Source organism: Neltuma alba, unplaced genomic scaffold (assembly GCF_004799145.2).
Source record: "Neltuma alba isolate B1F8T4 unplaced genomic scaffold, ASM479914v2 tig00013549_pilon, whole genome shotgun sequence".
Taxonomy (NCBI): Eukaryota; Viridiplantae; Streptophyta; class Magnoliopsida; order Fabales; family Fabaceae; genus Neltuma; species Neltuma alba.
In genome coordinates this window covers 50,137-122,225 of record NW_021637756.1, presented here as the reverse complement: position 1 = coordinate 122,225, position 72,089 = coordinate 50,137, and the positions used below count along the sequence as shown (strand labels likewise).

Here is a 72,089-nt window from a genome sequence, read left to right as displayed (position 1 = left end):
ATGTATATTTATATTGTCAACAAGTCATATGGGTATCGTTAGCCCAAAAAAAAAAAAAAAAAACACACACACACACACATATATGACTTGCTAATAGAAAAAGTGTCAATCCTACATGTAGCTAAGATAGACAGATATTGTTGGACACAATTATGTTTATTATAAATCTTGATGATGGGAAATATTAGAGAAGTTAAATATAACTAAATTTTGACTATGTTTAATATATTTTCAGTCATATTTCTCTTTAAAGTTTTGATCTTAAAATGCTTATATATTCAATTATATATGTTCAAAGTGTTATTTTCATATGCATAACACAATAACTTATATATATATATATATATCATCATTATCATGCATATTGATAAATGTAAACTTGAAATTATTACCAAATGTAAAGAAGGCTTTACATTGTACGTACATAGAGCAATAAGAAAAGAGAATCCAAAGTCACCTTCTAGGAAGGTTCCCCTAATTCGACTTTCTCCTGTAACTTACAAAAGAATAAAGGCTATGCAAAAGGACTATTGAGTAACAACACCAATTTTTATTAAGTTGTTTTCAACATTCATGTGTTTCGCGCTTAAATATTTATAATATCTTTCCCTCAATTCTTCTTGTTGAATTGTTTTTGCACACAACGTTTACCTAAAACGTTTTCCTTCTGAAACATGTAGAAAACCCCTTCCTCTCCGTTCGCTCAACTATTTGGGAAATTTCCATCACCAAGTCATTAATCCATATGAAGAATTAATGATTGAATTTGCGAATTCCATTATTTAAAAAAAAAACTGTCACTAATTGATCACTGATGACATTTCATTGCTAAACTAATCAACAACAACGATTCCGTCACTATATGCCGTTGTTAATTTACTATTTTTTATAATATATGTTGGCATTGGAAAAATAGACGTTCAATGGATTTTATACCATTATTATGGAGAATACACGCATTTCAAATCATCATCGGAATTTGAAGGTCTTGCATTCCAGTCTTCGTAATGAGTTTTATTTAACAGCTAGGATCATAAAATAAAAGAAAGGATAATTGTTATGAAGTGTTAAGAAGCGAACATAATTACTAAAAATCTTAGTAACAACAAAACGTACAACTTGTACTAACAAGTTTCAATATAAAAAACCGACTGTTTTCTTGTTATTGAGATTTTTTTTAGTAATTAACTTCTTTTCTTAAAACCTCATAGCAATTGTAATTCTTCCAAAGAAGTATGTTTGGGAGCAGAAATTTTGGACCAAATTAAACCATGCATTTTTTCATATCAGAACTTTGTATGAGTACCTTGAAGTTATTGATATCCTCTGCTAATTTTATAAATTCTCCATTTTGACTGGCAGTCCATTTACCATCTTCATAACCATCCAGAAGTTTTAATAGTGCGGCATTGCAACAATAGATTTTAATAATTAAAGGACAACATTGCTTCATTAATGAATAGTTAAGCTTAAGCATACATATATAGTTGACCTTGCTTTCTAAATATCAGAGATCGATATCTATAAAGACTTCAAATTGTTTGATAAAAATAATCTTTCAATACTTCTTCTGTATGTATTGAAAAAGTATCAAACTGACAGGATATGTTGCGAAAATTGAAAATATCAATTCATAGGTTATTTATTTTAGAAGTTATCCCTTTTAGAATAATTACCAAATAACAAGATATTACAAACAAATAGAAATAAAATTTAAACAAAGTTAATTTTTTTTAGCTGAATAACAAAGTTAATTATTTTTATTTATTAGAAAAGCTAGAACTTTTTTAACCTCCATCTTACATATCCTACTTTATCTTCTCAGGTGAACTAATCTCAGATATTCTAAACTAGTTAATTTTAACCCTAATAATACAAATTAGAAGACAAGTTACTCACCACATGCTGGGATCTGGTTGGATGAGCGGTGCGTAGATGACATCATGTGCTCATTCTTGAATTAATGTGAACCGTTCAAGTGTTTTATTTTATTTTATAGGGTTAATATAATTTTTATCCCTTACGTTTGCTCTCATTTTGATTCTGGTTCCTCAAATTTTAAATCATAAGTTATGTTTCCTCAAGAAACAAAATGGTCTAAATTTTTATTAAATTATAAGAACTAATATTTTAAATGAAAAAAATTATAAGAACTAATATTTTAAATGAAAAAAATTTAAGAGATCAAAATCTATGGTTTAAAATTTGAAAAACCAAAACCAAAATTTATATTAACCCTATTTCATAAGTTTAGAACTATTTTCCAAAAATCAACCGGTAATCATAACAAACTTTTTATCATACATTTTATCCCGCTAATTAACTGGAGTTCCTTGGAAGGAGTTTTGGCCACTTAAGTTTGAGATATTGAGCTCAAGCATGCGTGCAGAAAATGCCTTTAAAAGAATTATTTTTAATTAGGCCAGATGGTGTTTAAATCTGACTCACTTAAATAGTTATATAAAAAAATAACATTATCCTATTAAATGGAGTTAGCCATGTAAAAATGGAGCACTTCATCCACATATTAAAAAGAAATTAATGAGCGCGTGAGATTTCACCAATCACCATCAGTGCATGAGTACAGGAGAGGTACGCGAGGTATCAGTCCACTAAAGGAAACGAAAGCCAACCCTCAAAAGAATCACAGAGATTAACTTATTACCCAAGTTTAAAAAGTCATATTTGCCCCTATGTATAGGGGGGCAGATAAGGCAGGTGTGAGAGCAGAGAGGGTCATTTCACAAGAAGACATGAAAAATCCAAAGTTAGAAAGTGGAGGGCAAATAAGTGGCCATAATGAAATGAAATGAAAAATGAATGGAGAGTGAGATCTTTGTCTGCACATATTGAAGGGTGCATATGGGTCAGCTTTTGATGGGTACAGTTGTCTTGGATTTGATGCTTGGTCCCCAAAATTATCTCTTTATGAAATATTTCTTTCAAAGAAAAAAATTTTAAAATTATGATTGTGAACCATACAGACTTGAATTACAAATTTACGCACCAAATTTTCGTGAATATGCATATAGCATCATAAACTAGGATGCAAAAGTATTTGTGAATAAAAGATGAAATTACAAGTTTGTACACTATATATTCATGAATGTGCATATAGTATCATAAACTCGGATGCAAAAGTATTTATGAAGATTTCAAAATAATGCAAAAATATCACAACCATTAATTTAATAAGCAAATGTTTGTTAAATTTCACAACATAAACAAATGGAGGGCTTGCCATTAAAAGCATCGAATGTTTACTTAATTAAATGGTCATAACATTTTTATATCTTTTTGAAATTTTCATGGGTACTGTTATGCCTAAGTAAATATTATGATGCCATGTACACATTGTATTTTTTTTATTTGTTTTAAGAAAATTTACTATTATATATCTTCTGTAAAATCATATAATACCCCTCATATGATGATGATAAATTACATAAAACTTATTATTGATTCTATCTATTTAAAATAATAATATTTTTAAATATATTTAATCAGTAAGATTTTTATATAGATATCAAACCATAGATATTATTTTTATTTTAAAAAATAAAATTTAAATTTATAATGTGAATTTGGTAAAAAAAATCATAATGTGAAATGTTTGTAATAAATATTTCCAAAATTAGTCTAAAATATTTCAAGAATAAAATTGAAACACTGAAAATAAATACGGTTCCTTTATTTAAAAATCTTCGACTTAAAAGTTAAAACTATCGTCCAGAGAAAAACTCAAACTTAACATATCGCTTCATTATATTTGAATAAATGAATAAACGTTTATTACAATTAAGTGTTATAAATGGTATTGTTTAATTACCTGCACCACAAATTCACAACTCCATTATTTTTTTTATTCAAGTTTATCAAATTGCATTATACATATATATTAAATATCAATTAACTTTTTGATATTGGTAGATATGTCCTCATGCATTGCGAAAATTTTAGAAGATGAGGCACATTATTAATAATTAATGTATATTATAATTTGTTGTACATTTTATATAAATCGATATTGATTATATCAATATCAACTAAGAAATATTATGGCATTAGGAAATGAATGTGACCATCAGAAAGTCCTAATAATAAGTGAGTATAATGAACTTGTTATTATTTTCTGTACCCGAACTTGTTATTACATGTTGTTCAAATTTTCTTATTGTTGCATTCCTTTCATAAGACCTGACAGTGATTATCTGTGTTAATTGCCATCTAAGTTCAATTTTGGTATAGCTAAATAGTGATTCTCTTTGAAGTGGGCATGAGGAAGAGGTTTTGATGGTTGCCAAGTAGGAATCTTCTGTTGAGGACGCATGACCCACCTTCCACCTCCACTATCTCCACCTTCACCATTTATGTCACTCTCAACCATTTATGGACTCATTCACTCACTTCCTTTGTTTCTTGTCACTTCATATGATATCTAACATTGTAACAAACACGCCACCACTAACTTAATTTCCACATTCATGATTCTATACATCTTTCCGATTAGGTTTCAAATTTACACTTGAACTCTTCTATTTGTGTTTGTTGTGTACGTAGCAAGGGACTTCATTTAAGCAAAATCTTAAATATGAGTCCTTTAGGCAAAAAAAAAAAAAAACTTTCTCCTAGTTCTAAATATATAAGCAACCGAGTAAGTTAGTTGAGAAATTTGTTCTAATCTTAATTATAAGATCCCAATTTGCTTTACCTTTCAAATTTACAATTTTTTCTCAATCCATCCCTAATAATTACATATATTAAATACAATTTCTATTAACGGGGTAATGATTAAAGAGGTATTTTAATAAAACCAACATACATTACTATAAATAACAAACATAACCAATTTTTTTTAGATGTTTTGTAAATTAATTAATTATTTAACTCATCCTTATAATTGTTGGAAGTACAGTATAAGAGCTTTCTTTCAATTGAGGCTCCACTTAACCCAAATTTGGATTATGTCGCTCCCAATATCATTTTAGCTTATGGGTAGGAAAATTATGAAATTTTGCTTATAATTAGGCTTTACTGTACTCAAACTTGAATTAAGAACAAAAGAATTGATGAATCAAGTTTTCATTGGCTCATCCAATCATAATCATACTTGAACACTTACAAAGAAATAATTAAAACAATCACTTCAACTAGCATGTCATGATATAGTGAAAAATTAATTAGACTATTGACTCTGTCCAAGTCATAGTAATTAACTAGTTGGTTAGAGTCATAATTCAATTTAATTATTTTCAAATGAAAGTTGTAAAGATAATGCTATGAAGACTTTGTCCACTTTAATAGATTGAGCATTTTTACCATTAGCAATTAGAAGTATAAGCTTAATCTCCTTGAACTTTTATTCTGTCAGAGAATCAATGCTACTCCCTCCAATCGTAATTATGGGAACCAATTAGGAGATTTATTTGTACTCTAAATATAAAATTGCAATTCATTTTATCTTTTAAATTTATAACTATTTTTTCAAACTATTCCTATTAAGTGCACATAGTAATGGGTTTTTAATCAAGCAGTAATTTTAATGCAAAATTATATTAAAAAGGATATTTTAGAAAAATCAATACACATATTTATAAATAAGGCACTTAATTAATTTTTAATCTATGTAAATTAGTTTTCTAACTCTTGTATTAAGAATTAGATGAAACGTAATAATTACTCAAGACGAAACTACTCTAATTTGGCACCAAATTAAAGAAGCAAAATTTTGATCATTTACCTCCTACAAAAAGTGTGAGACCCAAATTAAATTGATTTAGGTTGTAATAGTGAGTCAAACTATAATTGAATTTTCAATTCTTAAAAAGAAAACTTCAAATATTTTCAATTCATTAAAAAGAGAGTCGATGATGAAGCCGATATAAATAACATTTACTATGTTTCTGTGGAAGATATCAGTTAAAAGTCTATCATTTAATTTATTTCATATAAAATTAATTGTTGTACCTTATCAAAGCAATTAATTGTTGTAAAAAATATTTTACTACAAAATCAATCATGAATATTTTATAAAGCTATAGTTTGGTATTTTCTATGGATGATTAAAATTTGTTATCACTTTCTTCGAAAATGACCTCGCAATATCAAAAGATCAAATTATAATTCTCAAAAATATGAGCGGCCAATTTTAAAAATATTATTAGACTATTAAAATTCAAATTATTATGACTAATATTACAATTTTCTTTTGATTGGAAGATTAGATGCTTTTCCGAAATAAATGAGCACTGATTAATTAGGTACCACTCAGGTTATATTGGCTTCCACTCACATGAACACAGTTCCAAAATGATGACATACAGTGATTGGACCAGGAAATATAATAGTGGTCAATTAATATTATTCCAAATATCACTGCTGGGCTCTGGTTAAAAAAAAAAGAGAGGAGAAAACGGTAAATAAAGACTCCCAATATGTTAAATTATGATTTGGGACTCTCAATTTAAAAAATGGCATATAAAGACCCGGTCTCATATTGTATTCATGAAATCTTGATGAAATGTCTGAAATGCTCCTCATTTAAATTTTGATTTAATCTACTGAAATTGTTATTTACTAAATTGAACTTGTTATTTTTTATACTCTTAGCCAAGTTGTGATTTGGTCTACTAAAGTTATCATTCGTTAAAGTAAATTTGTCATTTCCCATAGTTAACTTGTCACTTGGCTAAAGGGTATTTTAGATATTTGATCAAGATTTCATATTTGTAATATATGGTCGGGACTTTATTTGTTATTTTTCAAATTGAGAATCCCAAATCACAGTTTCACATATTAGGAGGTCTTTGTTTGCTATTTTTTTCCAAAAAAAAAGGTACAATATTTTACCCCCAAAAGAATTGCACAGTGCCTTAATTAATTACATATTGAACAATCTTGCATATGTACAATATCGATTAATTAATTAAGTGGGCTTGACGAGTGAAATATTTTAATTAACAAATAATTAAGTTTTGAACAAAGAAGAGAAGAGAATAATGATGGGAATTTTAGGGAGGCATGAGAGGATCCCTTGGGGGACTACAAAATCCTTTGCCTTCCTCTTCATCATCTCTCTCTCTCCCCTTCTGTGTGTGCGCTTTTCCTTTATTCTTCTTTTCATCTTTTTCCCGTGTGAGCTGAGCTGCCGGCCACATGCTTCTGCTTCTGCACAGCTGCACATCAAGGCTCCATCTCTTAACCGGGAAAAATTATAAACAAAAAACCAGATTTAATATTAATTAATATTAAAATGCCTAAAAATATTAATTACCAAAAAGACAATACAAACGAGTGAAATAAAATTGCTTATGGAAGGGAAGAAAAATTGATTGCAAATTGATACCTTTGCAGATAATAGTGACACAGTGATTATTTGTCAATGTTGATCATGTTCACGTATGATATAAACAAACGTGAAAGGTGAATTCTTTTCACCTCTATTTGAAACAGATGTGACATGTGCCATACTTAGTATATCCCTTCTTTTAATTTTTTTTTTTTTGAAACAGACGTGAAAAAACCTCTAAAACAAAGATAAAAAATGCCGTTTGTGGTAGTGACTCTATCTATGTGGTAGTGTGTCTATAAACTTTAATAACACTCTCATAAATTCTGCAACAAATTGTAAAGAGAACGGAGTTTTTATGTGGTAACTTTATATCCGCTCAGAAAACATAATATTAAGACTTTGGAAATCATAGCATGCGCAATTTACTATTGACTATTGAGTTTTCAGGATGTTACTATGAGAATGTATTACTAGTTTCATATCTAAATTTTCTCATGTGGGTCTTTGTAAATAATCCTTTTTAAGGGACTTCATTGTAAATAATGTTGAATCAATGCCCTCCCTTGTCAGTTTCCCCCTTCTCTGGACCCTATTCATGGGTTGATTGTCTCTTATTTGGCAAAAAAAAAAAAAAGCAAAAACAAACTTGTCTTTCACAACTTGGCGACAGTGAAAGAAAAGAAAGAACAAAAACAACAAGTGGAGGCCTTCAACAGCAAAGCGTGGTCTTCCTATATTGTTCTAGTCTTGAGATACACACACACACATATAGAACTCTCACATGGTGCTTTTTTGTCCATTTCATTTTGGAACTTTCATTAATTCCCTCAAAATAATCTTTTTTTAAAAAACAAATTCTTTTCATTGCTTCTTAATTCCTTGCCACGTCATATTTTTCTTTTCTATCTCTATCTCCTCTTGCATATAGCAAACTAAAGTCTGCTCAAAAGAATAATACCAAATCCTTCTCTTTGTTGCTTTATATATGTTTCTGTCCTTAGCATCTATATAAGGTTCATGCAAGTGCCATATATGCTATTGTTCCAATTTTTTCTGACCCAAAAAAATTATATTGTTCCAATTTTAATTTCTCATCCCTATATATGTTGTGTCTCCCATTTAGAACAATCTCTCTCTTCCTATTGACTGTGCAAGACTTGATAAGAAACTGGCTATTTGTTTCACCGACTAGAAGAAATTCATAGTACTGTAATTAAGAAACAAAAAAAAATCTTGAAATTTTTATCAACTATTCAAATGCCATAAACAATTTCATTTAATTTTCAGAAAAATATATGAGTAATTTGATTTATTTTGACAATTTGAATTCACTCCACTAATCCTGTTTGAACTGAGTTGAAATATATAACACTGCAAATCGTCATTAATATATGACAATATACAATATATGAAAAATTAACATAAAATGTAAAATTTATAATGTATGGTATTGCATGCAAATCTAGCTAGAACAAGGCAACTTATTCCTATGCAGAAATGTGCCTAATATGATTTATTCTCACAATTTTCTGCCTAAATTTTTTTAATTAATAATCATCATATAGACAAGATTTTAAATACAGTCATGAAAATTTCAATCTTTACTGGGGAAAAAAAAATCAATCTTTGAAGAATTGATGCTTTTCATGATATCTTTTTATAATTAGATCAAAGTGGAAGTGGGATTTGCTCTATGAACTGCATTGGGTATTGGGCTCTTAGGGATTCCCTCTATTTACCTACACACATCGCTCTGATTCTCTCTGTACAAATGAATGTTACGTGGTAATGCGAGGAAACTATATGAGCCTCCTCTTCGTTATGTTTTTTTAAGGTTCTCTAAACTTTTCTCTGTCTTAAACTAATCAAAGATTCATCGTTATTTCTGCTTTATCTCTCTGTCCTCGTCTCGGATTTCGAATGTCTCTCTTATATATATTGCTGTCAATATTCTGCGGAATCCCATTATAATAGCACCCGAATTTCCATCTTTAATCAGACTCATCACGTGAATCTATTCAAAATTTAATTAAGCGGTACATTATTAGGTTAAAAAAAAATAAAGTGTATACATATGTAGATTATATATAATTATTATTTTCATTCACATCTCATTATGCTACCCTCCTTGTAAAGTGTTTTTATTTATCCACACTACTTCCATATCACGGCAAATTAAAACAGCATTTCAAGACCATCAAGTAAGGCTCACGTTGGCCACCTGATCTTTGTCTGTTTACTCTTTGTTTCAAACGATTCCTTTGAGAGATCAAGATGTTGGGTAACTGTGAGAAAATGGTACTCATCCCTCAAAACACTAAAGAATGGCCACAGGTTCTCTCTCTCTCTCTCTCTCTCTCAATAATTAGACATTACACGACCACTCCGATTTTGTTGCCTTGCTTTTGGAAGAGAATATCTACGCTGTCTAGTTATTTTACCCTAGAGAACGCCTCCTTCTTATAGTGGAGCTTGCTCTTTGATTTTCCTTCTTTTCATCTCATTTTTCCCTTATCTTGATTTTGATCTCTTGGTGAAGAGGCAGGAGATAGATGATCAAAAGGTGTCGATGGCTTCCTCTTCTTCTTCCTCAGCTGCTAATTCTCATCATCAAAGGGTTATGGAAAAGCCAAACCAAGAACTTCTTCAACAGCAACAAGAAGCTCTCAAGTGTCCTCGATGTGACTCATCAAACACCAAGTTCTGTTACTATAACAATTACAGCTTGTCTCAGCCTAGACATTTCTGTAAAGCCTGCAAGCGATACTGGACTCGAGGAGGTACCTTAAGGAATGTTCCTGTTGGTGGAGGTTGCAGAAAAAACAAGCGTGTGAAGCGTCCTTCTTGTTCTTCTTCAGCTTCAGAAACTCATCATAATATTAATATTACTACACCTTCTTCTAATTCTTCTTCTTCTTCTTCTTCTACTGTTGCTGGTGTCTCAGCTGTTTCAAACCCTCCTTCACAGTCTCGTCAGATCGATGTGGGTGCTTCCACCTCCAATCACATCAGTCCTTTATTTTATGGCATGAATCTTCCGTTTCCAAGGTTCAATTCCAGTTCTGGGTTTGATCATCTTCATCTTCATCAACCTCAGATTAATCACCATTCTCTTGGATTAGATTTCTCAGATAATGGTTACCGAAATGGGTTTTCTTCAAATCATACACTTCTTTCAAGTTATACCTCTTCCATCTTTGCTAATTCTTCTTCAACATCCATAACCACATCCAGTACTGCTCCCCCTCCTTCTATTATGGCTTCACTGTTAAGCTCCTCGAATCTGCAGCAACAAAAGTTCATCAATAGTGGGGCTGATAACAGTACTTTTCAGGGGTTCGGACGATTAGAAGAACTGGCAATAGCAGGCAATAATGATAATAATAGCACAAATACAGCTTTAAAAGAAGTGAAATCTGTGGTGGAAGATGAAAACAGGTTTCTGGGGTGGCAAAATAACCAGATCGATCATCAAGCAGGCTTGTCTGATCCTTCATCACTTTACTGGAACGCTGCAACAGCTTTGGGTTCTACTTGGAATGATCAAACCAATATTGGTCCTCAGTCACTTCTCTCATCTGATCTACAATAATATAACCACAGGATCAGATCCATCATTTTCATCTTTGTCCTCTCTCTCTCTCTCTCTCTCTAGCTCTGCCTCGTTTGAAGTCATCTTTTGGTCCTTTTCTTCAGCTTTAGCCTCTTAGAATTTCGGTTATTGATTACTTTGGGAAAACTACTACTACTTCTTTTTCTTAATCTGGGTCGTCAAAATGTGGGTGTGGGTTTACTTATTACACAAAAGAGATCAAAAAAAATGTTAGGGTGAAAGATGAGAGAAGCATGGATCGGAGCGATCATGTCAGCTGCAAGTATTAGTCTTCGGCCTGTAAGTTTTATGAGTCAAGGTTGAGGAATATATATTGCTTATTACAATTGCGCTGAGAGGAACCTCGGATCCTCTTCTCTCATACCAGTGATGTATCTATGGAGATCAAAAGGAGAAGATTCTAATCATTTTGCTGCAATTTCTCCATATGATCCAATAAGTTAATTATATTGGTCTTTGTCATGTGTACATATGCAATCACATGTCCTTTAATTCTTATGATCTTTTTCTTGATTTCTAATGTAGTTTGATTGCTTATTGGGTGGAAATTAGTTTGCTGGGCTTTATGTCTAATCTAGCTAGGTATATGCAATATGGCATGTTCTGAATTTTGGTTTTATTTTGTTTGTTTTGAATGGTCAGGGGAAATGGGGATATAGGGTAAAATGGGGTATAGGAGAGGGAGATTATTATTTACTTGGATTTGGGTGATTCATTTGTATGTGGGGGTGATGGTTTGGCTCATATTGTTCAACTTTAATGTACTTCTTTTGCTCTTTTGGTATTTCCAAGGAACAATGACACTTCTGAGGAAAATTGCTGTTTTGAAATACAGATAATTCATCTGCTTTTGGACCATTATTAATGCTCACATTTAAACCTACTGATCCGAGAATGCTGATATGGTGTGTATTCTTGTAAGTCGGGACTGGAGAATCCGGCCAAAAATTGTACTGAACAGTAGAAATTGAACGAAGGACTTGGACTCTTGTGTTGTGTCCGGAAGTGAGAAGGAACTTTGTATTGGAATGTATGGCCTTTATCACGTTTCAAGTTATTTAGAATCAAGTACTATATACATGGCTTTCAAACTTGACAATTATTGCATTTTATACTAATTCACGCTAATGTCCTCTTTATATATCAAGGACTTATACATATTCCATTGTTTCTTCATAAAAACAAAGACACACACAATTAATATCCAGCCATAATTATCATATTCTTCTATGTTAATTTGTTTCCCAGAGCATGTGGACACAGAATTATTCCTTTCCCTCCCTAAATATTAATTTACTAGATGAATAATTTATAAATTTAGTTATTTGTAAAAAAATATGTTTTGTTTCTTAAAATACTCTTTTAATTATTTGTATTGAAAACTACCCAATAGAAATCCACTTGTATAATATATGCAATAATAAGGATAGTTTGGAAAAAAAAATTATAAGTTTGGAAGATAAAATTAATTAAGATTTTATATTTAAGATCAAAACAATCTTTTCAACTAGGTCCTGTATTTAGAGTGGGGGAAGTATATTTTTGTCATATTTCTCTGTTTATGTTTTATTAGTTTAGGTTATTAGAAATGTCTCTTCTGTGTCTATTGGTCCTGTCATTTATCTTCGGCAACATTAGCATGTGCATTTTCACACTAGAGCAATAATATCCAGTTCTACTGGATATATCTTTTGAAAAGTTCTTCCTTCTCATAGAAATTTCTACATCCTGTTGCGTTCTTTTCAAGTACATTAGGGTGTCCTGGTTAAGATTTTTCAACGCAAAAATTAATCTACTCATGATCTTGCTTCAGATATAACTTTTTTTTTTGGGGAAAGTCTTCAGATACAATTTAGTTTCCAAAATTTTGACATCCAGCTATATTAAGTCTCAAACTTGCATTTTATATATGTACATTGTTTTCCATTTTATGCAAAACACTCTCTTCAATCCTACATGTGTATTGATAAAGAAAATCAGTTAAATAAGTTATTTATAAAATATGGGTATTGACTCCCTCCAGTGCTAAATATAAGACTCATTTTACACTACATATACTATTTTATAAAATAAGTCTTATATTTAAGACCGGATGAGTAGTTTTTGTTTTTGATAATTTGCATTGAAATTATCTCAGGATGAAAACTATGTTTTTTTTTTATGCACGTATAATGAATAGGAATAGTTTGAGAGAAGATTACAAATTTAAGAAATAAAGTAGATTGAAGTGTTACATTCGGGTCTAAAATAAACTCCGTAACTAGCTACTATATTTAAAACCAAAGGAAGTTTATCAGTGTTTGATAAAGCAATCTTCCCTTAATTCGGTTATTTAGAAATTTTCTTTTTCTCATCTTGATGCATCCAAGGTCAATTTCCTAATTAGTTCCCGTAGGCCAAACAATTTTTCTCAGTAAAACTGTGAAAGGATTGTTTCTTGTGGTTTGAAAACGTAAAATCTTATGTCACCATTGACTAATACTCTTTTAGTTCTTAATACAAAAGCTACTTAAGATTCCTCCAATTCTAAATATAAGATGTATTTTTTAGTGTAATTTATATTTAGGACTGAAAGAGTAATTTAGATAGATTAGAAAAGTTAAATAAATACTTAACTCTAATAAGGTATGATTTCTTTAAAAGATTCTTATGTAACCTTAGATTATATATTATTTGATAAGTTTGATAAATTAGTTTCGGTAAAAATGATATGAAAGATAAAATAAACTAAAATATTATATTTAGAACTAAAATTAAATCTCCAGCTAGCTTTTATATCAGGAGAATAGTAGTTACTACTCACCAATACTATTTTTGCATTGGTTTGAAATTTAGTAGCTGATCATTGAATTACAAAAGGGGGATTATTTTAATTGTGAAAATCACTTAAAAGACTATATATAATTAACTTGTCTTTAAATTCACATTATGTTTCTCTTATGCTAATTGATGTTCGAAGGCCCTTTTTTTTTTTTTTAACTAAACGTAATTATTCTCTTATTAGAGGCACATTTAGGTACTAAATATGGGTATGTCTCTTAACGAGTTTTAAATTTTTATTTGCCTTGTGAAGGACTAGCAAATGCTTTCCACTAGACCCAACTCTCATATGCATTTAAAAGGGACAATTACAACCATGTTCTAAGGAAAGAAAATAATTACTAGTAAGTCCAGAGAACAAGTAAGCTATTGTCATTTACTATTTTAAAACTTGTTATTACAGGTTACTCTATTGTAGTATTGTTACTTAAAATTTTTAGCAATTATATTTCTTATTTAGGACTTCATTGAAATTCTTCCTATTTAAAATGATATATATATATATATATATATATATATATAGACACACATATATATGAAATCTCTTAAGTTACTTGAACATCTGGCCAACAAGCCCAGCCCAATACAGTGAGCATATTCGAATCCACAGTCCAGTTCAGGTACTCCTGCAGAATGCTGTGAAGACCGACTAGAATTCAAATGGTCCAAGAACAGTTTATAGTTGTACAAGCGAAAAACCTCGTAAGAACCCCAAGAAGCAAATTGAAGCCCAAGTAGACATTATTAATCTATAGATATTAAGTAATTAGTTTGTAAAAAATGTGTATTAATGATCTTCTTTAGACACCCTCTTTAATTATTTGCAGCTAAAACTGCCCTAATATGAAAAAATTCCCTTATTATATACATAATTAATGAGGATAATTTAATAAAAAATACTGGACTTGTTTGGTTTCTTGTTTTAAAATAATTTTTTGCAAAAAAGAAAAAACTTGTTGGGTAATTTCTTCTTAGTTATTTTTTAAAAAATAATATGTTTTTAAAAATTTAAAAACCAAAAACGATTTTTTAGATGTTTTCTCGTTTTTATTTTTTATTTTAAAAAAGTGAATAAATCTTCTTTTTTTCATCCACCTCCTGCCACGTTTTACTACCGACAACAGTTAACACCTACCAAATGTGATTTTTTAGGTTTTTTAAATTTTATTTTTTCAAAATAATTACTCAAACATTTTTTAAATTTTTTTATTTTCAAAAACTGTTTTAAAAAACAATTTTCTAAATTTTTTCTGAGAACAATAAAACTAAAAACAGAAACAAGCAAGTCCTTAATAATTTTAGGAAACAAAATAAGTTAAAATATTATATTTAAAACCCAAAACAAACTCTCTAACTAACTTGTATATTCTTAGGACTAGAGAGACCACTAAACAATGACAATTGTCGTGAAACCTCGTACACTACGCAACCATTACCCAAAGAAGCAAATGATCAAAAGATTCCAATCAAATGAGCTCTTCAATTAATTGCTATGGGGAGTCCCAAAAGCATTGGCATAAAATTCGTTCGCAATTCAAAAATCATCAAAAACGCCTAATTAAATCACATATTATTGTTCCAAGAGGCATTTTTTGGGACTCCCCATAGCAATTAATTGAAGTTCCCATGTCAAAAACGCCTAATTCAATCACATATAAGTTTGGTTTGGGCTTTAAACTTACTTCAGTGAATTGAGTTAATTTAAACAAGTTAATTCATTAAATACATAACTGGTATTGGGTTATATTGATCAGCTATAGACCCAATTGAATATCCCTTCAAAGCACTTTAAATTTAATCTTTGTTTTCTTTTTTTTGAAAAAGCATAACACTTGAGAATAAAAAAAATTAGCAATGAAATTTCTATCACTAATCAGTTTAATGACATAATTTCGTCACTAATCAATTAATAACGGTATTTTTTGCCACAAAGTTAGCAAATTTCGTCACTCATGTTTTTTAGTATATATGATGTGAGATCGAACTTACATGTTGGTTCTGTAAATATACATCTAATGTCACTCGAACAAAGAGCCGTCGGCTTTTTTTTAATATTTTATTTTTAATTAATGAAATTTTCTGCAGAGTCTTATTCATAACAAGCTTAAATTGGTTGATTACGTGTGATATAAGCTCACATTATTTATTAATTAATTTTTTCCTTTGACGAAGTTGTGAACCATAACATCTCAATGTTTTTTTCAACCAATCCAACATAACCAAACAAAATCAAGAATAAAATAGAATTCCATTGTGATTGAAAGTGAGAGCTTAATTAAATAATAATAATTTTCCTCTTAGACAAATCTTAGTCCTTGCGTTTCCTAAAATTCAACTACCTAACATTGATCATTTACAATATTTTATTCCAATATATTCCCAACCCACCAAAATCATTCTCCATGAAAATTAAGCCAAATTGAAAAATGACAACTGAATACCCTCAATTTATACCTCATCAGCAATATATTGTTTTGCGTGGACACTTTTATGCGTGTATGATTTTTTTAATTAAATTAAATAATGTTAACCTATTACATAAATTTTTTAAATAATTTAATCATTATAGAGAACATAAGTCTTGTTTAATAATTATTAAATGGGACTAGAATAATGTTTTAACCGCAGTTTTAGTTATTTTTTTAAAACTTTAAAACATAGAAGTTAGAGTTAAGATGCAGATTTACCTTGAAAGTTTTTACTCAAAAACATTGAGTACCTGAAAATTTTTTAAGGTTTAATATTATCCTGAAAATTTAAAATCATAACAATTTTTCTTCCTACCAGAGTTTTGATCACAGGTCTAATGAAATCGTGAAGGGAAAAATAAAAAAAGAGAAGACTTTAGGTCTTAATGATATGTTATCAGCAGATGTTTTAATCCGCAGGAGAATTAAAAATTTTCCCCAAAAAGAAAGAACTAAAACAATCTGTTGCTACAATTTTTTATGTTACGTAAAGATGATATCGCATCGAGAAACTAAACTTTATATATCGAAAACTTTAAAATAAAGGACACTTCAATTTTGAGTAAGATACCTTGATCACTCTTTTATTTGGTCTTAATTACAAAAAACTTTGTTTCTATTTTGATAACATATATTTTAGTCCAAACTATTAACTTTGTCAAAAAATATTCTGAAAATATTATTTAAGTATATTTTTTAATAAAAACCCAACAACTTTACCTCTCATTATATTAAATCTCTAGTTTATCTTTTAAAACTATTTTTTTATTTCAAATAAAAATATATCATATGTGATTAAATGATAATTATTAAGTAATATTTGCATTAATGAGGGATATTTGATCAAAATAATAGGTCAACACTATAATTTAACGGTCAATTAATAGTTAGGTGGATGAAACTTAAATCTCAAAACTAGAAGGGAAGTTTGTGCAATATATATTTTCATTTTAAGAGAGGTCTAAGTAGGTTTTCAAAATAAAAAGGAGGTTTCTGTAATTTAGGTTAAATAGAGGAGATGTTGATATATTTTACTCTTCAGTTTGTATACCTAGTTTATTTCTTTTTTTTTGGGTTTTGTTTTCCTTCCATGTTAAGGGCAAAAAAGAAGTAAAATGCCTTCCATTGATTCATAAACATTCGTTTCTCCTTACAATATAGAGGATTTTTCAATAAAATAAACACCAAAGTCTATGTTGTTAACTTTCTTTGGTTTAAAAAAATTTGTATATATATTCTTAAAATTTAAAAAGTTAATTTCATATCACCAAAAAAGTGTAGCTTCAATGACGCTGCACATTAATTTAGTTTTTTTTTTCAGGAATAAATCTGGAACTCACCTATCAATTAAGAACTGCCATAATTAACAATGAAATAATAGAAGCCAATAGAAGTTATCAAACTTGCAAGATCAAAATCAAACTATGGGTTTACGTGTCGGACTTTTGGTTGCATGATTGTCTTAAAGTGAAAGACAGAATTTTCTCAGTTTCTTAAACTTCTGTTCTTTTTCCTTTAACAAAAGGGGAGAAAAAAGAAGAAGAAGAGGAAGTGTTGATGAAGTCAACCATCTAGCTCGCCCCCCACTCACACACGAAGCTAGAAGAGGCTTTTTAGATTGGTTGGTATGATAGAATCAAAGTTAGAAGCCTTGAGTCACAAGAAAACGCAGCACATATGATAAAATAAAGTAGAGAATGTATGAAAATTTGTTAGCAGCAAGTCAAAACTAGGTTGAAATGTGTGTGTAAGGAATAATTAATATGCCTCCTTGGCTTCTTTAGGCTGAAGTGAAGTATGGTGAAATTATTAAATAATTTCCACCGACAATAGTTAGGTCGTCTAGCTTAGCAAAAGGGATTAACTTCTTAGTTCCTACAACGTAGCAAATCAAGATTTGAATTTTAATTATGAGAGACATCCATCACATGTAGTGCCTGATAAATTACTTCCAACGTGAAGATTGCTATGGCTATCAAACCAATAAATTCCGTCCCCTCATTAAAGCTGTGCATGTTCCAAAATAAATATGCAAATTTGTATTAGACTTATATCTTATAATTAGTTACACACTTCCAGTCTTGTTTCTACCAGTTTTTTAATACATTATATGCAGCCTTGATGAAAAGGAAGGGAAAAAAAAAAAAGAAATACTCCTTCCAATTCTAAATGTAGGAGTTGACTAATTAATTTGTGGAGGTTAAGAAATGGATAATACTTACATCAAGCTTCTTATATTCATTATGTCAAGTTTTCCAATCATACATGTTTATGGGTCATATTTTTTTAAATATTATCATTTAATGATAAAGTCATATGAAAAGCATAATGCACATGACCATATGTAATTGAAGAACTTGACATAATAGATATAGAGAACCTGATACAAGTATTTTTCTTTAAAAAATTAATTTAGTTAGTTGGTTGTGAAAAATGTTAGTTTCCCTGAACAAGAAATTTAAAGAAATCACCATTTGAGTTAAGTGTTCATCTCGACAGTGATCTTATTCTAAATGAGTGACAATATTCACATTTCAACTCACCATTTTTTGGTGGGTAAAGTCATTTATATCTGAGTTCTCTGCACACTATGATACTGTGCAATAAAATATGGAAGAAATAGAAAATGCACCGTTTTAAGTATCACCTGATAATTAATTTTCCGGGCCGCGAGTAATATGAATAATTCAACCGGTGCTGATGAATTGAAAACTTTGAGCCCCGGCAATAACATCCATTTTTTTTGTTGCCAGTATTGTGCAAAATAAATCATAAAACTGGCCACATTTAATGAAATAATACTTCTTGTTGTTGTTGTTGATAATTTGGATAATTATATGATAGTGACATAATAACAAATGAGAGCTACATTAATTAAAGACATTATCCATTTGAAAGAATGGCGTGAACTATAATTATGAAAAAGTAACTAGAGAAGGAATGACTAAATGGTTTGAACACATCAAAAAAATAGATTTTGGTCCATAAGGATGTGTTAAATATAACTTGTGCCACTGAAGTAATGCCATGTGCGATGCTTAAGTTCTAATTAAAGGTTAATGATTAATCACAAGGCAACTTTATGAGAAATTTGAAACCATTTTGGGTCCACACGTCTTCAAGACCGTTTTGAACCATCAAAAGATAAGCATTTGTCTCTCAATTATTGTAGTGTATAGTGTTATTTCATATTCTTATATTGCAAGACATTTTTTTAAAAATTTTATGGATTCTGAAAAAATAAGTTACTCTATTTGTGATTTAACTTAATATCTCTATTGATATTGATTTATTTTGTGAGATGAAATTTTTATTTAATATACGAAATTTAAAAAAAAAAAAGCAATATTGGTGAACGACCTGTAAATAGTGCGCTTATTATTATTATATATATAGTAAATAATACTTGGAAAAAATACTCATCGGTACTAGATTAGAAAATTAAATATAGATATGTTCTTTGAATTTCATTAGATACTAATAATAGGTCCCGAAACATTTAATATTTACAAATTTGACTTGTAAATAACATAATTTAACTTTTTTTTGGCTGGTAGTATAATTTAACTTATAAATATAAAAGTTTGACTTGTAAATATTAAGTAGTTAAATTTGACTCATAATTTGTAAATAACGAAACTCAACATGCAAATATTTAATTTTTTAAAATTCTATTAGTATTAAATAATATTTACATTGATTTTTCCTTAATTTAATCCTCATATACCTGAATTTATTTTCCCTTTATATCGATGAAGATGCTTAATTAATCTAGAAAGTGACGTAGACATATATATGATCAACATCAAGTAACTGATGATTAAATTGTAAGGAACGAGCAAAAATATTAAAAAAATTATTCAAATAAGTTCAACTTTTTTGACGCATGAAATCCGTGCAAGAGCAGTTTTTAAGGTAGACTGACTAGCAAATACAACTGCTGAATATTGATGTAAACTGATAAACATTCAAAGGCTCAACATGTTCAGTTAAACATTTACTAGGGAATAAATGGAGGCATAAGATATGGAGGAGGAGCCGGATTACTCTGTTTACGATCACATTATAATAATACATACTAGATCATATTTATGAAAACAATTGCAGTGACTTGCCACAAGACCCACCAGAGCAAAATAACATTTTGTTGCTGCACGAACAGCATAAAAAATATGACCGGTAATATTTTAGTAAGTAAAATTAGGAACTCTGGACTTTCTACGCCGGTTGCAATTGAAATCAGTATAAAAATACTATGTATATAGTTATTTAAATTATTTAATGTATTTAAAAATTTATAGCTTTTTACACTGGTTGTTAGAAAATTTCAAAACTTTTCTACACCGTCTATATTTGCATCAGTCAGAGAACCGATGTAAAAGGCCTTTTTAACCAATATAAAAACGTCTTTCTGCACTAAATCATCCTGTGTTATTTCTTTTATGAATTGCTTGCTTCTCTTGAGCATCTTTATATATATATATTGGTGATATGAGCATCTTTATATTTAAAATGCAACTCAACGAGAGTTTCTTTCATTAGGGCCCAACTTGATTCGAATTCATCATATACTAACCTATACTGGGTATGAGGGAAGTGAAGGGAAAGGTGTGGAAGAAAAATTTTAATGAGCTTAATTTAAAAAATGAGAAAAGTGAGATTTTAAAGTTTTAATAAAGGAAAATTGTAAAATAAAGAAGTAATAAAAACTTATTAAAAGCTTTTAACTCTATTTTTTTTCATTTTTTTAAAATGGATTTCATTAAAATTATTTCTTCTTTCTCCTCTTCTCCATTTCCCATGGTATGGAAAACCAAACCAGATTGGCCGGTTTGGACCAGAAACTAGTGAACCGACCAAGAAACCGGTCCAGCTGAACCTATGAACCGAGGTCACTTTGACCCGGTGTGACCCAAACTGAACCAGGGAAAACTGGTAATGATCTGGTTTGGTGGGTTAACTCGATTCCCTTTTTTTAAAAAAATATTTTGATGATTTTTTTTTAAAAGCTATTGATAATTAGGACTTAGTTATTGAATAGCTATACGGAGGAATATTTTGTTATCATATATCTATTTTGATATTTTTTGGGACGAATATTTAGTGATTTTAATAGTATGATATTATAAGAAATTGTAAATATATGATTATTTTACTAGTAATTCAAGATATTAAATTGATATCTAGTTCCTAGTAAAAATTTTATTTTTTTATTTTTTTATTCTCACCAGTTTGACCCCTGGTTTGACTTCGGTCTGACCATTGACCCTTGACTTACTGTCTTGATCGGTTCAATTGCCGGTCCCGTTTTTAATATCTTACTATTTCCCTCATACCAAACGAACCCTAAATGATTTGTTAAAAAGAAGAAATTAATGTCATGAAGAAAAAATTGGTTACATGGTCATATACTCATATATCATTCAAGACAGTTTTGGTATGGTCATTTCATTATATTTTGACTAGTCTTCCAAAAACATAGCATCCTTCTTTGCTAGCTAGCTGGAAATGGGGTAAGCAGAACTACTTTGTTTTTTTTTTTTGCTCATTCAAGTCTAAATAACTTCGAGCATGTGAATTTTTTATTTGTTGTTTTTTTTTTTTCAAAATGAACCATGATGGTTTATTTCACTTTATTTCATCGTGTGCTTCATATAATATAATGGCAAGAAAGTGGAATTGAAATCTCTTGATTGAGACACTTATTCGTTGTATCATACGACAAGCATAAAAGTTAATGAACTCTTTAATCTCTTACAAAGCTGTGTTTGATCATGTCAATAAAAGCAACAACAATAATAATGACGATGATGATGGCTTTTGTAGTGGCCAAAAGTACTTAATTAATTAAGACAGTCATATTTAATTTACATTTTATTTTGTTTTGAGAAGTTATTTCAGGATGAAAAAAATTGTTTGTTAAGAAATTTACTCAATACTTTCATAGGATAAACACTTATGAAATTAGTAAGCTATGATCTGACAAAAGAATAAGTTAATTAAACTGCAAATGCCCAATATAAATCGCGCATCTAAAACTTCAATCTAATAATTCTTAAAATTGGCGATTTTTCCACATTCTACAACCAAGCTACTTTAATTTTAATTGCTCCTGACTGTCATTATTCTTTTATATAATTTGTTTAAGTAATTATTCAAATTTGTTGGCAAAAAAAAAGAAATTATTCTAATTTAAAAATAACAAGCTAGGGCGAAAATAAATTAGTTCAGTATTTTTACTTTATGCAAAATATCAATAATCAAATATTAATATATCAATAATCAAAGAAACTGCTCAATGGTAAGTAGTGTTTCTTAATACAATACACCAAAGAAACATGCACAATTTCAATGGAATTTCTTTGTGGAATTTTTACATCTTAGAAATATCCTACATAATTTTATTTATTATTATTTTTTGAATAAATGAGCATTCATTACTTAAAAAGAATTACATCAGAAGCCTGTGTGGTAAAATACCACGTAATCTACGTCTATATGCTTAAATCCCCTATTTACGTAATTCAACTGATGCAAGGGGAAATTGGTGGTGAACCTTAATTCAGTGAAGTCAAAATTTAACAAGTATTCACGAAAGCGTACCTAGCAAACACCATCTTACCTATAAAAGTGCCTATGAAAGTTTTAAAAGAGTGCAAAGATAGAACATAAATGAACGTGAAGCCACCGTTAAAAAAAAGTAATGGACGTTTGTTTAAATGAATGGTCATGGCAATTTTACGTCTTTCTGAAACTTTCACAGGCATTTTCGTACTAAAGCGAACATTATGGTGCTAAGTGTACATTCACCAAATATTCTATAGGTAAATTTACGCCTTCATCAAAGATTTACAAAAGCAAGACTAAAAAATTATTTATGAAAAAATCAAGGAGAGGAAGAGCGGGAGAGTGAGGTGGAGAGTGTAAGAATATGCATATGAACCCTTCATCACCTACATGCTCACAATACATTAACTTATCTTCTGATTCTGATTCTAAACATAGGAGCTAATCGAAAAATTTGATTTGATTTTGAATAATATATCATAATTCACTTTGTATTTCCTGAATGTATAATTTCTTCCTCAGCTATTCCTATTCATTGCATATGTTATCTTAATAAAATGCACATTTTTTTGTAACTAAATTTTCTTAATCATTATAAATTAGTTACATGGCACATATATTTAGGATTCGAGAAAATATCATCTTCTCCTCGGTATCAACATTTTAAACAAAGCTATCTTGATCAATTCACGAATGAACAAGTTAGTGCAAGAAGCGTTAGTTTTCGCTAATTAGCCGTACGGCATTGTTCATCTCTGAGATCTCAATATTACTGTTCCGATCCTAAATATAAGACCCTTGTATACACTGATTTTATATTTAAGATTGTTGTTGAAAAGAAAGAACCATGTGAAAACTACGAAGCTCTCTAAGCAATGAACTATATATAACATATGTAAAAAGCTGGATGAAATATAAAACAAACAGAGAATTTCTGACTTATCAGAAACAGTACAAGTCAATATGGGAGCTATACTAATTCTCAGTTTACACTTGAATTTCCATCACTTCACAAACCTCTTTACCCTCTTATTATGTTTACAAATTAAAAAAAAAACAAAAACAAAAACCCTGCCCACTGTATATGTACTATATTTGTTTTTTTCCCCCCTCTCTTATGATCCTCTATAATCTATTTTGCTAAAATGGAAAATGAAACTAAACAGAAATATATAGATGAGGGTGACTTAACTGCTCCGAAGATTCATGCCTTCAATCTCTGGAATTTTGCAACTCGCGAGGGTGTAACGTCTGAAAAAGATGAAGATGATGATCATTGAGGAGGGCCATATCCTGGTAGGTCAGGCCATTGATTTCCACTCAGAGAAGATGATCCAGCTTTATTAGCATCATGCTCATTACTATGACCATTATTACCAGTACTCCCAGAATTGTCTGCAATCGAAGTTGTGCTCACAGTACTCCACATAGAGTTTTGAGACCAATCATGGAGTGAAGCGTAACTGCTATTATTACCCATATTCATCATGCTCGTTTGATGAACCAGACCTCGATGATCAGATAAGTACAGAGATTCCACCTCCCTGCTTCTTTTTTCCGATTGGAACACCGGTGACGACGGAGGAACTTGGTGCTTTGAGGCTTGAGTCGACGGAGCGTTGAACCAAGGATGAAGACCCAGATTGGCAGGAACAAGATTCAGAGACGAAAGGTTGAATAATGGTTGTGATGGGTTTTGGGAGTGAATCGCCGCCAGAGATGATAGATGCCCGCCACCTTGATAGTAGGAACTGATCGAAGGAACCGCCGGTGCCGGTGCCTGTGCCGCCATCGCAGAAGAACGACCGACCAGATTAACGCGTGAAGGTAACGTCATCGGGTTCGGTTGCGTAGGGATCACCTCTTGCAGCCGAGGTTGCAGCGGTTGTTGCCGGCTCATCAATTGAAGGGCGGCAGCGGATGATGACGAAGAGGCCGACGACGATTTGGTCCGTTTTCCCTTCCGGCAACCACCACCGATGGGTATGTTTCGCAAGGATCCTCCATGGGTCCAGTACCTTTTACAAGTTTTGCAGAAGTACCTTGGCTGCGACAGGCTGTAGTTGTTGTAATAGCAGAACTTGGTGTTCACAGAATCACAGCGGGGACATCTCTGCTGTGGCGGAGGCTGAGGCGGCGGTTGAAGCTGAGGTTGGTTATTCACCTCTCCTCCTCCTCCACCTCCACCGTCACCACCACCACCGCCACGTTCTGGAATATTCATCATCCCTCTGTCTCTCTAAAAGTCTCTTAAGGGTATTGAGAACTGTGAAATAAGATGATTCTTCTTGTGGGTTTGAGTTTGTATATTTATACACAGAAACTGCAAGGTCGGTGTGATATGAACATGCAAGGTGTTAAGAGAAGTGTGATGATCTGAGCGTTTCAGATTTGAAAGGGTAATCTATAAGCTCTCAACGTGGCTGAAATATGTATCAGAGAGAATCTAATAAACTGACCAAAACCACGGCGAGATATCATAGAAACTTATACTACCCTTACATATATAAGGGCATGTGTTACCCAAATACCACCAAATTAATAAGATCTGGTAATCATGATGATGATAACTTTTGTGAATCTGAATATGTATCAATTCAATAATATCTGGGCAATTAAATATCACAGGATTCTCAAAATCTCACTCCATAATATATATGAAGTTCTAGAACATCAAATGAGGAAGGATTTGAGGAACAAGGTGAGTATACATACGTATATAGAAGTTAGAACCTGGGGTCTCTGCAACGTGGCAATTTAAGTCTGAAAAGGGAATGAGCTGAATCTGAGTGCAGCAAGAGATGATGGAAAAGGGATTGAAAAAGTGACGAAGTTTACGCAGTTTGATTGAAGAGGAAAAATCAATATCACAAACTGGAAAGCTTCTGGGTTCTGATGTTTTTGATTGTGGGTGGTCGACCCAGAAAGCAAACGAGAGAAGTGAACTGAGACAAGTACGGTGGAGGAGGAAGGTCCACTGAACAGGGCGGAAGGCGGTGGCGCCGGAGAAGGCAGGGCAAAGGCTCCGGTTGGGTGGGTGAGTGGCCGGAGTCTATGAATCCGTGTGGCTATGTCAGAACTCAGAACTGAAGTTCTCATCGCTTTCTTGCTTTTTCTTCTCTTTTTGTTCTTTTGTCTCTCTCTCTCCTCGTTCATCTCCACTCCACTTTCATTAATTTTTTCAGAAAAATGAAATCAGCAGAAAATTATTATAATTATTATTGATTACTGATTAATAGTGTTTTTTGTTGGTCATTTCTGACGTCATTGCGTGTTTCTTTCCCTTCCAGATTAGACGCCTAGTTCCCACGTAGACCATGATGACCGCCCTTGATACTTCCTCTGATTTTCCTTGTTCACATTGACCAACATGTTCTGTTTTGGCCACTCGTTTGACCAACGACATTGAGTATACTGCTTATTAGTATTAAGATCCAGCTAAGATCAGCCACTCAGTCTTGTGGACCTCGGAAGTAGCCCTACTTTACCCCTTCATCATCATAGGATGAAATCTTAATAGTCAAAATTTAATATTTTATAAAATTATTATTATAATTTTGTTTTAAAAAATACATAAATAGATTTTAACCTCGTTAAAATCTGATTTAAACAGTTAACATGCATAGATGATGATTATTATAAAGTAGGCATTTTTCCTTTTTTTTTTCATTATGAAAGTACCAAATCAAATTAGTCATCAGCTCAAAGTTTGGTTTAGAGAAAAGTTTAAACTCAAGTCAGTCTATGGTCTAGTCTCATCTTACATCAACCCCAAGTCAAATTGGACTAAACTTGGTCCACTCAATTGTCTAAAGTGGTCCAAGTAGTTCTGTATTTTTTTTTTTATGGGAAGCAAGATTTCAACTTGATAACCACGAAACAACAATAAAATTTACATATAATCATATAAAACTTATCCAAAAACAATAAGACCTAATTGTAAATCTAAAAGCATTTCCAACATTCAACAACAATATGACACCTAATTATATATATATATTTTTTAAAAAAGCTCAATTGAGTCTAACTAAACCAGACCAAGTGCTCAGATCACTTGGTTTAGAACTCAGTATAACTTGACTAGCTAGTCTCGTTTGGTTTGATTCGATATCTTTTTCGAGCTTATTTTAACCTACTAGATCAAACTAGATCCACTACCTCAAATTGGATTGGGTTAAATTGGCTACTAAGTTTTTGCCCACCCTTATTGTAAACCAATCTTTTGACTGGTTTGGTTTAGAGTTTTGGATATATTGATGATCAAATTTTATACTTTTTTCCTCCATGTGCTCAACATAAAACAACATTGTTTTGATTTTTAAAACAATAGCAATTCATCATATTTATGGTTTAATAATTCTGTTTTGTTGAATTACGTTTAGTTTATATGTGGATCCTCCATCTATTTGTGAATAGAGGCAGTAATACAGGTCGATGTGCAATATTAGAGTTAGGCAGTGTGAGTTAAAAAAGCCCTGTGTAATGACGACGCATATAGTGGGTTGACGAGTTAGCCCGCCAACCTACCGATAGCATTTTCTTTTCTTTTTTTTATATAATTTTTTTATATACAATATAAAAAAATATAATGATATTTTTATTTTTTTCTTTAAGTACTTGATTGAAAACACCAAATAAGTGATGAAGGTTTTTTTTTTAATTTTTTAAATAGGATATAAAATATTATAATATGCTCATAATAATAAATAAAATTCAAAAATTCAAAAAATAAATGCGGGTTAGCCTATATGTTGGGGGGGTTAACCTGTGGTAGGTTGTAGGTTTCTCGGTGTGGGTTGAACAATTTTTTTTTTTTAGTGGGTTGGCTAAAAGCCAATATTTAGCCAATCTTAAGCAGTCGTTAATTCATATTACCAAATCTAGTTGTAAATTAAGGAATTTTTTAAAAATAATATTCTTTTCCGTGTTATGTATTAATGTTTGCATATATTTTAATTAAATTATACTCCTCCGGTCCTAATTATAAGACCCAATTGACTTATTTGAGGAAATTAAGGAAGTAAGTTAAGTTGGTTATTTATAATAAATAAGTGTTGTTATTTCTAAAATATCCTTGCTAATTAAGTATATTAGCTAAAACTATCATTCTTAGAAGGATTATCTTGGAAAAAAATGCATAAATATAAGAGAAAAAATGGATTGGGTCTTATAATTAGGATCAAATAAAAAGTCAAATTGGGTTTTATAATAAGGACCGGAGGAGTATTACTTTAATTCGTGATAGAGGTTTAAGTCAATAATTCAACAACCATTAAACTAATGACTTTTAAAACTCTGTTTCCACTAGTTCTCTACGTACATTTAAATATCAACCCCAAACATCAACTCAGATTGACTTAAGTAGCATGGCTCTCATTTCTTAGCCAAGCCGTTTATGATTCAATTTTCAACACTTTTATAAATGGAGCAAATCTGAGCGGCCTACCATTTACCCTCCACAACTCGAGGAAGATTAATTTTTAACGTGGATAGAAGATTCATTCGGTTTAAAAGAAAACATATCTTTAATATAAAAATTAGATAACTAATTTGTAAATATTAAAAAAAATAGTTAAGTCAGTTATTTATAACAAATAGACGTTATTTCTTCTAAAATATATTTTTTAATCATGTCTATTGGAACTATCCATTGATAAAAGTTTCTTAACATATGCAATCATTATAGAAATTATTTGGAGGCAAAATAAATAAGTATTGAAGACAAAATGAATTGAGATCTTATATTTAGAATCAAATTAAATTTTTAACAAGCTATTATATTAAGGATTAGACTATTAGCCAATCTTCTGTTTTACAATTACAAAAACCTACATATCTATTTTAAAATCAGGCATAAACCTGAAATTAAATTGTGCGTTACGCAAACATTTTCATGCAACCAAAAAATACTTCTAATATATATTTTCAAAATTTATAATATATATGTTGTAAAATTTATTAATTTTGATTATACTATAAAATTTTATAATTTTAACTTTTCATTGCATTTATTGAAAATTATTTATTTAGATTTCTTTCAAATGGCTAAAACCATATTTTAAACGCATATGTTTGTTCAACATATATTATAAATAATTTAAGTATGAAAGATTATATAAATCATTTAAATTTATAATTAAAAATTTTTAAACATATTTTTAATACAAAAATTTATAAATACATTTAGTAAGGATATATTTATTTAAACAAAAAAGTATGTATTTATTAAAAATAATAAAATTTTTGACTTTCGTATGTCTACTTTAACTGAATTATTTGAGCTTCTTTTCCAATACAATAAAAACATTAAACAAATGAGAATACGTATTAACGATTTGCAACAAAAGGAATAAGAAAAATCTTAAATTCTTCAAAACATTTTTAGCAAAAATTAAGAATTTAGTATGATGAAATCTAAATTAGTAAGTAAAACTTATTTTAATATAATTTTTAATTAAAAATGTTTTTAGAATATTTTTAACGGAATTAATGATTTAAACTTAAGTGTATGATTATAAAATAGAAAAAAAAGTCTATATAATTAAGATAAAATATAAGAGAAATTAGGGTATCTTTCTTTAAAAAAATCAACCTAAAACATCATAACAAAACAAAATTGGAAAGTACACAACAAAAGAAATAGTAATCAAATGGAAAGATAAATAAAGGTGGACAACAAAGGAACTATGATACAAATGGAAGTAGCAAAAAGTATGCAAATAAGGAATTAAAGAAGAAAAACAATAAAATAGGAAACTGCTCAAGATACAATTAATGAATAAAACTTAGAAAGAGAAATGGCAACACAATGATTGTAAGAAAACATCAAATAGGAAAGTTGATTGCTCAAAAAAAATTTCCTTTTTGTTTCTTTCTACTTTATCTTGTCTTGCTACCTTTTTTCCCCTACTATATACTTGGGGGGGAAAAAAAAGCTCCTCTCTTTTTCTATTTTATTTTAAAAATATGATGTGCATCTCTAGCTGGAAAACTCCAATTAGAGTGATTAAGAGGGGACAAAAAGAAAAAAGTAAGCAAAAAACACAAGCACACAAACACAATATAATTTAGGAAACTAATCACTCACACACAAAATGGGGAACTCATGTAAAAGAAGAAATTAAGGCAAAATGAAAAACTACTGAATAATTAACACATTACACAAACGGGTTTATATTGAAGGCCCAAAAACATATGTATTTCCCAATTCTCTAAATGGCACAAATGGAATAAAATGAGTCCAAATTAACAAGTCTTGGCCCATTAATTAATTAAAAGACAATTCTTATGTCATGCCGGCTTGCCTAATCAATGTGAATAATGAATATAATATAAAAAGATGAACGGGTTATTCACATCCTCCAATCCTCAAACTTGCTAAGATATTCTTAAGTACCCTATAAGGACCACTTAATTAGTAATATGACCAACAGAATTATTTCAAATGATGCAAAAAAATAATAATAAGTAAATTAGTTAAATTAGTTATCTATAAAAAAATTATACTCAGACTTTTTTAAAATTCCTTTTTAATTATTTACATTTAAAAATATTCATATTAATTGTGTATAATTAAAAGAATAATTTCAAAATAAATAAATAAATATGAAAGACAAATAAAATTGAGATCTTTTATGTAGGACCAAAAAAATTCATTAATTTAGAATTGGAGGGAGAAGTGTTGTTATTGCGTAATTAATTAAGCCCTAATGGACCGGCTCAACCCCTTTTAAATGTGGACCCTTCCTTTATAAAAATTGACCAATTCAACTCAGTCCATGATCAGAAAGTGGATTGGTTCTTAAGCTATGGTTTGGATTACCAGACTAACCAAAGCAAAAAACTCTGCACCAACTTAGTGAAGTTGTGTTTGAACCACCCTCTTCATCTTTATTGCATAAGAATTCTAAAAGCATTATAGGCAGACATAATAATCTCAATATGAAGATAATGAATACTTTCGTTGTAGAAACATAATTTCATAATTCCCTTTTTTTCAAACTTCATGAACTGTAAAAAAAGGGAAATGATTTAGAATATATTATAAGTTAGAATGCGCATTTCAAACTACAAATGGGCAATTGAGTTTTTGGGCTATCTGGGTAAGAAAATTCCCCTGCTTTTCCTGAGGATGTTTCGGACACATCCAATTGAAGATGGTGGCCCCACATCACACTATTCTTTCAATTTCACTTAAGTCACTTGATGACGTGGCAGGCCGGAGTCGTTAGCGGTTACCACTTTCAATTCAACTGCTCCCTCGGGCCAAAAAAAAAATCCAACTGCTCCTACAAGGCCATCATCGAAGGTGGCACCCTGGGAGAGTGGGACCCGCAAAGACTCCTCCGTGCCTCAGTGGCATCATGCTTCATACGTCGTCGCATTTGCCTTCTTCACCCCCCCGGGGCGGGGGGGTATGCATTTTTGTTCATGTCATCATGCGCACATCTCTGATCCCGCATACGGCCCATATTAGTTACATGCAGAAAAAGGTTGCGGTGAGCGTTGAATACTTCAAAAAAAAATTTTGGAATATAAATCTGTTCCAAAAATTTAACATCTTGACAATATTACTTCTTGCAGTTAAAAAATTAATGTTAAAATAGTGACATTAACTGTTAATAATTTTTAACTATGATTTTAAACTTTTCAGGATGAACTTACATTGAAAAAACTTTCGGGTGTCTAACGAATTAATATTTGCAGGGAAAATTTGTACATTAACCCACTAAGTTTTTCGTTACAAATGGAAAAGAAAAATATACGTTACTTGTCTTTTTTTTTTTTTAATTACATATAGGTATTGTTCTATTAGAGGTAATCATATTCGAGTCATTGCTAAGTACTAAATATGGGTACCTCTCCCAATAGAATTCAAACTCATTTGTTGAATATTACCTCTGATTTGTAATATATAAGCTACTTAGAAATTCAATTCAGTTCTAAGTATAAAACTACAATCTATGTTGTTTTATATTTTTATCCTATTTTTTTTAAAGTAATCTGTATAGTGATTGCATATGTTAAAGGTTCCTTAAAAAAGATATTCCCAATACACATAATTAACAAGGATACTTTAAGAGGTATAGCTATTTATTTCAAATAATTAATTGAATTAATTTTCTTAATATTTATAAATTAAGTATCTAACTCTTATATTAAGGATTGGGAGTTATATATCCTTTCAACCTTTACCCTATGTTTGGTATGAAGTAAATGGAGGAAAGGGTTGGGAAGAAAAAATTTTAATTAACTCTAGTTTATTAAATTGTTTTTTTCTCTCCCCTCTTTCCTCCATTTCACTCATAACAAACAGTTTTTGTTATTGGGCTGAAGAAAAAACTTCTGATCTAACAACACCCAGAGGTAAGGCTACATGAGCTGGGCCCATTTGAATAGATCCAATTGAGAAGGGATCCCATTCAATCATGTTGGGCCTACACCAAACTTTTGTTGAAGTGGATCATTATACTCTTACTAATTTGCACATAAATTAAAACAATTGGTAATGAAAAAAGACTATGTTAAGGGAGCTAAAACCCATTTTGATAATTTGTATCTCTCAAAAGGATTAGTTTCTAACTATCAACTAAAAAAGATCGTCTGGTTTCTTAAAAAAATTTTAACAAAAAAACAATTAGTTAAATCAATTATGTTGACAAATGTATCGCCTTTTTAAAATAAGTGCTTTAATTAGCTTTGTATTTAGAATTGTAAGAAATAATTAATTATCTTGCCGTTTTTCAATGACAAGGAAATTTTGCATTAAATAAACAAGTCACAATAAACATAATTAATTATCTCACCCTCAAAAGAAGAAGAATATTTTTGTCAAAAAAAAAAAAAAAACAAGAAGAAGAATGTGGAAAGAACCAAATAATTAAAAAAAAAAAAGAAAAAGAACCCTGGGGTGAGGGGGAGGGTTGTGCTGTGTGAGGCTGGAACCTTGTACAAAAATCAAGATACACCACAAATAAGTTTATTAAATCATCCATATAAAATGATAAAATGTCGGGGAAATTGCAAATAAAGACCCCCAATATATAAAATGGCAATCAGGGACCCTGAATTTGAGAAATTGCTCACAAGGACCCGGTCTCAATTTACAATTATGAAATCATGGCCAAATTACCAAAATACTCCTTTTTAATTTTTTTTTTATAAAAAAGAACACCACTGCCTCGCCGGAATCCGGCCGCCGGCGCCGGAGCTCCGCCACCCCGGCTGCCAGCTGCTGGAGCTCCGATGCCGGCGGCCTTCCTTTGTTTTTTTTTTGAAACTGTTTTTTTTTTAAATTGGGGGGAAGTGAGGTTAGGGGGATTTGATCCCCCAACCTAATGCTTCCCAAAATTAAGAATGACCATCGAGCCAACAAATTTTTGCTAACATTATGATACAAAAAAAAAAAGTTAACTCATTTACTCTTGTTCCAAGTGATAACAATAATACATCTAGAAATAACAAGTTCTGATTGTAAAATAACACGTCTGGAATGAAAATTTAACAATATGTTTTTTCTATAACAACAAATTTTGTTGCAGGTGATAACAATACATTTGAAAATAACAAGTTCTGATTATAAAATAACAAGTCTGGGATTAAAATTTAACAACACGTTTTTTTTATAACAACACACTCTATTTCAAGTGATAACAACAATACATTTAGAAATAACAAGTTCTTATTATAAAATAACAAGTTCTGATTATAAAATAACTAGTTTGGAATTAAATTTAACAGCACCCTTTTTTTTATATAACAACACATTTTATTCCAAGTGATAACAACAATACATTTGAAAATAACAAGTTTTGATTATAAAATAAGAAATCTAGAATTAAAATTTAACAACACGTTTTTTATAACAATTAATTATTTTATACTTTTGAAAAATAAATTATTTATAACTTATAAAAAGTATTTTTAATCTATTTAATTTGCTAAAAAAATAATTTTTATCTCCAATTTATAATTAGAACTTGAAGTGTAATTTATTATAGATTAAAAATACTTTTTTATTGTTCAAATTTATAAATAAAATTTAGGGAAAATGACAACACACTTTTTTAATTTTTTTTTTAAAATTTTTAACCTATATATCTATACAACTCATTATAAATCAAACTACTTCTTATAAATTATAAATAGTACAATTTATTGTAGATTAAAAATACTTTTTGATTGCTTAAATTTATAAATGAAATTTATCTCTAATTTATAATTAAAAATACTATTTTATTCTTTAAATATAAAAACTATTTTTAATATTTAAAGAATGAAATAATAAATTATACTATATTATTTAAATACTTAATAATAAATTTTAATATTTAAAGAATTAAATAATATAAAAATTTATACTATGATTTATAGATTAAAAATACTTAATTATAAATGCTTTATAATTTATAAGGAGTAGTTTGATTTATGATGAGTTGTATAGATATATAGATTAAAAAGTATTTTTTAGAAAAAATAAATATATTAAAAATATTTTTATAAGTTATAAATAATTTATTTTCCAAAATCATAATATAAATAATTTTCTAAAAAAACGTGTTGTTAAATTTTAATTCCAGACTGTTATTTTATAATCAGAACTTGTTATTTCCAAATGTATTGTTGTTATCACCTGAAACAGAGTGTGTTGTTATTAAAAAAAACATGTTGTTAAATTTTAATTCCAGACTTGTTATTTTATAATAATAACTTGTTATTTCCAAATGTATTGTTGTTATCACCTGAAACAGAGTGTGTTGTTATAAAAAAAACGTGTTGTTAAATTTTAATCCCAAACTTGTTATTTTATAATCAGAACTTGTTATTTTCAAATGTATTGTTGTTATCACCTGCAACAAAATTTGTTGTTATAAAAAAAACATATTGTTAAATTTTCATTCCAGACGTGTTATTTTACAATCAGAACTTGTTATTTTCTCTAAATTTTATTTATAAATTTGAACAATAAAAAAGTATTTTTAATCTATAATAAATTACACTTCAAGTTCTGATTATAAATTGGAGATAAAAATTATTTTTTTAGCAAATTAAATAGATTAAAAATACTTTTTATAAGTTATAAATAATTTATTTTTCAAAAGTATAAAATAATTAATTGTTATAAAAAAACGTGTTGTTAAATTTTAATTCTAGATTTCTTATTTTATAATCAGAACTTGTTATTTTCAAATGTATTGTTGTTATCACTTGGAATAAAATGTGTTGTTATATAAAAAAAAGGGTGCTGTTAAATTTTAATTCCAAACTAGTTATTTTATAATCAGAACTTGTTATTTTATAATAAGAACTTATTATTTCCAAATGTATTGTTGTTATCACTTGAAACAGAGTGTGTTGTTATAAAAAAAACGTGTTGTTAAATTTTAATCTCAGACTTGTTATTTTATAATCAGAACTTGTTATTTTCAAATGTATTGTTGTTATCACCTGCAACAAAATTTGTTGTTATAAAAAAAACATATTGTTAAATTTTCATTCCAGACGTGTTATTTTACAATCAGAACTTGTTATTTCTAAATGTATTATTGTTATCACCTGGAACAAGAGTAAATGAGTTAACTTTTTTTTTTTGTATCATAATGTTAGCAAAAATTTGTTGGCTCGATGGTCATTCTTAATTTTGGGAAGCATTAGGTTGGGGGATCAAATCCCCAACCTCACTTCCCCCAATTTTTTAAAAACAAAAAACAGTTTAAACAAAAAAACAAAGGAAAGCCGCCGGCAATGGCCGGCATCCGGCCGCCGGCATCGAAGCTCCGACGGCCAGATTCTGGCGAGGTAGTGGTGTTCTTTTTTAAAAAAAAAATTAAAGAGGGGTATTTTAGTAATTTGGCCATGATTTTATAATTGCAAATTGGAACCGGCTCCTTGTGAACAATTTCTCAAATTCAGTGATTGCCATTTTATATATTGGGGGGTCTTTATTTGCAATTTCCTCTAAAATTTCCCAGTGGGGATAAATTTTTTTTTTTTAAAGCAAAAACAATTATCTTCGTTGAGAATAGAAGAGCAGCTTGTTGCCATAGATAGATATGCCAGCCTGAGGATTAAGTGTGAAAACATATTTTCCCCAATGCTTCACTCTATATTTATTGTGAATAAAACACATAGTTATTTGCAATAGAGGATAATATTCATATTAAAAAACCAAATTCTTTTCGTTTTTCTTTATATTAATTATTAAGCAATCTCACTGTATTATTAGTTTTTTTTTTTGTCATTGTATTAATTATTAGTCTACTCATTCTGATCCCCATCACTCATTTAAGAGTATTTTTAAAAATTATTATTTTAGATTTATTTAAACAAAGTTTTAGTAAGATTTTGCCGTCACAAAACACCCATTACAAAATAAACAAACTGACAGTATTATATTTATCACCAAACTTATTTGCAGAAATTGACCAAAAAAAGAAAAAGAAGAAGTACCCTTCTTCTTCTTCGTCAGCTAATAACCCTTCCTCGCATCGTGTCCTTTCCCCCCTTGTCTCCTCAGTTCCACAACATCCTCATCCAGGGCCTCGCCCTTCTTCCACCCACCACCGCCGCCTTTATAGTCGTCGTCGTCACTCTCATCCTTCCCAACCACCGTCTCCTTAATCTTCTGTGTGGTGTCCTTCGCCGCCCCCCACGCTCCTTGCGCCGTTTCTTTCGCCTTCTCTCCCACATACTTCATAGCGTCCGCCGTCTTCTCCGTCGCCGACTTAGCCGTATCCGCTGTCTTCTCCGCCGCTCCTGAGACATTCTCCTTCGTTCTTTCTTTCATATACCCGGCTGTATCCGCCGCCTTATGAGCCCCTTCCTTCGTCTTATCAGCCACAGTATCTGCCGCGTCCTTCGCAGTGTCCTTTGCGTCGTAAGCGTAGTCTCTTGCTCTCTCTGAAGCTTTGTTTGTTCCTTCTCTGACTCTATCGGCCATGGTTTCTGCAGCATCCTCGGCATCTTCTTTAGTTTCATGAGCGTACTGTTTGGTTCTCTCAGCCATGTCCTTCGTCTTCTCCTTAGCTTCATGTGCGTACTCTTTACCTCTCTCTTTTGCTTCTTCTGCTCCATCTCTTACCCTGTCACCCATGTCTCTGTCATCTTCTTCACGTCTCGCATTTGCAGGATCGTATGACCAAACTCTTGCATCCGCTCCTTCTGCTGTGTTTCTGAACTGAAAATCAAGACCAAAACCAGTGTCAAAAATCTTAAATAGACTATATTGAACTGTTCTTGACAGAAATGAGTGTGAAGAAGAAGAAGAAGAGGCATATACGTGTGAATAGTTATTGGAAGAAGGAGAGGCAAAGGCGACTCTGGAGGGTTTGTGGGAAGATCTGAGGAAGACTGCCTGAGGAAAGGACTTTGAGAAACGGAAGAGAGCAGTTCTTGTGATGAACATGGCTGCCATATTTTCTGAGAGTTGTTTGTTTGTTTGATTTGTGTGTATTAACTTCTTCTTCTTCACGAGCTAAAGATAATATGGGAAGATGCTATGAAGATTGAATCGTTTTATCATCATCGCTTTTCGATGCAGCATGTTAAAGAGGAAGGTGGCGCACCACGTGATCGACACGTTGTGCACTGTTTGCCACGTGTACTGAAAGGTGCCACGTCTTCCACCTATTTTTCTGGAAACATTTTTGCTTGTTATAGTGAGATTTAACTTTTGTTTCCGCCCATCGGACCAATGAACCGAATTATTTGCGGGTTGGGCTTAGAAGAAAAATATTTTGGTGATGAGTTAGATATTTTTAATTAATTTTTAACTATTCTACGGAGCTATAGTTTTTTAAAAGTAATTTTACAAAAATCAAGTTAAACATGTGAGATGAGTTGTCTTTTGATTTATGTAAAAACCTATTTTTTTTGGTGTGCTTTTCATTTCACTCCTATTAAAAAAAAATAACTCGCTTTACATTAAATCTGTTTCAAATTATTTTTTTGATAAAATCATTTCTTCATAGGATTTTTTTTTTTAAAAAAATTTAGTTCCTGGCAAGTGAATTATTATAAATAATATTTTTCTGCATCTACTCCAAACAGTATACTAATGGATATCATTTATAGTTTGCGTATTACGTTAAATGTCGTTAATGTCATTATTTTATATTCTAAGGATAAAACCTATCAACTTAAATGCAAGGATAAACAACCAGACTAACTATGTTAACTTATAAATATAAGTAAAAACTGAAAGATATAAAAAATGATTTTTAATAAAATACTACAATGAAATTAATAACACAAAAAAGGGAACACAAATAAATAGTAAAAATATAATCTAAATATCTGGCAGAAAAACTATAATTTAAATCACCTTCTTTAAAATCACTTTTATTTAATTTTCCCCCCTTGGAAGTTAGAATCGCCATTTGCTCTTTTAATTTTTTTTATTCTAAACACTAATTTTTTTTATCGAACGCAATTCTAGACGTTAAATGCCGGCACATTCTTTTATTACTGAGGTTTACTTTTTTCTTTTTAACCAGAATTACTGAGCCCTACGAAACAGCACCGTTCGATTTTTTGGCCAGAGGAAAAAATATCTAAAATCAGAAGCAAATCGAAGGAAAAAATGGGACGAAGCAATGGACTCAACTGTTTGAAGTTCAGGCTGGCGCAAAAAAAAAAAAAAAGATGTTTGAAATTGAGGAAAAGGACTCTTTTTAGAGAGAGAGAGAGTCAGGGTTATCTCTAAAACTTTACAGAGAATATATTTATTGGGCTGGTTTTTGGCCCACTTTCTTCATACTTCATATTTAAGCCCATTATGATTTTTTAATAGAGCAAAACGAATTGTTTCAACACAGGATTATTGACGCGTTAATATGAGAATTAACGCCTGAGAATTTTCATAGAGGCCACTTCTAAATTGAAAACTTGAAATGTGTCAAGTTCTTCCTAAAAGCATTTTGAAAACCAAGGTTTCAGGTTTCGAAATGCTTTTGAATTTCATACAATTTCTTATGTTTTGCACAACTTAGAACTAACTCGTTAATGTCTAATTTTTTATTGAAATTTTTTTTGCAATGAAGACAATTGAGGCCATCGATATGTGCGTGCTTGTGTATTTGTTCAAATTCATTATTAAATTATTTATTTTATTCACTGTAAGGCTAATTTCTGGTTCAACAAGTGTAATAATCACTGCCAACTGTGTTTGTTTCATTCCTTCTCTTTCTTGGTCTTGGTCTTTCTGTTTAATTTGAAAATATTTGTATTTTTGTTCAACACAAATACTTCTACCATCCTAGCGTCTTCAACGTGTTTTATATAAGCTAAGAAAAATTTTAAATTGCATTAATTCTTTCTTAAAGTATAATAACATTTTAACTTTACCCTTATTATATATACCTTTGAAAAAATATTTATCTAAACTATAGTAAATGAATGATAAAATAATACATTCCTACTAAAAATTTAATAAAATGACTTATAAATATGACCTAGAAAAATAGTGGAAAAAATATAATAAAATACCCTAGAAATTGCTAAAGGACAAATCAATGTGGGTGAATTTTAAAATTCTAATTTAGACCCTTTTTATCATTTTAGAATTTTCAAATCTTATAAAATTACACAAGTACCCTTTATTAATTTTTTTAAAAAATATTGCCACCTTAGCACTTCCGACCGTTAGAGCTTCGGCGTTGGTGACGCTGCTTGTGGCCAACCGTAGGAGCTCTGGCGACATGTCACCATAACTTCGATAACTATTCTTTCTTATGTGTTGACTAATATTTTTTAGTTATTGACTACATTTGTTTTTAAAACTCTGATGACCACTCTTGTTTAGCTACTGACTACTCTAGTATTATGATTGACTACTTTTATTTTTAAAATTTTAGTGACTACTTTTGTTGAGCTATTGACTATTATAATTTTGCTATTAACTACTTTTGTTTTAAAAATTCAAAAAATACATTGAGTGTTGTTGGAAATCTAGTAACTGCTCGTTATTTAGTTATTTACTATTTTTGTGTAGTTAATAGCTATATAAAAGTAGTCATTGAAACTTTGAAAACAAAAATAGTCAATAGTTAAATTAGAGTAGTTAATAGTTATATGAAAGTAGTCACTAAGAATAAGGACAGTGTTGTTATTTCATAATATTTTAAAATTTTAAAATAGTACAAGAGGTCTGATATGAGATTTTACAATTCACCTATCTTAATTTGTCCTTTAACATTTTTGAAGGTATTTTAGTATTTTTTTTCAAAAATATTTTCTCTCTCCTTTATAAATAACATCAGTGGAGTAGCATAGAAGCAATTATAACCGGATCTGAGAACGGATCCCAATAATCCTCTTAACACCTGTCACTTTCTTTTCCTTCAGTTAAGTATTCCTGCAAGTTTTACCTCTTCTCTTTCTAAATTCATATACAGTGTAAGAACACTTAGCTTATTGATAACTTTCTTCAAATTGCGCTTCTTTCTTTGTCAATCTCAAAATCATCGCTTAATGAATCAAAATGTCGATCATCCTCAGATTGTTCATCACTTGGGATCTGATGAACAATTAAACTGTTCGACATCTTGTTTCTTAACATATGTAGAAGGCTCACAAGTCCCACATCGGAATACATTTCTGCAAGTGAATGAATATCCCTTTTCTTATCCTGTGTGTTCTTTTCCCATGGGTCCAAGCAATAATGTTGACTATGGAATGCCAGTTACATGGGAATCACCTCAGAGCGAAAGGAAAATGAAAGGAGCAATGATGAGCAAAATTGCTAGAAACATAAGAAAACAGGCCAGACAGAGAACTAGAAGCTCAACTTCTAGGGTTTCTTCTTCAATCTTGGAACAGGCAAGCAAGGTTGATTTACTTAAAAGCATGGAGGAGATTGTTCATAAGAATGAAATTCATAGTAGAATCCCCAATATTCTTCACTCTCTTGATGGGAAGGTGGGATTCATTTAGAGCTTGAAATCGGGTCACTTTTAACCAACAGGAAAAAAAATCTTTATTTTTCTAGGAATTATTATATTGGATTTTTGACCCCTTTTTAATGATTCATTGTTTGAGAACAGAGACTCAAAAAATTGTTGACGAAGAAGTTGAAAACCAGTGATGTTGGCTTTGTGGGTCGCATTGTCCTTCCAAAGGTAAGATATTCTTCACAGTGATTATATACGCTACCCAAGAATTGTTCAATTCTGCAATAAAATAAATAAGAGAATTTCTTTGGAAAGAACTAATATTTGTTATAATAACACAATAGAAGGAAGCTGAGAAGAACCTTCCGGCTCTTTCCAACAAGGAAGGCATTGAAGTATTACTTAAGGATGTATGCACGGACTGTCAATGGAGAATGAAATACAAGTGAGAAAAGCGATCCTAAAATATTCTAAATATTATTGATCTTTTTGTGCTCTATATTTATTCTTATTCCTCTTCAAAGATTCTTATCACAAATCATTAATGACATAGGTACTGGTGCAATAATAAAAGTAGAATGTATGTTCTTGAACATACAGGTAAAATTCACTCATCATGTATGATGATTTAATTTGTTATTCATTGTGAAGCTCTAGAATTTCGGATGTTAAAATTTGTTTTTCATGTAACAGGAAAATTCGTGAAGCATTATCAATTGCAAATTGGAGATTCTATAACACTTTTTGAGGATGAATTCAAAAATCTTGTGAGTCTTCCTTCTAACTCAAATTCCTATCTAGTTACTAAATTTTCAATGAGCATCTCATTGAGATGGATTCCATTGAGCGCAATATTATTTGGCGGTTTCACGTTGCTTGTTTTGATACATTACTATAATTAAGGGGCCGTTTGGTTCAATCCCTTGCATTAGGATTACTGATAATCCTGGTGGATTTACCGATTTTATGGGATTTTGTGGGTCCCATGCACATGGGTTTAATGAGACTCTATTCTTAATCCACGTAAAACAAGACAAATAGTTAAATCTACAGCTGTTTCTTATCTTTTCATTATCTGCTGATTTCAAGTAAGAAATTGGAAAAAAAAAAAAAACTACATAAGAGTATATGAATTGGTTTCTTTTCCACTTTGCATAGTTCCAATAGGATTAGAAATAGCCGTATATACCTCTCTCTTTATCCTCTTAAAATCAATAATACTTTTCCTTCTGGTTTTAAATGTGAAAATTAAATAATTAATTTACAAATATTATAAAAATTAGTTAAATTAGTTATCTGTAACAAATATATATTTGTTGAATTGGAATATTTATTTCTTAATTAGTCACCTTCTGCACCATTTTTATTCGAGGAATCATCAGTATGTGCTCCCAAAAAAGGAGCAAGCACCAGAAGTTTCTGACTATAAGCAGCTCTTATCAAACAAGGAGGAAGAAAAACATGACAACTCAAACAACAATAACTACATTGAAATGCCATACCAACAAAAGAAAGACGATGATGAAGAGGAAACATGTTTGGGAGAGTTAATCGATGAGCTATTCAACCAAAAGGACGAAGAATCTTCAAACAAGCTCTCAACCATGTACAACGTCGAAGGCTCATCATCAAATACTGAAGAAGTTCTGTACAATGGTAATGCATCACAAGAGGTATCACCCAATGGAACAGTGGCCCCCACATTATCCTCTTCCTTCCAGGATGACTTGGACGATTTCTTTGAAGGACTTGACATGTCACAATTCGGGTGTAATGACTTTGTTCTAGATGAGCAACAATTTGTAGATGCATGAAATGGACATAGTTATGTACTTGAAGCCCTTCTTCATTTGGTCTTTTCGTTGTCACCAGAGAAAATTTTGTAAAATTACTATGCTCATTTCATGCTGGAAACATTAATTGGATACATGTCAAGTCATGCGTGAGAACCTCATTTTGTCCAATTTTTTTAATAGTTTTCTTTCAAAAGAACTTTCAAAATCATTTCCTTTTTAAGTTCTAGTAATTTGATGAGTAATATACATTTATTTCAGGTAGAAAAATAAATATATTTGAACGAAAAGAAGGGGAAAAATAATTTCTCTGTCATTTAAATTTTCTCTCTTGCATTGATTTGAGCTAAAATTTAGGATGGAGCTTTCTCGTACCTTTGGGGACATTGGTTTTAAGTTGAATCTCATTTAGATTGCATATAAATTAGTTTCTACACACACACACACACACAAAGCTAGATGTAATATATTATGAACCATTTACCTAAAATCTATCGTGTGAAGAGGTCGTGAGCGTCGACATTGTAATGTATGTATGTATTTATGTGTTCTTATTTTAAACCATTTTTATTAGTTTTCATGTTCAAATTTTCAGATCACGTATGCGCAGTACCTAGTACTTTTCAATTTCAATTTCATTTTAACAATAACTGCTCAATCCCTCTTCTTTTATAAAATTTTTCTGGTCCAAACAGGACAATCTTGTCTACGTTTTAATGAAAATAGTTTTATGAAAACATTTTTATGATTTTGTCATATCATGATAAATTAATTTTTGTAAAATAAAATTTGAAAAGAAATGGTTGTATAATAAGAACAATTAAATTTGCCTCCACCAACAAAAAGACTATTGGTAACGCATTTGACCCAAGGATAAGAAAAAGGTTGTAGGCAAATGTGGGTAGAGAATAAGAGAGCAAGAAAGCAAAAAACACCAACGCTTGTTATGTAAAATTCTGACAAAAGCATAACATATCCCAACGCTTTATATAATAATACGTTGCCAAAATTTACGCCAGCCCTTTTTATCATAAAGTGTTGACACAGTTCAAAATATAAATAATAGTTTTTCTAAACCAAATGTAAATGAAAAAAAAAACAATAAAATTGGACTAACCTAATTTATATATGCAATAGTATTTTCTCTCATGAGACAAGGTTAAGGCAAACATACATAAACTAACACAGCTAGCATCCCAATTAGACCCAAATCTAGATCAGTCGAAAGTACTAAATACCAATTGATTTGCCACCAGACAGAAACATCATCAGAAGTTTCGCTTTTGGTGATTCTAAACCCAACATTTCATTCTAAGGACTAAAATCTATTCGAGTCAAATCCAGATTAGTCTAAGGTACAAAATACTAAATGATTTGCCACCAAATAGAAAGTTACTATTATCAGAAGTTTGGCTTTTGGTGATTCTAAACCCAACATCTAATTTTAAGGACTCAAATCTAGATTAGTCAGCAGTAGCAAATGCTAAATATGATTTGTCACCAAACAAGTTGGGGCTCATAACGCCATTATCAGAAGCTTGGCTTTTGGTGATTTCAAAGCCAAACATTAACTAGCTGAGGGCAAAAAAACCCTTATGAGGCCTTTTTGAGTAACCTTGACCCTACATGTAGGGCATTTGCCTTGTGCTTTTATAGCGGCCTTAATGCAGCTCCTACAGAATATATGACCACACTTTGTTGAAACTTCTTCCTCAAATGGGTCCATGCATATGGGACAGGTAAAGATAGGCTCCTTTTCAGGTTTTTGCTCCTACAAAATGTAATAGAGTTCTACAGTTAACAAAACTTATATTTGGCTTAGTGTCTTGAAAACAAAAAAAATGACTTAAAAGGTAGTTCTTCTGTCACTACAAAGAAAATGCAACCACATTGTGAAGTTGAGATGAACTGCACAGAGAATGACACTGTTTAATTATAGCCAAGGCATCAATAACATTAATGACTATAATAGATAATATATACTACTTCTGGTTCTTAATATAAGAGCTATTTAGAGATTTGAATTTGATTTTAAATATAAGACATCAATCCACTTTGTATCTCCAATTTATAATTTATTCTCTAAAGTATACCTGTTGATTACACATATTAAAGATGTTTTCATCCAAGGGTAGTCGTGATTAAGAGGATATTTTGGGAGAAATTAACTCATATTTATTATAAATAACAAATTTAACTATTTTTCTTAATCTACCTAAATTGCTTAAGTAGCTTTTATATTACGGACCAGGAATAATACACATATAGCTTGTTTATTCTGTAATTGAAAAGGAATGATTTAGTTTCCTCTCATTACCCACTCCAATGATTTCTTTACATTCAAAAGGGCTTTGTGTCACCAAATACAATTATCAAGCAGACATAGCAAACTGCTAAGAGAAGAGAGAATTTGAATTGCAAGACTAAACACCTAAAACATCAAGAGTTCAAGCTCAAAACTCTCATATGGGTAATAAATAGAAGGGACTCAACAAGCATCTCTATCGGAGGGATCTCTAGCACAATGAAGATAGCACAATGAAGATCTCATGAAGTAGTATTTCCTTGGGAATACTAAGTTGCGTATTACAATATATAAATCTCACACCCAATAATTAAAAGACAAATTAAGGATAGATAAGCTAAGAGTGAGTTCTATCAAATTTGATTTAAATTACTTTAATGCAATGGACAATCCTCAACTAAAAAGAAAAGAGGAAGATTGTACAATACACAAAAAGTGAAGAAAGTAGAAATGAAAAAAGTGTTAAACATTGCAATGAAAAAAGAAAGAGATCTAGAAGGCATTGGATCTGAGGCACTTGAGTCAGTATGGCCTCCTGAGTGATAAACAATCATTAAGCATAGTTAATACAAAAGAGTACTTTTTTTTGGCCAAATCACTTCAATTGATACATGCAAGAAATAAGCCAGTTCCACTGTATTTTGTCCAACTTCTTTGGGAGTCAAATTCTCATCAGTACGAGTATAGGAAATAACACTAATATTGATTTCCACAATAGAAAGGACATCATGAGTATAAATGCATCTTTAAATTATATTTATGATGGGCTAAATGTCTTCCATAAGGAAACATGGAAAGATACAATGATTTTTTTTTTGGTGTTGGCACCCGGTATCCTACACTAGGCCATCTTTCAGGCACAACAACAGGTTCAGACTAATTCAGATCGAGGCATGACAAGAACCATTAAAGTTGACGCCCCTGGTCCCTAAGATGTTGCATTCCCAAGTGTTGAACTCAAGACCCTTGATTAAGCTAAAACAGTTCCAGCTAGCTGATCTAATCTTCTTGTTTTAATGATTTTTCCTTTTCATGAAGTAAATTAAACTTAATTGTTTCTATTGTGCGTAGTGGTGAAAATGAAGAACCACTAAGGGCCTAGTGTAAAGGAAAAACACATTTATATTGAAGGGGTCTCAATACGGGACTTTGGAAGAAATGTGAATCACAAGCTAAGGCACAGAGTGCGCATGCAATCCTTAAGCATAGGTGATACAAACAAGCACTTAAAAAAGCACTTTGATTGCTACACATAAGAAATAAGACGATTTTGTCACTTTTTGTTTAATTTTTCATGAAGTCAAATTCTCATCAATATGAGTCATCAAGAGAACGACTCTTGTCCTTTATCTGATTTCCATATACAAAATACCACAAGTATAAATATCCTCTTTTAACTTATATTATGATGAACTGAATGTCATTTCATATGGAATAGGAGAAAGACATACAATTCCATGAAATAAAATTCAATTGTTTTTTTGGTGTATGGAGGCGTGAAAATGAGAATCAATAAGGTCATAGAGGCAAAGGGAAACCAACATAAAGTAGGGATATCAATATGGGACGTGGGAAAAAATGTGAATCATATTAATTTGAGAATTAAGTGGGCATGAGCAATCCTTACGTATGGCTAATACAAAGTGTGGGCTCTTACTTGTGCAAGATAGTAAGAATGATGAATGAATTGATGCGAATGATGTGAGGGTTGAGTGCATGGGGCAATCCTTACATATAGCTAGCTAATATAATAGACCATTTTTTCCAAATATACATGAATTTATGGCCCTAAGAAATGGTCCAATTTTGCCACTTTTTTTTTCTCATAATTTCTCGTGGAGTTAAATTCTCATAGGTGAGAATCAAAGGAATGACCCCTTCTCCTTTCATTTTCATATAACAAATAGCCAAATACTCTCATTAACTTTTATTATAATGGACTCTGAATGTCATTTGATAAGGAATAAGAGAAAGATGTAATGATTTTTTTTCCAAGAAATAAAACTTAATTGTGTGTCTGTGCACGGGGAAAATGAATAGTCAATGAGGGCATAGACACAAGTGAAAACCTCTATATGTAAGGGATATCAATGTAGATCTCAGAAGAAAGTGTGAATCACGACCCACGCCACAAAGTGTGTGCGCATGCACACATGCTAAATGGTATGGGTGGCAAATGGTTTGAAGAATGTGAGGGTATGAGTGGTAAATAATATGAAGTAATACAAATGATTAATTGTTTTCCCCAAAAGCCTTTTTAATGGGGACCCACACGAAATTAATTAGTCATTTTTATGATTTTTATTCAATTTTTTTGCATTCAAATTCTCATTAATACGATTCATGAGAATGATCCCCTATATCCTCTAATTTTCATATAAAGGACATCATGGACATATATACTCATTAACTTATTATTATGATAGAAACTGTATGTCATTATAGAAGAAACCTGAAAAAGATGCAATGATTTGTTTGGTCAGAAAATAAAACTCAATTGTTTGTTTCGTGTGTATTCGTAAAAGAATTTTTTATTTCAATTTGAGTGAAAATATTTATTTTTAAGTATTATTTATAATGTTTTCGAACCAGCTCAAGACAAACGCAACACCAACAATATAGAAAGAGTACCTATGTCAGACCTAGGAAAAAGTATAGATCACAAGGCAAAGAGTGATGAATGATGTGAGAGATTTGAGGGTTGAAACGAGTGATATGAGAGATTTGAGGGTTGAAATGAGTGATGTGAGACATGTGAGGGTTGAAACGAGTGATGTGAGAGCTATATATGTAAACTATAGTTTGAGTAGGAAACAATATTTTTCTTCATCAAAGCCCTAGCTTCTTCATATGCGTGTTTCTACAAAGCATTTTAAGCCTATATACACATAATAAAGCATAACCAATTGCCAATCATAGCAATAATAAGAACAATGCAAGATAATCGATAACAAGCATATGCACCAATATATATCTATGAGGAAAAATTGCCATATATTATCAATAAAAGCGATAATATAGAAACAACAATATGTCATAAGATAAAAATGAAGTCAGACATATGTCCAAATATTCTAATACCTTATGAGAACTTCCATTGTCTTCAAGTTTCAATTGTGGATCACAATTAGGAGTTGTTGGGTTAACAACATCATCTCTTCTAGGGTTGTCAGGAGTAATATCAGCTGCATGATTTACATTATTAGCTGCAATTATATTATGAACAAGCCAATATCAGAAGGACAGGATGACAAGGACACAATTTTTTTTTTTAAAACAATGAAGCGCAATTTCAAAGTTTAACAATTAACAAGCTAATGTAAAAGACTATGTAATCCCTTTAATGCGCTAAATGTATGAGATAAATAACTAATATGTAAAGACTAAACAAATTAGTGACGCTAATTATTTGTTATAATTGAGTTCTACATTAAAAAATTTCACAAGTGAAGTGAGATATATAAGTTTAAGAAACTCTCCCACCTAATCCACTAGTCTTTTAGGATGTGATTTCTCTTCGAACTTGTGTTCATATAAGAGAAATCCTGTGAAAAAGTTGAATCTAAAGTGAAAAAAAGAAAAGCAAAACATAATATCAATTCCCATTACAAGATGTTAAACAAAATGTTCATGAAGCTTCTAAATAAATTACAAGATAGGGTGATCAAATAATATGTATCTTACCTAATATGTCCACATCAGCTATAGTGCTCCCACGGTGCCTTCTTGAATTGTTCTTAGCCTAATAAATTGATAAATAAGAATCACATAAATAAGGTGAGCCCCAAAAATTTAAATATAGAATGACAATATCAAATAATATCTTCACCCATGCGTACATATGTATGATAGAGGAGAGTTATTATAAGGTCTTAAGGAAAGAATGTAACCACTAAAAAGTCACATAACAATTGAATATCATGCAATGATAAGTTTCTGTGCAAGAAATAACTTTTTGGTAATTACATTCTTTTCTTAAGGTGTCATGATAATTCTCCATATAAGGGGAGATATAACATAATACCTCAAGAAAATCGCTTTGCGTAGATAAAATAACATCATCGTCATCAAAAGCCTCCAAATCAATAGGTTGTGTAACCTGGTGGGTTTGAGGAACAGCTTGATGATCAACTTGAGTAATTTCCTCCATTTGCTCCAAATTGGCACCAGGTGGTGGAGTGATGTTAAGATCCAAGTCCAAATCATCATTTCGTAGGTGAATTATGCGGGCTTGCTCGCCAGTGGAATGAGTACTCATCTTGTGTACAATAAATCCAATGTCACATGAAAATTAAGATCACAATTCCAAGCGCAACAATAGGGATATGGATCAAGATGTTCATAATAACTTGAAGTCATCCTCTAGATTGCAGGGTGATTAATTTTGTGTTTCTGAGAAAAAATAAATTTACAGTTTATTCTTTATATATGCTAGAAGATAAAAATGATACTTTTAAGATGTATATACTGACGATTGGTAATAAGTGGAAAACAATTAAGTTTCGAATTCTTCAGATACCACAAGAAGAAGTCAAAATAGCCATAGGCTTGGATTCTAGCAAAATTAGCAATCTTGAATAATTAATTCTTGATTAAAACATGAGCTAAATTTCTATGTTATTTATTCTATTGATATGTGAGTGCACGCGCACATGTAAATAATACATTCGCGCACATTAATAATTAATAGTGAGCGTGAAACAATTTGAATTCTTTGCATATGCCATGATAACTGATAAGAAATCAAAATAGCTATAAACTTGGATTCCACAAGAATTAGCAGTCTTGAGACAAATCTTGATTAAAATGCACACTTAATGAATTAAATTTCTAGGTTATAAGCATTTTAAACAGACTCTACTCATAGTTTAAGTAAACTAACTTCATATTGCAAACTAGAATGGGAAAGAATGACATAATCATTGACATTATAAGGGAAAAAATTTGCTAGCCATCTTGAATCTCAAGAAGTAAGGGAGGAGGGATATATGTGTGCACAAATAATAATATATAATTTATTATATTAATATGTGTACATGCACATGCATGTGTAAGTAATATTTTCAGACATATTAATGATTGATAATAAGTATGAAATAATTCAAATTCTTTAAATATATATCACAGTAAGTAGTCATAGTGATAGTATATTGACCTGGATTCCAAAAGAATTAGCATTCTTTAAACAATTGTTCATTAAAATACAAACTCATTGAACTAAATTTATAGATTATAAGCATTTTAAACAAACTTTGCACAGTATAAATAAATAAATTCATATCACAAACTAAACTAGAATACTAGAGAATGACATAATCACTTAAACATAAAGCAAAAAGATTTGCCAACCATGTGGAGCTCAAGAAGTAATGAATTAATATGGGATGTGTATGTGTGTGTTTGTGTGCCCACGAGAACATGTAAATAATACTTTCATGTCTATTAATGACGAGTTATAAGATAATTTAAATTCTTTATAGATACCACAATGAGAAGTCAAAATAAAGACCTGGATTCCAATAAAGTTAGCAATCTTAAAACAATGCTTGATTAAAATATAAACTCAATAAACTAAATTTCTAGGTTACTAAATATTTTAGACAAACTCTATTCACAGTATAAATAAAAAGATTCATATCCCTGACTAGAATGCTAGAAAATGACACAATCACTAAATCATATAGGAAAAAGGTTTGCCAACAAGCAAGAGATTAGGGGATATATGTGTGCAAAGTAATAATTTATCATTTATTCTATTATTATGTGTGCTTATGTGTGCATGTAAATAATTCTTTTATGACTATTAATGATTAGTTATAAGTATAAAATAATTCAAATTCTTCGTATATACCACAATAAGAAGTTGAAATAGCCAAAGAGTTGGATTCCAGTAAAATTTGTAATCTTGAAACAGTGCTACTTGATTAAAATGCAAGTTCAATGAACTAAATTTCTAGGTTATTGGCATTTTAAACAAACCTACACAGCATAAATAAATAAATTCATATTACAAGCTTAGCTAGAATGCTAGAGAATGACATAACCATTGAATCCTAAGGGAACAAGGATTTGCCAAACATTAGGGGCGCAAGAAGTAATAGATTTTGGGATATATGTGTGCAAAGTAATAATTTGTCATTTATTCTATTGATATGTGCGCACGCACATGCACATGCAAATAACACTTGCCCCTATTAATGACCAGTTATAAATATGAAATAATTTGAATTCTTCACAGATATCACAATAAGAAGTCAAAATAGCAAAAGACTTAGATTCCCATAGAATTAGCAATCTTGAAATTAAACAATGCTTGATTAAAATACAAACTCAGTGAACTAAATTTTCAGGTCATAGACATTTTAACAAACTCTTCATAGTATAAATAAATAAATAAATTCATATTTTGAAAGAGAATGACATAATCACTAAATCATAAGGGAAAAAGATTTGCCAATCATTATGGACCTCAAGAGGTAATAGATTAATATGGGATATCTGTGTGCAAGATAATAATTTTTAATTTATTCTATTGGTATGTGTGCGAGCACGTGCGCATGTAAATAATACTTCGCGGCTATTAATGACCGGTTATAAATATGAAATAATTTGAATTCTTCATAGATACCACAATAAGAAGTCCAAATAGCAAAAGACTTGTATTCCAATAGAATTAGCAATTTTGAAATTAGACAATGCTTGATTAAAATACAAAATCAGTCAATTAAATTTTCAGGTTATAGACATTTTAAACAAACTCTTCACAATGTAAACAAATAAATAAATTCATATTTTGAAAGAGAATGACATAATCACTAAATCATAAGGGAAAAAGAATTTGCCAATCATTATGAACCTCAAGAGGTAATAGATTAATATGGGATATATGTGTACAAGATACTAATTTGTAATTTATTCTATTAATTTGTGCGTGCACGTGCACATGTAAATAATACGTTCGTGGCTATTAATGACCAGTTATAAATATGAAATAATTTGAATTCTTCACAGATACCACAATAAGAAGTCAAAATAGCGAAAGACTTTTATTCCAATAGAATTAGCAATTTTGAAATTAGACAATGCTTGATTAAAATACAAAATCAGTCAACTAAATTTTCAGGTTATAGACATTTTAAACAAACTCTTCACAATGTAAACAAATAAATAAATTCATATTTTGAAAGAGAATGACATAATCACTAAATCATAAGGGAAAAAGATTTTGCCAATCATTATGGACCTCAAGAGGTAATAGATTAATATGGGATGTATTTGTGCAAGATAATAATTTGTAATTTATTCTATTAGTATGTGCGCGCACGTGCACGTGTAAATACTACTTTCGCGGCTATTAATGACTAGTTATAAATATGAAATAATTTGAATTCTTCACAGATACCACAATAAGAAGTCAAAATAGCAAAAGACTTTTATTCCAATAGAATTAGCAATTTTGAAATTAGACAATGCTTGATTAAAATACAAACTCAGTGAACTAAATTTTCAAGTTATAGACATTTTAAACAAACTCTTCATAGTGTAAATAAATAAATAAATTCATATTTCGAAAGAGAATGACATAATCACTAAATCATAAGGGAACAAGATTTGCCAATCATTATGGACCTCAAGAGGTAATAGATTAATATAGGATATCTATGTGCACGATAATAGTTTGTAATTTATTCTATCAGTATTTGTGCACGCACGTGCGCATGTAAATAATACTTTCGCACCTATTAATGATCAGCTATGAGCACGAAATAATTCGAATTCTTCACACATTGCACTATATAAGAAGTCAAGATAGCTAAATACTTTGATTCCAGTAGAATTAGGAATCTTGAAATTAAACAATGCTTGATTAAAATACAAACTCAATGAACTGAATTTTCAGGTTATAGACATTTTAAAGAAACTTTGCACACTATAAATAAATAAATAAATTCATATTTTGAAAGAGAATGACATAATCACTGAATCATAAAGGAAAAAGATTTGCCCATCATTATGAACCACAAGAAGTGATAGATTAATATGGGATACTTGTGTGCAAAGTAATAATTTGTAATTTATTCTACCAGTACGTGTGCACGCACATGAGCATGTAAATAATACTTTTACGCCAATTAATGCTTAGTTATAAGTATGAAATAATTCTAATTCTTCACGTATACCACAATCCAAAGTCAAAATAGCCAAAGACTTGGGTTCCAGTAGAATTATAGCAATCTTGAAACAATGGTTGGTTGAAATACAACTCAATGAACTAAATTTCTCGGTTATTAAGAATTTTAAAGAAACTCCATTCACAGTATAAAGAAATAAATAAATTCATAATTTCACTGAACCATAAGGAAATTAAAACAATTGCCAATCATCGTAGCCCTCAAGAAGTAAGGGATGAAGGGCACGAAGCATTGCCAGGTTTTCAAAAGTTCCATACCAAAAGATAAATCCCAAGTTAATTTTCAAGTAAAAGATTTTATTACATGACAAATGGACAACTCCGATGTCTCGTTATTTGGATAGTTTCTTGTGAAATTCAAGCAGGAAACGAAGAAAAATTGCAACTTTAATTTCGGGCTGTTCAATTCTTTTGAATATTTTCGAATCAGCATAAAATCATCACAATTACAAGAATTTTAATAATGGCAAACTTAAGTGACAAAAATACTAAGTATAAGCACTACTGAATGCAAAACCCATTAGTCGCAAAAAAAGAACCCTAACCAAACCTTCAGAAACAGTAGCCAATCAAGCCAACCAATCCGCTTACCTTGATCAATTCAAGCCTGCATGCATGTGATCTTTGGCTAAAAGCGTTCATTTCAAGCACTTTAGACAATCAGATCGCAACGATCAAAATTGAAAACAGTAACAAAAAAAAACTAATAAATATGAACAAGCAAGCTTGGATCTACATGCCTCGGGGTTCAGAAATTGAGAAAGAAAACGAAATCACGATCTACATGCAATACTTGCGCTTCTGGGCACAGATCTACCAACAAAAAACGAAGATGTGAAATGGAAATTCAAACTCGTAGGAGGAAAACGAACCTTATCAGAACTTCGAGCTGCGAAATACCACGAAATATCAAAATTCACAACCACTAACATGAGAGAGGGAGAGAGAGTGAGAAGCAGAGCTTCGTTCGTAGTTGAAGGCCCTCTTAAATAAGGAGAATGAATGAGACAGTGTTGTGTAATAACGTTAATTTCTTTTCCTCTTTTTCTTTTGTTGAAAAAATTGATTTTCTTTTTGCTGGAAAAAATTAATGTTGAGAAATTATAGTTTCATGGAACATAATAGTTTTAAGAATTAATATGGATATCTATTATGGACATCGTTAGCCTTAATAATGGATGAATTAATATGGATATCTAATTTCGGGAATTGGTAAATTGGTAAAATATGAATATCACCTAAAGGTATAAACTAATACCGATATTTAATTTTGAGAATATAATTGAAATATATGCAACAAATAAATGATTTTGAAGTTAGACTATATAACGATATTATATTGTTATAAAAATTTAGGTGTTATGTGTTAAGGAAATCTAATTGTTTTTTTGCCAACTAAAGAAATCTAATTGTAAAGATATAAATATGATTCCTAGTTCCTAATTTTATAATTTTTGAAGATTTTTTTTTTGTAAGCTAATTGAATTCTAACAATTATATATATCATTACAGCAACCATTTCTTATTGCAAGAATATACAAAGTGATATTATCCTTGATTTTGGAGTTTTCTTTCCAATTCCTTTTGGCAACCTAATTCAATGAATAAATTGACCAGAAAATAAAATCCCATTTCAAAAAATTAGACATCAGTATTAATTATTAGCTTATACGTACCATTCCTAGTAGATTTCATACTTTCTCTTTTAATCGTAAGAAATTTTATACCTTTTAGGTTAAGATGAATTATGGATGTTCATATTTATTGTTAATTCCATTATTTAATTTTAATTTTTCATCAATTGACTCTATCAATAAAATGTTTAATGGGAAAAACTTAAATATTCCAATTAGTTTATGTATTATTGAAAAATAGTTTCTGCATTTATTACACTTTCTATATTACAGGAAAAATTCAGTTTCTATATTTATAATTAGTAAGGATTTTTTTATTTACATATTTTCTGGCCTTCATTAATATTTTAAAAGGCAACCTTAAATTCGATGTTTTTATATTTACCACTTCGGCCATTCACATCTATTTGGGATTCTCTTCCGCTGTTAATTCCAATTTAATTTTCATCAATTTGGGATGTTTCTTATTTTTGCTTTTATTTTTCCAAACTATTAATACTTTTTTTCCCCCACAACTTCTCCAAACTATTAATAGACTGATCAGTGATTGGCCACGGTGCATTTATGCTCCTACAAGTTGATGATAATTAATCACATCAATCATCGATCTTCTTATTAAAAAATATTAATTGAACTTACCACACTTTGACAAGTGACATACTACATAACAGTTTTTTTGTTTTCTGGGATTACAATTTATGCCTTAATGTCTCTGAGGCTCTGACACACAAAGGATCTTGGTGTGAAGTATCTAGAATATCAGGATAATTATTATTTAATAACACATATTTTTATTATTAATTGTTATGTGAAAAACTTATGACATTTAATTTATTAAAAAAAATTTCTTTTACATTTCATTCATTTTCCATTTCATCTCATTCCGCAAAGTAAATGAGGCCAAATTGTAAAGTTCGAGGGATTCTTGTCTATAACTATAAAGACACCTATCATGATAATTCTTTAATTATTTAAAAAATATTTTATTTAATTGTTTGCAAAATATATTTTAATTAAATAAATATATTATTAAAATCAGACTGGCGGTGAATTATGATCAAAATTAAGATTGACAAAAATTGATCCAAATGATATACTTGCGGGGAATTGCGAGGAGCATCCGGAAAGAAAGTGACTTTTTTCTCTTCTCCTCCAAACTTCATTCTTCATGGGGATTGTGATTGTGTTTTTGTTGATTGTTGTTTTGACTACTCGTTTTTTCAGAGCTTGCTTTCTCTAATAAAATTTTTTAGAATTAATTATTACGTTTTAGTTAGAATTGATTTTTTTTAAAAATTTTCATATAATATTTTTATCAATTTTTTTGGCCAAATTTTAATGGTTATTTTAAATGAGAAATTCTACTAGGTTCTATAAAGAAAAGATATCTAGATTCATTTGTTTTGGGTTCAATTGTGCAATTTTATCTTTTTTGATATGAAGATTATGCAATTAAATCTTGTTGTATGTGATTTTTATTTTCAACGATAGTCTAACAAAATTTGAAATTTTATCCATGTATGTGAATTTTTATTATTTAAAATTCATTAACTAAGATTTAATTCGAGAATCGGATGTAATAAATATAATTTTTGTCCTTTTTCCACCAAATTGGCTCTTCTAATTTTATTACTAAGCCAATTAAAAATGTCGACAAATTTGAAGTCTGCTCTACCAATGCATAAATTTTCTCAGGAAAAATGATACAAAAAGAATCTTAAATATGTAAAATGACAAATTAATGTTCTAAATTTTCATAATTTCATTTTGGTGCTTTTAGTGCCCCAGCGCCGTAATGGAATATTAAAATTTGGCTACAAAGACATAAAATGCCTCGATTCAAAAGAAAACAAAGCCATCACAGCCCTCCTTTGCCATTTATAACTTTTGTTTAACTATTTACAACAAGTTATCAGCAATATACTATACTAGTTTAACAATTTATATTAACAAGGCTTCACACCTCATTAGCTATTAACTACCACCTTCAGTTTTAAATATAAGAGCTAATTATAGATTTAATTTAGTCTTAAATATAATATCTCAATCCATTTTGTCTTTCACATTTATTTATTTTTCTTCAAAGTATTCTCATGATGATTACACATGTTAAAGGGTTTGCATTCTAATGCAGATGATTAACATAGATATTTTGAGAAATACAATGCTTATTTATTACAAATAATTAACTTAGCTAATTTTCTTAATATTCACAAATTAGTTATATGACTCTTATATTAAGGATCAAATGTAGTAAAATAATTGGGTTAAGGTGCATCCAGCACCCCGAAATATTTTTTAGGTACGTTCAGCACTCTAAAGTTTTTTTTGGCCTTAGTGCATACTGCACCAAAAAATATTTTTGAATGTCAAACACACCTAAAAAAATATGGAGGTACTAAATACACCACAAAATACTTTGAGGTGCTAGATACATATGAGAAAATATTTTGAAATGCAAGATGCACCTTAACCCATAATAGTTTAACAATTAACAACTATCTTCTCCAAATTTCAAACTTGTTAAAATAAACTAATGAGACACATTTTTTTAGGTTATTTACAACTTTTCGTTTGTCATTCACTGCACCATTAACTATTTACCTATGTTAGTTTAGCAATTAACAACTTGGTATTTTGTTTTTTCAAATTTTAAATTTAATTTGTTAAAACAAATGAATGTGGACTCGTTATAGTAAATTGCTAAATAAAAACTACAAATAACCTGAATGACTTTAATAAGTTTAAAATTTGTAAAACATGTTGCTAAGCTATTAATAGTAAATAGCTAATGAACAAAAGTTATAAATAACTTGAAAGAGGGATCATATTAATTTATTTTAACAACTTTAAAATTTTAAAATACTAGTTAATTACTATGCTAAATAGTTAATGAGATGTACTAGTACAATGAATTACTGAATAAAAATTGTAAATAACTTAAATAAGAGGCTTTGTTAATTAACAAATAATTATAGTAAATAGCTAATAACATGTGTTAAATAGCTAAACAAAAATTGTAAATAACGAAAGGGGATGTGACTCTATTCCTTCTAAATTTGAGGGAATTTTTATCTTTTTGGTTGAATTTCAACATCCCATTTGGGTTGTGGAGTATCTAAATGGGATATGAAAAATTCAGAACCAAGATATTTTTTTTCAATTTATAAGTCTCACATCATTAAATTTTCATAAGGCATGGAGAGAAAAGATTTTTTTAAAATATTCAAATTGAATATTCCATGGGGAGCGGAGAGAAAAGCGAAGGATCAGAGGTTAAGGGGGCGGCGGAGGAAGCTGACCTTCTGTCTCATAACAGAAAGAAAGTTCGAATACGTACGAAAGGGGTTGAGGATTCTGGTGATGCAGTCATGGAGGAGTCTGGCGTAAAACTTGTGTCGTATAAAGACAAGGTTTTGAACTTAGACGAAAGGCTGAAACAAGTAACTGAATGAGGGAGTAATGCTATAGATGAGGCTTGGAAAAAATATATCGACAGCTTAAAAGGTTATTTCACTGCACCCGGGTCAACTATAGAATCATCTCATCTCCATACAGAAGATGGGAGATGACGAAACCGTTGCCCTTCTCTGTAGGTCACTCAGGAGGAGTATGAGGCATGGTGTGCCCCTTGGAGGAAACCTTTGATTCTCAAACCCCTAGGGTTAAGCATTCGATTTTTTCGAATGAGGCAAAAGCTTGAATACCTTTGGAAATTTGAGAACCCTTTTCGACTCCTTGATTTGGAGAATGACTACTTTATAGCTTCCTTTGAGACTGAAGAGGATTTGAACTATGTTTATCAAGAAGGGCATGGATGGTGGCAGACCATTATCTATTGGTTTAGTGATGGAGGCCAAACTTTGACCCATGGAATGCTGAAAATCAATAGAAAATAGCTACTTAGATTCGTATTAGAGCAGTTCCGGTTGAGTTTTATAATTACAAATTGGTTGCTAGGCTGGGAAATATGATCGGGCGCACTCTCAAGGTTGATCTTGCGATGTCTTTGAGCTCTAGAGGCCATTTTGGACGAGTTTGTGTTGAACTAGATCTTCATCTTGAATTACTTCCCATGCTCCAAATATTTGGGAGAACTTTTATTCTTGAATACAAAGGACTTCACTTGGTATGTTTCAAATGTGGCATTTATGGCCATCATCAAGATGTGTGCTCATTATTACATGATCAGAAAGTGGAGAGTCAAGTTCAATGTGAGGAGGTGACAGATCCTCATAGTACTGGTAGTTTCAGCAGGGAAGTCTCGAGTAGTGATAAACTGAATGTTCTAGAGAAGCAAGAGGGGAGGTCTACCGTGTTGTAGAAAGAAATGGTCTTAACTACGAACAATCCTAGTGATATCAATGCCCCCAGAGAAGACCCTCTAAAGAGGATAAGGGATGGTATACTCATAGATAAGGATGAGGAAGGTGACCATGGCGGGGAGTTGCTGGCAGAGATGAGATTCGGATCGAAGAATCTACACAGACGACAGTTATGGAAAAGATTTTCACATTTTGAAAATCAAGGAAGCAATCCCATAGGAGCTGCGAATCCTATCAAGATAAAATCAGGGGAGAAGATTGATTGGAATCTCCATGATTCTAGGAAGCCCAATGATAGGAGGCCAACCGAGAAGCCACGTGGGTCAAACAAGGATGCAAAAATTTCACCAGAGAATGAATAGAGTGTCAAGGGAAGTAAAGGTAAGGGGAAATTCATGAGAGGCAAGGAGGATAGTTTGGGTAATGGAAGTCAACGCAAATTGGGAAAAGCTTTGAATTCTAATAAGGCTTGGGTTCCAGTTGGACCTAGACCCAATCATTTGGGAGCTAAGGGATTGAAAGGAAAAGAGCATCACATTAGGCTTCATATGGGGAAGAGTCTGATACCTTAAGTTAAAATACTTAATAATAGGCCCATTATCCCTTTTAATAATCTGTTTGCAGTCTTAGAGGCATTGAATAATCATGAGGACATGCATTCCAACCCCAATGACATGTGAGCGGAAAGCTCTAATTCCAAACAAGTTACTAATGCAAATTTTGAAGCTAGTGATATGCCTATTATGAATTTTGATAATCATGTCTTGTGTGAGGCTACGACTATATGTTTCAACGATGAGATTGAAGGGGGCTCTAAAGCTCTAGACACTTCTGTTGTTTGTCAATGAATTTCTTATTTTGGAATAGTAAGGCACCAAGTCCAAGGCTTTTCCGGGATTAATCCGTGAGCTCTCCAAGAAACATAAACTGGAGTTCCTTGCTATTCTAGAAACTCGTAGTGGGGGAGATAAGGCTCGACAAATTGCGTCGAGGCTTGGCTTTAATAATTATCAGGTGTTTGATGAGCATGGGTATTGTGGAGGTCTTTGGGTTCTATGGAATAATGGTAAGTGGAGGTTTGAGGTACTTGGTACACATGAACAATTCATTCATGTTAGTCTTGATTTTGGTTCGACAAAGACTTTTATTACTACAGTTTATGGTAGTCCTCACCCAACAAAAAGGACGGTGTTGTGGAATGTTCTCTCTGATATAAGGAATATCTTATCGAGTCCTTGGTGCATAGGAGGGGACTTCAATGGGACCCTCTTCTCTCATGATGGTCGCTCTAGCAGATCTCTTAGAAGCAATGTTGATCGAGATATGTGTAGGTGGTTCACTGATATGGAATTTACAGATCTTCAATGTAAAGGTCCATATTTTACTTGGAGGCGGGAAGGTAATGAGAGTAGATTGGATAGGATACTTGTTAACCTTGAATTTCTTTAGGCTTTTCCTAATTTATCCCTATTACACCTACCGTTCTTTAAATCTGATCATCGACCACTCTTGTTTCAACTATTTGAAGAAGGAAAAAAATGTGTGGTTAAAGATTCTCCCTTTTGCTTTGTGGCTTCTTGGGTTCTCCATGATACCTTTAGCAGTTTTGTGGCAGATTCTTGGAAAGGAGATGGCAATCTTCTTGATAATATTCTTCTCTTTACTTCTAAAGTTAAAGTTCGGAGTAGGAGAGTTTATGGCCATTTGGGATGGAGGAAAAGGAACCTTTTGAATAGATTGGAGGGATTAAACAATTCTTCTCAAAATTGTCTTAACAAACAAGCTTTGAAGGTTCTTATGCTGAATATTTGGTGTGAATTAGAAGAGGTGCTTCTCCAAGAGGATATACTCTAGGCTCAAAAAGCTAAATGTGAATGGTATGTTTTAGGGGACTAAAACACTAAATATTTTCATGCCAAGGCCAATATGAGAAGGCAAAGAAACAAGATAGAAGCCTTGCTTAATGATGAAGGTGCTTGGTGCTATGAGAATAAAGAAATTAAAAATATAGTTCTGTCCTTTGACAAACAGTTGTTCTAAGAGGATGGCATTCAGCAAACAAAACAAACAGGTATTTTTTTCTTTTCCTACTTTAGATCATTCTTATTTGGACAATATGACACAAGAGGTTTCTGATGAAGAAATTAAGCATATTGTTTTCAGTATGGGAGCACTTAAATCTCCAGGCCCAGATGGTCTAAATGCTCTCTTTTTTCAAAGTCAATGGGAGCATGTAGGCATGTCAGTTACTTCTTTTGTTCGTGAGGCTTTTAGAAATCCGTTACTCATTGATGCTATTAATGGCACTCTAATTGTTCTCATTCCCAAAAAAGAGCACCCGGAGAGAATCCAAGATTTTAGACCCATTAGTCTTTGTAATGTGGTTTATAAAATTATCATGAAGGTAGTGGCAAACAAAATTAAGAGTGTGTTGCCTAATATTATATCTCCTAACTTGTGTGGTTTTGTTCCTGGTAGATTGGGTTCTGATAATGTAATTATTGCTCAAGAAGTCATTCACTCGATGCGTATCATGAAGGGCAAAAAAGGGTACATGGCTATTAAAATTGACTTGGAAAAGACATATGACAAATTTAATTGGAGCTTCATTATCAATTGTCTCAAGGAGTTGCAATTGCCTTCTAACCTTCTAAACATGGTTCAACAGTGCATCTCATCTGTTAGGATACGAACTTGGAAAGGTAGCAAGACGCAAGAATTCTCTCCTTCACGAGGCATTCGCTAAGGTGATCCTATCTCTCCTTATTTATTTGTTATTTGTATTGAGAAGCTTGCTTACTTGATTCAGGAGGAAATTTATGAGTGGAGATGGAAACCAATTAGACTTAGAAAAGATGGGCCACCTATCTCCCACCTCTTCTTTGTGCGATGACCTTATTCTGTTTGCAGAAGCTTCTATGGATCAATTAGATGTGATTAAAAAATGTCTAGATAGATTTTGCCTTCTTTCTGGGCAAAAAGTGAGCCTTTCTAAGACTTGAGTTTTCTTTTCTAACAATGTTAACCATAAGCGAAGAACCCAACTTAGTACTTGTTAGGATTATAGTTTTGATGATAACAAAGTCAGAAAATTTGGGTTAAGTATTTTGATCGATCAACTGATCGATCAATCATTTATCGCTAAGGTTTCAGATAATTGTTCAAATGTAAATCAGGTTTATAGTAGGTATTTGGATCGAAGAGCTATTCGATAAGTAATTAATCGATAAAGTGATCGATTATCGCTAACATGAAAATCTCTCAAGAGTATGGTTAATTATCGATCAACTGATCGATAATATCAGATAAACAATCGAGTTACTGATAAGAGAACCAAATCTGAAGTGTATTTATCGATCAAGTGATCGATAAATCAGTCATCAATAACGACTTCGATAAAAGGTAACACAATCTACTTGTTCTGCACATTAATTCTGTTACCAATTTATCGATCATATTCTCGATCATTTGTTTATCGATCACATGTTCGAACATTATGCTCTAACTCTCTGAATGCAGGTAATCAACTTCACTGATGGATCGATAACCTTATTGATCATAAAATTATCGATCACATGATCGATAATCATTGCCTTTATCTACTCTTATTTAGTTTTCCTGCAACCAAATTATCGATAACATTATCGATAAATTTAACTTGTTTGCATAAATAACTTTTCACATAACATGATCGATAAAGAGTCTAAGGATTGATATATTCGCATTAATTTATGTTGAACTATTTTTCGATCACCTAATCGATCACTGGTTTTTCGATAATATGATCGATCATTCAATTCCCTGAAACTCATGTTTTCACAAAACGTGATCGATAATCAGTTTCCTTGTCTTACAGGATTAAATTTCTCTTCTTACTTTATTCGATCATTTGTTCGAATATTCATTAATCGATCAATTGTTCGATCACTTCAGATAGTCTATGTCTTTCATTGAATATATACATACCCATGGTTTATCGATAACATTATTCATCATACATTTATCGATAAATTGTTCAATCATCAATGACTGAAGTTTCATTTCAATAACATTTGAATTATCGATAATCTGTTCGATCAAACAAGTGTTCGATCACTTGTTCGATCATGGAACGAATTCCTCTTTCTATGATAATTCTTAGAGTCAATGATCCAACACTTGATCGATAATATTGGTGAACTAATTCGAAAATTCTTCATTCTGTTTATCGATAACCTGATCTATCATCGAGTAATCGATCATCTTTTCGATCAAACTAAACCAGAATGACTTTCTGTTCTTCTTACTGATAAATGATTTCGTCACAAAATCTTTGAATGATAAATTTGTTTTTTCTTCCTTGTTCAAGATTAAAGTATTCACTGCAAAACTCTCATTTGTTCAAAGCTTAAAATATGCAGATTAATGAAAACGAGTGCAACGGCTCTTCAACGGGATTACGTAGACTGCAACCTACAGTGTCAGAAGCTCAGACGCATTAATGGCGGAGCCGTTGAAACCAGCGAAACACGCAAACGGAGTCACAACGGCTAGAAGCCCTTCCGTCTAACGGCTACTTAACGATATCAACTATAAAAGGCGCGAAGAAGCATTAATGAAGAGATTGAATACTGGAACTACCACCTGCGATTATCTAGTCTAGCATTCAATACTCTGTTTTTCACGTTACTACCGAGCATCAGTGTTTATCATTAAATTCACTCTGTAAGAAAGTCAATTACTACTCTTATTAAAAACTTGAGTGTTACTCAAGAGTGTGGACTCTTGAGAGGGCTTGTATCCTTACGGGAGTAAGGGGGAGTGATTGAGCGATTCAATTACTGTACCGAGGCACCAAGAGCCCTGTCGATCTTGGAAGATAGTGAAATACTCAGAGGTGTTCTGGGGACTGGAAGTAGGTCACGTGGTTTAGACCGAACCAGTATAAATCTTGTGTCTTCTCTCTGCGGTTAAATTTTCTCCTTACTCTGACTCTATGTTTTTATTCAATACTGTCACGGTTTAGATTTAAAATTTTTGTAACTCACCCAATTCACCCTCCTCTTGGGTGAGATTGTTTCTAACAGTACTCAATTGGGTTTCACTAGTGCGTTGAATCTTGGGAATATTTGGGAGTACCTCTCCATCATGAAAGGGTTAAAAAAGAAACCTATTAGTTTGTGGTGGATAAAGTACGTTCCAGATTGAGCAGTTGGAAGACTAATGCCATATCCCTTGCCAGACGTCATACCCTCCTTATGTCAATTGTGCAAGCTATTCCCCTTTACCCTATACAGATGTGTTCGCTTCCTTTGGGAACCTGTGAGGAGATTGAGAAGAATTCTAGAGGTTTCCTTTGGGGTTCTATGGAGGAGCGTTAGAAAACACATCTTATTGATTGGGGCATGGTGTGTAGAGAAAAGAAACAAGGCAATCTTGGGATCTGGCATGCTAGATTACAAAATAAGGCCTTTATGATGAAAGCTGGTTGGGGCCTAATGAAGAATCAGGACTCTCTTTGGGCTACAGTAATTAGACATAAATATCACTGCGGTATTGATCTTATACCTACAGTTGATAAAGAACACCCTGGGTCTCGATCATGGGTGGGGATTAGAGATAATTGGGAGAAGGTGATGGAAGGTACTAAGAAGATAATGTGGAGTCTAGCTGAAGAGGTGGTTTGCTGGCATAATGAGAAGCATGGGAACTTCACTCTCAAGTTTGCATGTAACTTGTTGAATAATAACATAGGGATTGATAGCTCGGTGTGGCAGAAAGTCTGAAAATTGAATGTTCCCCAATGTTGTAAAACCTTTTTGTGGCTAACTCTTCATAACAAACTTTTATCTAACCAGGAGCTCATGAGGAGAAGGATTCGACTAGCAGCAAATTGCATTTGGTGTGGCTATGTTTATGAAGACACGCTTCATATTCTCAGGGACTGTCCTAATGTAGAGATTTGTGGGAACCACTTATCAAACCGGATCTTGTGGATGATTTCTTTTAAGGCAATCTTTGGGACTGGTGCATTATGAATCTTAATAGAAAAATAGGCCGCTATGATGAGAATTGGAAAGAGTTCTTTGGTATGGTGTGTTGGCTTATTTGGAGACGAAGAAATGATTGTGTGTTTGGGAATATTATTTCTAGTGCCCAAGGGATTGCCAACAAAGATCGAGTGATTTTGAGCAGTTTTCTGAGAGCCAGAACTCAGTTAAGTCAAACGATGATTCGAGGTACTAGAGGGAAAGGGATTACTTCTAAACAAGCGTAGAGAGTGGATGGGTCCTTGTCCAAGTAGATGGTGCTTACTTTCACTCTAGTCGGAAGGCAGCTTACGAAGGAACTATCATGGACCATAATGGGACACTCTTGGAAGCTTTCATGTTTCATATAAGTGATGGTGACCCACTCAATATAGAGCTTTGGGCTTGTCTTATGGGGTTAAAACAAGCTTGGGATAAAGTCTTTAAGAATGTTATTTTGAGGAATGACAGTTCACAAGCTGTGGATCTGATTAATAGAGGAGATAACGATTTACATGAAGACTAGAACTTGGTATGCGAAGCTCATTATATGCTTCAACGTGAGTGGTCTGTTAAAGTAGAATCGTGTGCTCGAGAGAAGAACGTTCAAGCAGATGGCCTAGCGAAACATGCTCTCTAAATCCCACCCGGTTTTCATTTCACCTCGCCTGTTGATCTTAGCTTTACTAGTAGTATAACTTAGCCTTTTTATTGCTTTCTCTTGTATAAAAAAATATTTTTTATTAATCATATCATTAAATTTTTAATAAAAATTTGCTATTTTACCCTTTATTTATTATTGTATAGATTGTTATTTTGGTGAAAAATGTATTAGATTAAATGGGGTTAAAGTTAGAAAGTTATTAAAGTTTAAAGTAGATTTAATGAAATTTAAGGTTTTTTTTTAGTTTTGATGAAATATGTTAAAAGGGAGTTATACATAGAACCAAAAAAATAAATATATAATACAAACACACCCTAATACTTTATGTAAAAACTAGTTGAGAAGTATATCTTGGTCTTAATATATAAAAACTCAACTAATTTTGTCTCACAATTTTATAATCCATTTTCCGGGGAATCCTATTAAGTGTGCACATTTAAGATATTAAATGTTTAAGTGAAATTAAGAAATTTCAAAGTTTTTCTTAATTTTGTTGAAACATATTGAAAATATACTTATAAGTAGAACTAGAGGAGTAAATATATAGACACACACTCCAGTCCTATATGTAAGAACATAACTTTTTGTAATTCAACAGATTTTTTTTGTCATTTTCTTTTAAAAGAAAAGGGTTAAATGTTATTTTTGCTTCAAAAATTGTCACGAAAGAGCTATAGACACCGGAAATTTTTAGGAACAATGTTGTCCTGAAAATTTTTTAAAAAAAATATGGCAATATCAACCTACATGAACAAAAACCTAGCTTTTTCTTGATGAGTGAGAAATGGCCCATTTGGAATAGCTTATAGTAGCTTATCAATCATAATTTACAGAATATGAGGTAAGTATGTAGGAGGAATTTTGTCTCGACTTAAATGAAATGTTCTTATAAGTGTTTTTCATTTTTATCCCAAATAGGCTCAAAGTATCACTCCTAAAATGCAATTAGGCAACCACTTGGCATCTAACTCATTGTTCTTTCCCACATCATGTTTATTAACTGAGAAAAGTTTTTTAAAAAAAAAATTACGATCCCTCCCTAGATAATGATAAAGTCTCTCCCTCAGACAATAAAACAATTGCGACACTCCTCCAAATTCATCTTCGCCGCCCCTCTCAATTACCATCTCGACTTTTATCTTCTATTGGAAAGAAGTTATTTTCTCTAACGAAAAGTTAATTTACCTATGAAGATTTTGAATCTCGCTGGGCAAAGAAAATAAGGAACTTATAGTTTCGTTGAGTGCAATAAAGACCTAGTTAGCTTGATCAGTTTGTTCTGCTCTAAATTCCATGAGGTTTAAGAGAGGGATAGGTGGTTGCCAAATCTAACCCTAGCTTCTCCTCCACCACTCCATCACACACCAAAGACGTCCTCGACTGTCATCTCCATTCCTCCCACTTCATCTAGATTCTCGCACCTTCACTCTCAAATTTGGCCCATTCATATATTCACTAATCATCCTCTAGATTTCAATAAGTGAATTTCAAATTACCTCAAAGCGGTTACAGATTCATTCATTTATCAGCATCATTCTCCATGGTCATCTCCATGGTCATCTCCATTACACCCACTCCATCCAGATTCATTAGGGTTGTGGTTAGGATCGTTTTGGGTAGCATCAAGGGTGGCCTTCCAATTGAAAAGAAAGAAGTGACAATTGTACTATTGAGGATTTTCTCTCTCTTGAGAATTGTGCCAAGTGATTTCTTGCCTATTGTAACAACTTGCCATCGAGTGTGAGGGCCATATCCACAGCCAACTGTGACAGAGGAAAAGGGCTTCCGCCCTTCCTAGCATACAAGGTGTGAGGTAAGTAAACTTGAGATATCTAATTATCTAGCCAATTATTTTCAACAACAAGCATAAAGTACAGTATGTACATAGTGCTAATGGAGAAAATAGAGAGAATTCTGCTTGCTAAGGATAACAAGATGACAAAGAAGGTGAAGATACGAGATAAAGGCAAACTCTTGTCGGGTATTGATATAAAAGAGGTGATAGTCAACACCCAAGGCACTCAAGACTGGACTTTGACCCAGAAGTAGCTTTTCTAGGATGATTTGGCCAGTGCCATGGATGGTCACAATGATGATAATGAACCCCTCATGCATGTGCAATCCGCCAAGATGAGCTAGTAAAAAATCCTTCGAATATAAAGGAGAGCCGGCTAGAGCAGAACATTCTATCTTTCAAGGACAAGCCGGTTGGAGGAATGGAAGCTAACGGAAGTGCAAGCAGCCACTGGAAGGAGGAACTTAACCTAAAACAATGAGATATGGTGGTTAATGTGGATAGCTTGATTCCCACCATAACTTCTCTCAACGAGTGAAAGAAATTATGGCAGGGTACATGAGACACGCTGTTGTGGTTAAAATCCTAGGTCAGTTTGTATGGCTAGACATTCTTCTTTCCAAGATCACTAGCTTATGGCCAGACATTCTTCTTTCAAATTACCTCAAAGCTAGAAGATAGTTGTTTCATGGTCAAGCTAGAAAATGAATTTGATTATCAGAATGCCCTACTTATGGACCATGGGTGGTGCAAGGTCGTTACTTAACAATTTATCCATAGGAACATTCATTTTTCTAAGATCACCAGCTTATGGCGACCTATTTGGTTAATTTGAAACAACACGTGAGAACCAGGTATTTGGGTCTTGAATGAAGGCACCAACACAATCTTGGGGAACTGGTTGAGGGGATAGGAAGGAGACTGACAAGAGCCACCAAAAAAGTGCAACTGGTGGTAAGAGGTTTGAGGTACTAGCCTTCTCAGACGACACTGATAATCAGCAAAATGGAAATATAGAGTTGAAGCAATTTCAAACAAAGGTTCTGTAAAATTATTTATAACACAAGAAAAACCTAATATAGAAGGGCATTCAAAATCACCAGTACCAAAGGGAAAAAACCTGGTAAAAGTATCATGTCAAAATGTAATATCCTAATTTTTATTATAGCTTTAAAAAAATGTTAATAAAAAAACAAATAATAATATTTTATTATTATAATAAAATAATAATATTTTATTTTTAAAAAAGAAGAAGAAGAAGAAGAAGGGAAGAGTCAACAAATACAGTGGAAAAAGATAGAATAAAGAAGAAGATGGAAAGTTAGGAGTTGGAAAGTAGGAGTTGGGAGTTAAGAGAATTTATGAGGGGGCCTAATAAATGTGTAGGAGTGTTATTTTAACACTCCCCACAATCCAGTTTTCCCTTGGGCATAAGAGAAAGGGAAATAGAGAATAGTGTGTGTGAAAGAGCAAGATGAGCGTACTGGTGAAGGAGAGGATAAGTTTTGAAGATAATTTAGGAACCTGAAATTACTTCTTTCTATCAAAATTTCTTCATAAATATTTCATATACATTTTATGCTTCCTAATAGTAGTATTACCATAGTAATTAGAGAAAATGTTGAGACTTATATGTGGGATAAGTTTTGAGTTTTGGCAATAGATGACTATAGAAATTTAGAGGTAAATGAATTGTTAAATTTAATTGATTTAGTTTTGTCCATTTGTTGGTTTCTAGTACTTAAATTAATTTTTTTAGTTGAAAAATCTGTTATATATGATTTATATCATATTTTTCACTGATTAAAATTAAGTTAAATAATTTATTTGAGGTGTTTAACATATTATTGAGTTTTTAATCAGTTTAGTTTTATTGGATGACTAGAGGTTTTAAAATAATTAATTTAGCTAAAATTTTATTATTTGTGAAGAAAAAGAAATCTGATAGTTATATCATTAAAATTTTAATTAGATTATTTATTTATAAATATTTGAGGTATTATTAAATTTTTGATGGTTTGATTTTAAGATTTAAACTTCAAATGAGATTTTTAGAATTTAAAATATAATAATTTCATATTTGAAAATTTTGGAAAATTCTTTTTATTAAAGTAAATAATCCAGAAGATGTAAATGAATATTTTAGCCTGTTAGAAAAATTTATAAGTTGGTTCTAAAATACTTAATTTTTGGTTATAAGAGTTGTAGAAATTTAAAATAAAATTTAAATTAAATTAAAATTTTAAATAATATATAAGCTTAAATAATTGATTAATTAACTTATATTAATATGTAATTACATTAATTGTGTAGATTAATTATTGGTTGAGTAAAAAATTAACCTTGTGGTAATCCTTTCCTTTGTTTTGGCAAAAGGTAACAACTTTCTACTTATTATATATGCTAATTTGTTGTTTGTGAGTATTTTGCTATTTTAAAATAATGATTTATTATTTGAAACTCGAGTAGATATGTTACACCTTTTGAGCTATTGAAATTTTCTTGTGGGATTTTTGGAATTGTGATTGAGAAGTCTGAAAAAATATATATGATTTATATCTTATGGATTATATTGAGAAAAGATTGAGACATTTTTCATTATATTGTGAATGATTGGTTGTTATTTAGATTTTGGATTGAGCCATATCCTACCACATGGTAAGGCCGCCATTGGTGCACATTGGTTGGCTTTCTTCATTCTTAGAGTAAGAGATAGACTTTTGTAACTTCTTATTCGTCCTCCAAAGTGTAGGATAGGCCTATAGTAAAGGAATAGACCTTTAGTAAAGGAATAGACCTTTGTGACTTTTTATTCATCCCCTAAAGTGTGAGATAGGCCTATATGTTTGATTGATCCCCTCTAGTGAGGGATATGGCTTGTGCGTTAGCCCCCGTAATGAGGGTTTGGGTGATTGAAACTATCTGAATATACATTTTTCTATTGACATATCTATATTTCTTGAGATTTAATAATTATCCCACTTGAAACCTCACGAGCACATGTTAGTATATATGATGAGTTGAAAAGTTGGTTACTGGGGTGTTTGTCTCACCCCGTGGTTTCTATTATCTTCAGGTAATAGTTCAGGTGGTGGCTCGTCAGGAAAGGCTCCTGAGGTATAGTGTGCTGTTGTAGCTTGTATAGCCTCCTGACTTTTGTTCTATGTGCTAATTTGTTATATATTGCCACATAGGGCTCATCTACTCTAATGTTATGAATCAATACATTTAATTACTACTATCTGATATGGGAGGCCGTTAAAACGCTAGAAGTCTTTAAGACTTTGCGTGTTACACTATTTTGAAAGTGTGAACTTTTGACTAATGGGTTTTATAGCTTATATTAAAATGATTTGTCAATTCGTATGTTTGGAAATATAAGTGTGGTTTGGGCTAATGATTTAATGGTATTTCTGGACTCTGGAAATCTAAGGCCTAAGTTAATGATTGATATGGCTCGTAATATAAGTTTATTTCTTTTAACCATGATAGTGATTTTGAAATTTTAAAGTTTCTTCTTTTCTATCATGATTAATCTTTCAAATAAATTCTTTGATTTAACCTAAATAGGTTTTAAAAGGACGGTTGTCACACAAAAGGTGCCAAATCTTCAAAATCTCTAGCTAAAACCATCTTTGATTTAATTGTTTATCTAGAGTCTTGAATACCATTGACCCTAGCAGCATGCATTCACACCACTGTTTCACTCACTGATACGGTACACCTATGGACAATAAGGGTATAAAAGTAGCTTATCATGCTAGGCCGTCTCAGGTGAAGGCTGACTCACTCACAAGATTGGGCAAAGAAAATACAAGGCCCTAAGCACGAGACAGAAGCTCAAGAAAAGGTGGATTTAAATTGCAATCTCCAATAAAGATAAATGATTAGAGGCCCAAGTATAGGGATGCCATTGGGATGCCTTTTGAGGAATTAACCAAGGCTCTAGCTGAAGCTCTAGGTATCTTTGCCCTTTTAGATGAAGAGATAAACTATAAAGAAGCTGCTCATAAAGTCTCTATTCTAGAGAGCTCTGAGATGGAGCATTAATTTTCCTTTGCTTAATAAATAACTCCATTTTTGTGTAGAACTACCAAGAAGTAACTTCTAGTAAATTCTGGAGAGTTTTGAAATCCTTTTTACAAGGATATATGCCAGACGTGTTTGTCTTGGTTAAGCCCATAATTTCAAGTGTCAAAGCTGACCAAGTTTTTTGGAAGACTAGATATCAAAATTGCCACAGAGTTGAAGCCACTAGTTACTTAGGGGGGGAGGGGAAATAGCTATTAAGGTGTGATCACATGATTGTATAGGTTATCACACACCATAAGCAATTTGCGACACTTCTATTAGAAGAGATAATGAATCAAATTCCCTTATCTTTATAGCCATCTATGGTGGTCCCAATATTACATTGCTTGAACATCTTTGGCGAGATCTTCTCAAGTTTCACGTTAGAGATAATGAACCATATCTTCTTACAGGAGACTTTAATGCTACTATAGATCTTGACGATAGAAAAAGTATTGCTCGCAAAAATTGTGTAACTGCTGTAAGTTTTAGAACTTTGTTTAAAATGCTAGGTTGGTTGATCTGGGCTTCTCTAGCCTAAATACACATGGCTGTGAGGAGGCTTGAGGGTCAGATTAGATCAGGCCTTAAGTGATAATAAATGGGTCTCTATGTAGCCCAATTTGGGGGTAATGCATTTACCACAACTGTAAAGT

General features: G+C 31.4%; 5 protein-coding genes across 5 annotated transcripts; 2 read left to right on the top strand and 3 right to left on the bottom strand.

Moving 5' to 3' along the window:
- The first annotated feature begins 9,613 nt into the window (after positions 1-9,613).
- Positions 9,614-11,991, top strand: LOC114738155 (dof zinc finger protein DOF1.4). The gene has a single exon (XM_028926178.1). The coding sequence runs from the start codon at positions 9,861-9,863 to the stop codon at positions 10,881-10,883; it is 1,023 nt and encodes a 340-aa protein (XP_028782011.1). The 5' UTR covers positions 9,614-9,860; the 3' UTR covers positions 10,884-11,991.
- Positions 11,992-23,848: 11,857 nt separating this feature from the next.
- Positions 23,849-25,454, bottom strand: LOC114738159 (dof zinc finger protein 4-like). The gene has a single exon (XM_028926182.1). The coding sequence runs from the start codon at positions 24,984-24,986 to the stop codon at positions 24,033-24,035; it is 954 nt and encodes a 317-aa protein (XP_028782015.1). The 5' UTR covers positions 24,987-25,454; the 3' UTR covers positions 23,849-24,032.
- A 10,773-nt stretch (positions 25,455-36,227) lies between these two features.
- Positions 36,228-37,172, bottom strand: LOC114738165 (late embryogenesis abundant protein 14-like). Its single transcript, XM_028926188.1, has one exon. It carries the CDS (start codon positions 37,170-37,172, stop codon positions 36,228-36,230), a length of 945 nt encoding a protein of 314 aa, XP_028782021.1.
- A 3,230-nt stretch (positions 37,173-40,402) lies between these two features.
- LOC114738164 (B3 domain-containing transcription factor LEC2-like) lies at positions 40,403-42,461 on the top strand. The gene is made up of 4 exons (XM_028926186.1): positions 40,403-40,675; positions 40,801-40,875; positions 40,992-41,057; positions 42,048-42,461. The coding sequence occupies exons 1-4, from the start codon at positions 40,403-40,405 to the stop codon at positions 42,459-42,461; spliced, it is 828 nt and encodes a 275-aa protein (XP_028782019.1).
- A 1,546-nt stretch (positions 42,462-44,007) lies between these two features.
- LOC114738163 (E3 ubiquitin-protein ligase RNF4-like) lies at positions 44,008-49,003 on the bottom strand. Its single transcript, XM_028926185.1, has 4 exons — positions 48,770-49,003; positions 48,430-48,487; positions 47,827-47,951; positions 44,008-44,211 (listed from the first exon to the last, which is right to left on the bottom strand). Exons 1-4 carry the CDS (start codon positions 49,001-49,003, stop codon positions 44,008-44,010), a joined length of 621 nt encoding a protein of 206 aa, XP_028782018.1.
- Between the last annotated feature and the right edge of the window lie 23,086 nt (positions 49,004-72,089).

Excerpts from the sequence above, each read along its gene's own strand:
- LOC114738155 (XM_028926178.1), top strand. The coding sequence starts at position 9,861 with ATGGCTTCCTCTTCTTCTTCCTCAGCTGCTAATTCTCATCATCAAAGG.
- LOC114738159 (XM_028926182.1), bottom strand. The coding sequence starts at position 24,986 with ATGATGAATATTCCAGAACGTGGCGGTGGTGGTGGTGACGGTGGAGGT.
- LOC114738165 (XM_028926188.1), bottom strand. The coding sequence starts at position 37,172 with ATGGCAGCCATGTTCATCACAAGAACTGCTCTCTTCCGTTTCTCAAAG.
- LOC114738164 (XM_028926186.1), top strand. The coding sequence starts at position 40,403 with ATGGGTCCAAGCAATAATGTTGACTATGGAATGCCAGTTACATGGGAA. Across the intron at positions 40,676-40,800 it reads TTCACTCTCTTGATGGGAAG|AGACTCAAAAAATTGTTGAC; the intron begins GTGGGATTCATT and ends GTTTGAGAACAG. Across the intron at positions 41,058-42,047 it reads TTGAAGTATTACTTAAGGAT|GAGCAAGCACCAGAAGTTTC; the intron begins GTATGCACGGAC and ends CTCCCAAAAAAG.
- LOC114738163 (XM_028926185.1), bottom strand. The coding sequence starts at position 49,003 with ATGAGTACTCATTCCACTGGCGAGCAAGCCCGCATAATTCACCTACGA. Across the intron at positions 48,488-48,769 it reads CGCAAAGCGATTTTCTTGAG|GCTAAGAACAATTCAAGAAG; the intron begins GTATTATGTTAT and ends TCAATTTATTAG. Across the intron at positions 44,212-47,826 it reads ACAATGGAAGTTCTCATAAG|GAGCAAAAACCTGAAAAGGA; the intron begins GTATTAGAATAT and ends TACATTTTGTAG.